At 34.0% G+C, this 72089-nt stretch overlaps 2 protein-coding genes across 4 annotated transcripts; both read right to left on the bottom strand.

The window, feature by feature from the left end:
* Positions 1-31628: 31628 nt before the first annotated feature.
* On the bottom strand, positions 31629-39167 carry LOC120083438 (uncharacterized protein slr0889-like). Of its 3 annotated transcripts, XM_039039199.1 has the most exons (12): positions 38542-39159; positions 38336-38464; positions 37904-38098; positions 37161-37208; positions 36953-37081; positions 35497-35621; positions 34372-34482; positions 33761-33869; positions 33393-33511; positions 32858-33011; positions 32201-32345; positions 31629-32059 (listed from the first exon to the last, which is right to left on the bottom strand). In XM_039039199.1, the coding sequence occupies exons 1-12, from the start codon at positions 38656-38658 to the stop codon at positions 31995-31997; spliced, it is 1446 nt and encodes a 481-aa protein (XP_038895127.1). In that variant the 5' UTR covers positions 38659-39159; the 3' UTR covers positions 31629-31994. The 3 variants fall into 3 exon arrangements, 1 of the variants encoding a protein (XP_038895127.1); XR_005483421.1 differs by lacking the exon at positions 31629-32059 and having other exon boundaries at positions 32212-32345; positions 32778-33011; positions 38542-39165; XR_005483422.1 differs by lacking the exons at positions 31629-32059; positions 32201-32345 and adding an exon at positions 33129-33270 and having other exon boundaries at positions 32870-33011; positions 38542-39167.
* Positions 39168-40049: 882 nt separating this feature from the next.
* On the bottom strand, positions 40050-43586 carry LOC120082456 (26S proteasome non-ATPase regulatory subunit 6 homolog). Its single transcript, XM_039037635.1, has 8 exons — positions 43331-43586; positions 43103-43217; positions 41567-41657; positions 41341-41486; positions 41021-41240; positions 40806-40914; positions 40547-40715; positions 40050-40442 (listed from the first exon to the last, which is right to left on the bottom strand). The coding sequence occupies exons 1-8, from the start codon at positions 43464-43466 to the stop codon at positions 40268-40270; spliced, it is 1161 nt and encodes a 386-aa protein (XP_038893563.1). The 5' UTR covers positions 43467-43586; the 3' UTR covers positions 40050-40267.
* Between the last annotated feature and the right edge of the window lie 28503 nt (positions 43587-72089).

Here is a 72089-nt window from a genome sequence, read left to right as displayed (position 1 = left end):
AGAAAAAAGAGGGTTTCTGAAACATACCTTTGTAGAACTCTTCTATCTTCAAATTGAGCTTGAATTTCCACTCCTAAGTGTTGTAGACCACCACTTGATTTTTCATGTCATTCTTTAGGACCTTAGATTGGATTGTGGGATCCAAAATAAGCTTGTTGAGGGAATTTTTGGAGAGTAAAAGACCGATTTTGGTATTTAGGTGAAAAACCCTTCTTCTTCCCATTTTTTTTCTAAAAAAAAAAACGAGTTGCATGTCATTAATCTCAACACCAAAGTTGAGCTTTTGTTCCACACAGTCATACAATCATATTGCACTCCAAGTTGACACCACCTACTTGGATCATTTAGTGGAATTTAGGTTGTGAATGTGGGAAAATCCAACTAACCAAATAATTCCATTTTTTAAATCAACTTTCTTTAAATTTAATTTTCAGAAAATTAAATTAAAACAAATATTGAAATTTCTATTTTTTTTTAATACAACAAATTAGTTTGAATTCAGATTTCAAAAATAGAAAAATTTGTAAAATTAATTTCAACTAAAATTAATTCTAACAATTAATTTTAATAAAATTAATTATAATTTATTAAACTATTTAATTAATTAAATCAATTTGATATCAAATATTAAATTAATTAAATACCAATTCTACAATCATGAATCTCTATTCATGTATTTAATATTTAAATCAAATTTAAATATTATCCAATTATCCAATTTCGTTTAATTCAATAATTAGACGTGTAACTATATCGTATATAATTACTAATTCTCTTAATTCAAATTTGAACGTTTCAAATTAAACTCATTACGCTATTCTAAGGTTTATCTGTTCATGAGCTAGTAGGGGACCTAATAAACCTATAGATCATGTGCCCCAACAATCCGAGATTAATTTGCTAAACTCTTTATACCGAATTAATCAACATTCGTTAACTATCAAGCCACTTCACTAAAGCCCAATAGTTGCACTACCCTCACTGTAGATATAATTTTATCCACTTGATTTAACCATAATTAGTAAGTCGATCCTTCACAGTTTGTTCATAATAATGGTTGGGTCAAAAGTTTTTTTACCCTCGAGTTTACATCTTGTTCCTTAAGTCCCACTAATTCTCTAATGAACAATTAATTTGTAATCCAATCACAGTTCCTCTCGGGCCAATGAGAGGTTGGGGCCCCTTGTTCAAGAACTGGAATCAGTACTTAAGAGAACAACCTTTCTAATATCCCTAAAAGTGGGTAGGAGCGAATTCCTTCTTGCACCCTATGTCCTCAGCTATCTACCCGGTCTTACCTCTGAAATGAGAGACTTGTTGAGTTGCCACTAATGAGCTAACCCTCACATATGAAAATCTAAGAATAATCCAGAATAAACAAAAGTTCATAGTTAGCTCAAGATTAAGGTCGAGTTACCTAGGTCATCGCTTTGGAATAGTTAGTCTTAAATAGTAAACAACGTTATAAAGTAAGAGTGACTTGTTTCTTAATCCGATCTTACACAAACTCATTGCATAGGACGCCCCCACTCGCATGTATGAACGATTCAAAATCACATCGTTTGTACTAAATATAAAGTGGACTGCATCCAATTGTGTTACCAGAATAAGGTACCCAACTTTATTCGTATACTATAGCCCGTTTTGGCTATCTACTTGAACTTGGTCCATTCTTATGTCTCCACATAAAGTCCAAGTATTCATGTAATAGTCATGGATCTTAGTTTATTGGATTTCGTGCAATTTACTTATTCATTAACAATTTTATTGAACAAAACTTCAATAACATTTGTTTGCAAATAGAATATGTTTAATTTTACAAATTGTGAGTTTTAGGACATACAACCCAACAAACTCCCACTTGGACTAAAAATCTAGCGGATTTATATATATACAAATATATACAATGTTTGAGTAATGAGAGAACAAATACAATAAATTAGGGCATGAGATACCCAGTATTTCTCTCACTTACCCTAGATTTATCTATCTCGTAGTCCTAGTCTCACTAGGTCACCCTCGACCACTTTAGCCAAGAGAGCCTTTGTAAATGGATCAGCTAAGTTGTTTTCTAAGACTATCTGTGTGACGATCATGTCTCCTCAGTGTACGATCTCTCTGATGAGATGGTACTTGCACTCGATGTGTTTTCCACGCTTATCACTTCTTGGTTCCTAAGAATTTGCAACTGCTCCACTGTTGTTACAATAGAGGGTAATTGGCAGATGCATATTTGGAACCAGTTCCAAATCAGTCAAGAACTTTCCAAGTCATATTGCTTCCTTGACTGCCTTGCACATAGCTACATACTCTGCTTCCATGGTGGACTCAGCAATACAACTTTGCTTGATACTCCTCCATACTATTGCTCCTCCACTCAGAGTGAATACTGATCCCGAAGTTGATTTCCTCGAATCCACATCGGTCTAAAAATCAGAATCAGTGTATCCTGTAAGGATCAGATCCTTAGAAACATACACAAGCATATAGTCCCTCGTTCTCCGAAGATTCTTTAAGATATTCTTAACGACAGTCCAATGATCATATCCAGGATTGGACTAATACCTGCTGAAAATTCTAACTGCATAGCATATGTCGGGGTGTGTACACTACATGGCATACATTAAACTTCCGATGTTGATGCATAAGGAATGCGTTTCATAACCTCAACTTCTTGAGGTGTCTTAGGAAACTTTCCTTAGATAAATGAATTTTATGCCTGAAAGGTAACATACCTTTCTTGGAATTTTGCATTTTATATCTAGACAACATCTTGTCTATATAAGATGCCTAAGATAATGCTAGCATTCTGTTCTAGAAATTCCGAATTATTTTGATCTCAAGAACATACTATGCATCTTCTAAATCTTTCATTTGGAATTGTGATGCCAGCCATCTCTTGATGTCAGATAAAATTTTTACTTCATTTCCAATGAGTAAAATATCATCAACATATAATACCAAAAAAGTTATAGTTTTGATGACAATCTACTTGTAAACACAAGTTTCATCAATGTTTTGTTCGAAGCCATAAGATTTGATCGTAGTATCAAATCTTATATTCCAGGATCGAAATGCTTATTTCAGCCCATAAATAGATCTTTTAAACTTGCAAACCTTTTGCTCTTAACCCTATTCTAATGTTTCACGCATAAGCCCAAAAGATTATTACAATACCTGTAGGACTGATGATATTATTAAATTCGGTTGTAGAGCACTGTTTTGATTATGAGTTGTGGTTTCAATGCTTGAACAATTACTGTGGGTACCAATTTCCTCCATCCTATGTCTCTGAATTCCTTTGGATTCAGTTCTCTATTTTGTCTCTCTCTCTTACACACATGTGCACATGTTTTGGAAAACCAGAGAGGTTAGGAGTCATTCTTTGTGGAGTTATATATCATGGATATGCCTTTGCTATATAACCTATAGTATATTTCAAGTAATTTGTTGACAAGATGTAGTTGCCTTTGTTTCTCCTTCCACCCTTTTCCTTTCTCTTCTCACTTTGATAAATAGATTCACATTTTGTTTCATTAAGTTTTAGCATATTTTGTATGTATTATTTCGTTGAATAGAGAAGTTCTTAAGAAGTGATAGTTCTGTCTCTTTTATTTGGTGGCAGGTGGAAGTACAATTGGTATGCTTTGGAGGAAACTGATGATATTGGACCTGCAAACAATGGGGACTTGCAGAGTACAGTTAAAACACAGTATCTAATTCTGAAGTCTATTGCTTCAAAACTAGTTGGTGAGTTGAAAATCTTATATATGGATTTCTTAACCTTGCCTTTCATTGCCTATGAATTATTTGTGGTTTCTCAATTTCTTCTCTTTCATTTTATAGAAACCTTGGAAAAGGTGAATTCTTGTAACCAACAACTTTTAGGATTTTGCTGCAAAGAATCTGCCTCTATTAGTTATCTCAACCTATTCTCATTGAGGTATTTTTTATAATCTTCTGTGTATGGTGACTCAATTGGTTGTTATGCTTCTTTATAACAGGGATCTTCTTAAATGGTGCAAACGCATTGTAGGATTAGGTTTCAGTTTTATGGGCGATGGTTTTTCAGCTTAACTGTTGGATGGATAACTCAGAAAACCATATCATTACAGCAGTTTCATGGGCGATGGTTTTTCAGCTTAACTCAGAAAACCATATCATTACAGTAGTTTCATATTTTCATACAAAACACCTAACAAACCAGAATTAATCCAAACTGAATGCTTATAAGATGCTCTTATACCAATTATTGGATGGACATCAGCACGCAGCAGAGGGAATAGGATCCATAAGCATTCTAATTCATTAATCTTGGTTGAAAAGAAACATGCTAAAAACAGAGTATAATGGATTTCATGAACATACCTTGGCTGAACCAACGAAATATCCAATTCCAACTGCAAAATCCTCTGAATCCTTGTGTAGACCACTACAAGATCTTCCCTACTATCCTCTTGGTGCTCTAGATTGAGTTGTGGGACTCAAAAGAAGCTGTAATCAAATGGAATATGGAGAAAACTCACTGAACAGAACCCATTGAAGAACACCTTCTTCATCCGAATTTTTCAAAAAAAATTCAGTCGGTTCATCACTCATTCTTCACTATCTCTTCAATATATTGCAGATTATCATGCAAAGAAATGTGCTGCATGGGATGATGCTCATGCTTGGAGTAAACCAAAGGAGAAGGTGGGTTCCTTGTAAGCTACTTTGAAGACGACTTGAAAAAATCCATTTTCAATTTTGTGTAATTTACTCCAATAATCGCTTGAACCGGTCCTGACTGTCTGAACCTGACTAGTAGAGTCTGAACGACCAACCACAAACCTTGAAGTGAACCGACCAAACCCTCAAGAGAACCCGATCAACGTTGAATCTTGCTCTCGCCCAAAATCTCGCTAAAGTTAGATGTTTTAGCAATGACGACCATATTCATGCAATTGCTTGATCGTTAGTATTTGCTTGATAGCTTCTATGCAACCGACTCTACGATTTAACAAGCCTACCACGATCGATTGTTCGCTTCTATCGTTATAGTGTGCATCGTCTGCGCCAGCGAGGATGCCACGACGCTTAGGTCCAAACACTATCGCATAGCTCCATCATTGCCACCGTCGTCTTGATTGTTTAGCGCATCCCTGACGTAAGCGACCTAGTACTATCGAAATAGCCAATCGTACGCAATCACTCAGTTGCCGGCTCATAGGTATAACTGATCATGGTAGCGAGATCGACTCTAGCCTCATCCGCATTTAAGCTCTTTTCGCTCGCTTTAGCTCGAGATCAAAGGTAAACGATCGTGTTATCGAGCTCATGCCCATCGCATATCTTTCGCCGTCATTGCTTAGCTCTCAACCCGAAACTACACGATCGTGTAGTGCCATCGCATAGAAAAACACGTATCGTTTAGCTTCAGAGGTAACCATCGTCTAGTCTACTAATATCTTTAAACGATTAACACTCAAAGCTATGTACGATCTTTAGGCTTTCATCCATATCATCTAAACAAATGTGAAGCTAAAAGAAAAAATTTGGAATCTTTTTAATTCTACTGAAGCTCAACGACGGATTATGTAACAGAGGCTGATCATTCTGGAATCTGCAACTCGTCCCTCGTTGGTTTCTTCAATTACAGCTTAATTTCAACTCTAATGACTTTCAATAAATTGCAAAACTCTAGGAAGACATAAAGTCATCATGCAATACCAAATTACAAATTTAAAACGGCAAATCAATGAGAATTAAAGCTTATCCATGTACTATAGATCATTTTGACTATTTACTCGAACCTGATCCACCTTTATGTCTCCACATTTCGTCAAGTACTCATCCAATAGTCAAGGGACTTTTAGGTTTATTGAATTTCTATTCAAACAATAGATCTATTCAATAACACCTTTATTGAATTTTCAGAATAAGCTCCATTGTTTACATACCACGAGTTTTAGAACATACCTCATGTCTGACCCCCATTCAATAACATTCCTCATTTCTTGGCAGTGGTAACATTTACTATTGGCATCAGACCCTTTGTTCTCAACATTGTCTGGTAAGCCTATAGCTCATTCAGTAAAGTAGTCAAATTTTATTAATAAATTCATTCAAAATTGCAGAAAACTCTTCAGAAGAGATTCTAGAATAAAACCAACTTGACTTCTCTCGTTCATGACAGCACCGTTTACTTTTTCCATATGAAAGTAGATCATCATGTCTAGGACATGTTCACAAACATTAGTCCCCACTTTGATGCGACTGTTGTAAACGTACTTAATGACATCCCTCGAAAGATTCCATAATCTCTTTGGCAGTACTCATATCCTTATGCATCTTTTTTCAACACATCAGATAAGTTGGTGAGGATACAAGCACGGGCTATATCATTAGCCCTGACCCATCGTCATATATATCCCAAACATTTCGGTTTATGTTAGAGCTAGGAATGGGAGGACAATCCTCAGTTACGACAAACTGCAAATTGTCTATCACAAGTATCATGTTCAAATTTTGATTTCTAATTCGCATAATTAGCCCCAATAAATTTATCTAACACTAACACTTGTATTAATGAACTTGTCATTATGAAATTTTCTATCCAATCAAGTTTTAGAAATTTTAATAATTTACCCAAGCTTATTATTTTGCAACGATACTACATCAAGACATTCTTGACTAAATACTTCCTACAGAATAACTCATATTCTGATAGTCATTTAGGTACCGCTTTTGGTCAGATATTATTAACACTTAATAATTCTGTAAGTGTAGACCCGCCATTTTCAAATTTTATAGAACGGTATGAGTAGCGCACCAAAATGGAATATAACACTCAAGACGGAACTATAAAACCCTATTCATTTTATTGAAGCCTGGGTTATTCTGAATCCTATGTTACAACCCTCCGTGGGGATAGCCGTGCGTTAAACGACCTGCAAAGGCCGCATTAAAGCTAACCAGCAGACGCAACATAGGAATCTCACAGTTCAAACTAATGGAGAAGACTGCAGGATATGTTGACACATTTCCTTCACCCACATACTATGAACTACTTCCTCCGTTTACCTTGGTATTGACTCAAACAAAACACTTTCCAAAGGGAGGTCACTTCCAGAGTGACACGAAGCGTCATATGAATCTCATGATGTGAACTATATGGAGACGTGGCAGTTGAATCATACCCTTGATCTCTGATCGAACAACTTCCCCTTATTCACCCGAATCTAAATTTAAGCTAAAAAAATACTTTTCGAAGGGAGGTCACTTCTAGGGTGACACGAAGTATCGCTTAAATCCAGATTGTGAACTCTTAGGGACGCAAGAGTTAAGAATAACATACTGCGTATGTTATTAATCTCCCGCTGAAGTTTTCTAATACCTCTATCATATAGAAGTTATTCACTACCACTGGAGTGTTTTAATGTTTGGGTAACTACATACTTAGGTTCTTTTCCGGCTAATTAAAAATAACCCTAAGTCTATGTGGTTTATCCATGTATAACTCTTATAAATGGACATAAACCTACGATGTTTAGGTGATAAACCCTTTTATTACCTCACATCGCTCACGAATACTCATAAAACTGGTTACCAACGCTCAATTATTCGACCATAATCCCCAGGTAGGAGATGTTCCGTAGACCGTCAACTTAAATACCCCCAATCTTCGACAAGATTATATATCGGTTGAGTTTGTAACCCTAATTTTACCAGTTTAACGACCTATTTTAACTAATTAAAACAAGTGGTTAACCTACATGAGCATGCAACTATTCTTCGTTATGGATTTTAACTGTCTAACCCAATTTTATAACAGCTTATAAAACTTTAGACATGCTAAACATCGACAACATACAGGAATACAATATCTATACAAGAAACCCTAACATGCATACTATATATTATAACAAATTATAACATACTTTCAATGCATGTTGCATGCTTCCTATGGTAGGATTTTAAATCTAAATGGCATACTATATGCACATACAAGATTTATTTAATTATAACATATATCCAATGCATAAATAATTAAACACGTACTGATATGGTTTTAGTTTTGGATAAAACAAGCAAATAAAAGCCTAACTTATTACAAAAACAGCTTCAACACCGCTCGAACCACTCCAAAATCGCTTGAACCGGTCCTGAACTGTCTGAACCGGACTAGTAGAGTCTGAACGGACCAACCACAAACCATTTGAAGTTGAACCGGACCAAACCTCAAGAGAACCGATCGAACCGGTTGATCTTGCTCTCGCCCAAAATCTCGCTAAGTTAGATGGTTTAGCAATGACGACCATCGTCATGCAATTGGCTTGATCGGTTAGTATTTGCTTGATAGTTTAGCAACCAACGTCTATCGTTTAACAAAGCTACACGATCGTATAGTGTTCGCCTTCTATCGTATAGTGTCATCGTCTAGCGCCAGAGGATGCTACACGATCGCTTAGTGTCAAACACTATCGCATAGCTCCATCATTTAGCACCGCGTCTTGATTGTTTAGCGCACACCTGAGGTAAGCGATCGCCTAGTACTATCGAATAGCAATCGACGCATCACTCAGTTGCCGCTCATAGGTAAACGATCATGTAAGCGATCGCTCAGCGCCATCGCATAGCTCTTTGTCGCATCGCTTAGCTCGAGATCAAAGGTAAACGATCGTGTAAGCGATCGCTCAGTGCCATCGCATAGCTCTTCGCCGCATTGCTTAGCTCTCACCCGAAACTACACGATCGTGTAGTGCCATCGCATAGAAAAACAACGTATCGTTTAGCTTCAGAGGTAGACGATCGTCTAGTGCACAATACTTAAACGATTAACACTCAAAGCTAGACGATCGTTTAGCTTTTCCTTCATATCATCTAACAAATGAAGCTAAATGATCGTTTATCTACTGAAGCTCAACGACGATATGAACAGAGGCTGATCATCTGGAATCTGCAACTCGGCCCCTTCGTTGGTTTCTTCGAATTACAGCTTAATTTCAACTCTAATGACTTCAAATAAATTGCAAACTCTTAGGAAGACATTAAAGCTCATCATGCAATAGCCAATTACAAATTTAAACGGGAAATCAATGAGAAATTAAAGGCCAAACACCCACCAAACCAGAATTAATCCAAACTGAATGCTTATAAGATGCTTTGATACCAATTATTGGATGGACACCAGCACGCTGTGGAAGGAAATAGGATCCATAAGCATTCTAATTCATTAATTTTGGTTGAAAAGAAACATGCTAAAAACGGAGTATAATGGGTTTCATCAACATACCTTGGTCGAACCATTGAAATCTCCATTTTTAGCTGCAAAATCCTCTGAATCCTTGTGTAGACCACCACAAGATCTTCCCTACTATCCTCTTGGTGTTCTAGATTGAGTTGTGGGACTCAAAATAAGCTGTAATCAAAGGGAATATGGAGAAAACTCACTGAACAGAACCCATTGAATAACACCTTCTTCATCCGAATTTTTCAAAAAAAATTCAGTCGGTTCATCACTCATTCTTCACTCCAATCTCTTCAATATATTGCAGATTATCATGTAAAGAGATCTGCTGCATGGGATGCAGCTCATGCTTGGAGTAAACCAAAGGAGAAGGTGGGTTCCTTGTAAGCTACTTTGAAGACGACTTGAAAAAATCCATTTTCAATTTTGTGTAATTTTTCAATTTCCAAAAATCCAAAAATGATTTTAAAATCATATTTTATTTCTAAAATCAAAATTTGTTAATTTTACAAATTAATTTTTCTAATAAAATTAATAAATAATTATTAATTTTAATTAATTTAATATCTAATATTAAATTAATTTTTACACAAATTCATCTTCATATAATTAAATCATATTTAAATAAATTTTCTCCAATTCTGTTTGAATCTAATTTCAACGTTTCAAATTAACTTATCACGTTACTCTAGAGCTAATCCATTTTCGAGCTAGTAGGGGACCTCATGGATCTACAGATCATGGGCTCCAACGATCCAAAATTAATCGGCTAAACTCATTAGACCGATCTAACCCATATTCGTTAACTAATGGGTCACTCCACTGAAGCCCATAGTTGAACTCCCCTCACTGTAGATATATTATGTCCACTCGATATAACCATGATTAGTAAGTTAACCCTTCACAGGTTGTTTGAAATAACGGCTGGGTCAAATCTCTGTTTTACCCCCAAATTATCTCTTGTTCCTTAAGTTCCCACTGATCCCCTAATGAACAATTGTTTTGTGATCCAATCACAAAACCGAGTCCCTCTCATACCAAATGAGAGGGCGAGATTCTTTGTTCAAGTCCCAGAATCAGCATTTAAGGGAACAACCTCTCTACTATCCCTAAAGCGGATAGGAGTGAATTCTTTCTTGCACCCTATGTCCTCAGCTATCTATCTAGTCTTACCCCTAAAATGGCAGTCATATTGGACCAGCGCTATTGAGCCAACCCTCACTATGCAAATCGAAGGGCAATCCCAGATAAAAAGGAGTTCATAGTTAGCTCAAGATTAAGGTCAAGTTACTTAGGTCATCGCTTTGAAATAGTCAGTTTTAAACAGTAAACAACGTTATAAAGTAAGAATGACTCATTTCGTGGTCCGATCTTGTACAAACTCTTTTGCACAAGGACACCCTCACTCCTCATGTCCAACATGAATGAATTAGGATCACTTCGTTTTTAGCACTTTACAACTTCTTGTAACAACTACAGAGTAGGTCGTATCCAATAGTGTTACCAGAATAAGGTACCCAACCTTATCCATGTACTATAGATCATTTTGACTATTTACTCGAACCTGATCCACCTTTATGTCTCCACATTTCGTCAAGTACTCATCCAATAGTCAAGGAACTTTTAGGTTTATTGGATTTCTATTCAAACAATAGATCTATTCAATAACACCTTTATTGAATTTTCAAAATAAGCTCTATTGTTTACATACCACGAGTTTTAGGACATAAAACCCAACAAACTCCCACCTGGGCTAAAACTTCAGTGGTAACTTATACATCCGATATATAAGACTGAGTTTCTAAATTTTATAGAGAAATACATAAACTAGGGCATCACATACCCATTTTTTGCCATTCGGTATCTGTATACACGATATTTCTCCCCCTTGCCCTAGGTTATCTGGTATGCCTAGTCCTTTTGGTATACAATAGCCTTTTGGTAAAACTATAAGGGGATTGCATCTTAATCTCAATAACGGCTAGGAAGCACACTTTCTTCCCACTACATTGAGGTACTCTCAACTCTTTGAGCAAGATGCATCTAAACTGTCTCGACAACTCTTTGTTAACAGTCAGATCTAGAAATCTTTAAACTTTCTATACTTTGATCTAGCCATTTAGATATCTGAATATCTACAAATGGCATTTAACAATTTGATTCTCAACAGAGGTTGCTAGAACAAACATAATTTTTGAAAATGAACATTTCATTTATCCCAAAAAAATATATACAATTTATTCTATACAAGAATAACAATTAAAAATAAGTAGCAACTTCTCCCACTGGATGAGCTGAGTAAATGGTCCCAGGGTCAAGTTAGTCTGTTACTTTTTCTCTGCTCTCTTCTCGACAAGATATTGAGGGCAATTGATGAGTTTTTTTTTTTTTTTTTTTTTTTTTTTTTGCGATGAAATAATGGAGTAAAATGCGATGTTGGAATATGCATTGTGCAAGTAAGTTTTCTCAGCAAGATTGAAGTATAAATCCTACTAAGTTGCCTGGTAAGCCCAGGATCGAACACAGAGACTAAGGACACGGTATGCGATGGTAAATTTTGATTACTTTGCGGTAACAATAAATCAAAGTGTTTGTTGGTTTGTTGTTTAAGGTATAAAGTGTACATGGCGGATTTGAGAAAAGAGTAATTATGCGAAAGATACAATGAGTATGCGGAGGAACGGGTTGAGAAAGTCTTTAGCTAGCATTTCCTGAGGATGCGTTCAAGCTATGCAATCATGCTACACTCATGCGACATTAATTCATTTTCCAATGCAAATGCGATAGCTCCTAGTTTTAGGACGCATGCGATGAATGCGATAGTATCTATAGAGTTTATTCCTAAGTCTCTACTTCTTGCCTATGCAATGACGAAAGATGCACACAGGTACAAGGTGACCGCATTCAATCATATCCTATCTCTAGGGTGCATGCGATGCGTTAATAGCAAACAGAACTTATTCCTAAGCTTCTATCTCTTGATTATGCAATTCTAATCTGACTCTCTCGAGCCTAGATTCTAATCTGACTTTTCCAAGCCTAGATTCTATCCTTAGACTACCCTTCCAAGTATCTCTAGAGGCGAATGATGCATACATAATACAAGATGATCGCATAAAGTGAAGATCTCAGGTTATGCTAGCTAAGTGCTTTTCAACCCATTCGACAGATTTAGCTACTCATGCGTAATGTAAAGAGAGTGGATAGATATAAAGATGCAATTTCCATTTTTATAAATAAGTTCAGAATACAAAATGGCAATGGAAAAATAAGGGTAGAGAGCCTGGTAGCAATATCTTGCTTCCCAAGGCTTTTACACTGAGTTATCTATATTCTGCCCAAAATATGTTCTTGCTTCCACAAGAGTTGGCCCTCTCTCTGTTTTCTGCGCTTCCCGGTACTCTTCTAAGTTCACCAGGACGATCTCTCAGTGTAATCTCCTTTCACTCGCTTCCGCCTTCTAAGTATGTAAAATCTAAGTATAAGGTGAAGAAGAACTCTAAACTCTGAGGAGTAGAACCGAACTATCCGAACTCCTTAAACGAAGGTGGTCTTCGATATTTATAGAGCTTCAAGGTGAAAAACTTTTTCTCCCGAATGATTACACTGATGGGATGTCATTAATTCTCTGTCTGATGCGCCGAATATTTGTCACCGAAAAGTTGAGTGTACTTACTGCAATATGTCGTTAACAGCCTGTCAACTTAATTCGGAATCAACTATCATCAACTTTCTGTCCCATCGTGATTTATTAAGCTTTCACCCAGATGCGCCCACCTTGATGCACAGGCTCTATGCGGTGACCTTCTTGAGGAGATTTTCATGAGAGCAAACGATCGCATAGCCTTGCGGTCGCAATCTCTTATGCGCTCGGACACTAATTTCCTTGGATCGCAATTTCTCCTTGCGTCAACGCATTTTCCTGCATAAAATACATAAGTTAGTTGTTTTAATGCGATGGATACATGCGATCACAATGTTGCAAACTTAATGCTTTTGGACGCAATATTATATATTTTTACCATCGCAATCCTGCATTATTTTATATCTTTGCGTTGTAATAACGTGTATTTCTGTCCGTTATCAGCAATGTCTCCTCCAGTGTCCTTCTTTGTTGCAGTGAAAACATTTTTCTTTGCAGCACTATCCATGCCTTTCAATCCAGTAGGCTTCTTCTTCCTTTTCCCTTTGCCTTTCTTCACAATAATATTCTTACTCTTTGAAGAGGAAGAAACTTTATGCTTGGACGACATTCCTCATTTCTGGGTAGTAGTAACATTTATTAATGGCATCAGACCCTTTGTTCTCACCATTGTTCGGTAAGCCTGTAGCTCATTCAGCAGTAGTCAAATTTTATTCATAAATGCATTCAGAATTGCAGAAAACTCTTCAGAAGAGATTCTAGAATAAAACCAACTTGACTTCTCTCGTTCATGACAGCACCATTTACTTCTGCCATATGAAAGTGGACCATCATGTCTAGGACATGTTCACAAACATTGATCCCCACTTTGATGCGACTGTTGTAAACGTACTTAATGGCATCCCTCGTAGAGATTCCATAATCTCTTTGGCAGTACTCATATCCTCATGCTTCTTTTGTCAACACATCAGATAAGGTGGTGAGGATATAAGCACGGGCTATATCATTAGCCCTGACCCATCGTCATATACATCCCGAACATTTCAGTTTGTGTTAGAACTAGGAATGGGAGGACAATCCTCAGTTACGACAAATCGTAAATTGTCTATCACAAGTATCGTGTTCAAATTTGATTTCTAATTCACATAATTATCCCCAATAAATTTATCTAACGCCAACACTTGTATTAATAAACTTGTTATTCTAAAATTTTATATCCAATCAAGTTTTAGCAATTTTAATAATTTACCCAAGCTTATTATTTTGCAACGATACTACATCAAGACATTCTTGACTAAATACTACCTCCAGAATAACTCATATTCTGATAGTCATTTAGGTACCTCTTTTGGTCAGACATTATTAACACTTAATAATTCTGTAAGTGTAGACCCGCCATTTTCAGATCTTATAGAACAGTATGAGTATCACTCCAAAATGGAAAACAATGTCCAAGACAGAACTATAAAACCCTATTCATTTTACTGAAGCCTGGGTTGTTCCGAATGCTATGTTACAACCCTCCGTGGGGATAACCGTCATTAAACGACTAGCAAAAGGCCGCTTAAAACTAATGGAGGAGACCGCAGGATATGTTGACACATTTCCTTCACCCACTTACTATGAATTACTTCCTCCGTTCACCTTGGTATTGACTCATACAAAATACTTTCCGAAGGGAGGTCACTTCTAAGGTGACACGAAGCGTCAAATGTCATTTTTAGGGTTATGATCAATGACAAGGGAATTGAAAAAGATCCTACAAAAATTAAAGCCAAAGCTGGCCAACTCCTTCCACAGTGAAAGAGGTTCAATCATTTTTAGGCCTTGCATCTTTTTCATAGAAAGTTTATTTGAAATTTCAGTACCCTTACAGCACCATTAACAAATTGCCTAAAGAAAGGACGGTTTAATTGGTCCAAGGAAGCAGCCAACATCTTCCACATTTTAAAACTCAAACTCACATCCCCACTAGTCCTAGCCCTACCAGACTTCACCAAATGTTTCCAAATTTTTGTTGATGCTTGTTGTATGGGAATATGAGTTGTTTTAACCCAAGAATCTCACCCAATAAAATACTTTATTAAAAAAACTAAGTGAGTCTAAACAAAAATGGACAACCTATGAGCAGGAATCATATGTATTAGTTAGGGTCTTCCAATATTGGGAGCATTATTTTATCAATAAAGGAATTTTTCCTCCTCACGGACTATTATTCCTTTGAATTCATACGTTCTCAAGAAACAATTAGTAGTATCCATGCTAGGTGGATATCATTCATCCAAAAATTTGATTTTGTTATTAAACACACATTCGGAACCTCTAATAAAGTAAAAAATGCCTGAAGTCGTAAATCATCCCTACTAACTTTATTACAAGGATCAGTCACTGCCATCAATACTTTACCAGAATGTTATGAACTACACTCAGATTTTGGTGAAATTTGGAAACAATGCGAATCCAATATAGCAACCACGGACTTCCATATTATGGACAATTTCCTATTTAAAGGTAATCTCCTCTATATTCCACAAGTCTCCCTTCGAGAGGCTCTCTTATAAAAATTTAAAAAAAAAAAAAAAAAAAAAAAAAAAAAAAAAAAAACTCATTCAAATGGCCTAGCTAGTCATTTTGGGAGAGACAAGACCTACTCAATTATGTCAGATTGATTTTTTTGGTCTCAGTTAAAAAAAGATGTCAACAATTACATTAAAAGATGCCTTATTTGCCAAAAAGCTAAAGGACACTCGCAGAATGTTGGCCTTTATACACCTCTCCCAAACATAGGAAAGATTTATCCATGGATTTTATCCTACGCCTACCAAGAACATAATGCGGATTTGACTCTATTTTTTATGATATCTTTAAATAAAATCTGTCGTTAGATGAATTGAAAAATGCATACATTCCAGATAAGTACATTATTCATGTGGTAGATGAATTGTTGGTGAGTTATTCAGTGCCAAAATATTCTCGAGGATTGATTTGAAGTCTGGTTATCATCCTATTAGAGTGAAGTCCTTGGATATCCATATGACTACATTTCGGACACATTAAGGACACTACAAGTTTTTGGTAATGCCTTTTGGATTACGAAAGACTCCATCCACTTTTTAAGAAATTATGAAAACATCTTACGAACCTATTTGCAGAAATTCGTCTTGGTGCTCTTTGATTAAATACAATTTTTCATTAGAAGAGCATGTAGTCCATTTTAACTACAGTGCTAAACATTTTAGTGGAAAACCAGTTTGTAGCCAATCTAAAAAAATGCCACTTTATAGTTGTACGTATTGAATATTTGGGCCACATTGTATCAACCGAGGGTGTAACTGCTAATCCAACAAAGATTGAAGTTATAAATAGTTGGCCAGTTCCCAAAAACATTAAAGAACTTTGTGGATTTTTTAGGATTAACAGGGTACTACAGGAAATTCGTGGCGAACTACAGCACATTAGCTTTGCCCCTCACGCAATTGTTGAAAAAAGAAAATTTTAATTAGAATTCGGAGGCAGGGGAGGCTTTTAACGGATTGAAAGCTGCTATGGTTTCAATTTTGATTTTAGCCTTACCAAATTTTACAGAGGCATTCATGGTGGACGACAATGCTTTCGGGGTGGGTATGGAAGTCATGTTGATGCAAAACAAACTTTCATTGGCTTTCTTTAGCCAAGCTCTGCGACCAATCCATCGCTTTAAGACTATTTATGAACGAGAATTAATAGCCATAATGTTCGCTATTCGAAAATGGCGACCATATTTGTTGGGTCAGCACTTTATCGTGTGAAATGATCAGAAGAGTTTGAATTTTTTGCTGGAGCAACAGGTGATCACAGGGGAATATTAGCATTGGATAGCCAAGTTGATGGGCTATGGCTTTGGAATTGGATATAAATGTGGAATGGAAAACTCAGCTGTGGATGCTCTCTCATGATTGCCACGGGCGATGAAGCTTGGGGTACTCAATATAGTGAAAGGCTTGAAAACAGTCGTGTTCTGAGAGCAAGTTAAGGCAGATGAGTTGTTAAAGAGGACTTGTCAAGCACTTAAGGATGGCCAGCAAGCCCCCTTTGGCTACTCCTTACGAGGTGATCTTTGCACTATAAGAGATGTTTTTTTCTATAGGCTACATCATCGACCATCCTCTACTACTTACAGAATTCCACTATAATCCCATTGGGGGCCATAAAGGAGCTCTTATAACATATCAACATTTGGCAAAGGAAGTGTATTGGCAAGGCATGAAAGCTCATGTACAAGCATTTATGGCTGAGTGTGAAGTCTGTCAACAAGCTAAGTTTCTTACATTGGTTCCGACCGATGTTCTTTAAGCATTGCCAATTCCCCAAAAGGTGTGGGAGGATATTGCAATGGATTTTGTGGAAGGTCTACCTAAGTCTGATAGTTATGACACAATAATTGTGGTAGTTGACAGATTATCAAAATATGCGCACTTTGTCCTCTTAAGCATCCGTCCACAGCACATTCGGTGGCAGTTGTCTTTATAAAAGAAATTGAAGTCTTTTTTAGACTTTATTATTCTCGCATATTCTATACAAAGATACAACTTTACCTATTTAAAGAGATGAGAGTTGGCCATGTAAGGAAAGCAGTCCAACGTAACGAGGGAAGAAAAGGAACAATTGAAAAGAATGGTAAATATAAGAAAGGAAATAAATAATATTAAATACAATGAGAAATTTTCCTATTTCAACATTCCTCTTCAAGCTGGATTGTATATGTTGATTAAATCAAGTTTGGTCTTTAGTACATCAAAGACGTTCTTGAATAAGGTTTTAGTGAGTATGTTTGCAATCTGCATCTTGGTAGGTATGTAATTAAAATAGATGCTTTTGTTTTCAATTTTCTCTTTGATAAAGTGTCGATCAATGTCGACATGCTTTATGTGATCATGATGGACGATGTCTTTGGCAATACTTCTTGTCTCTTAGTTGTCATGGTGTACCTGCATCTCTTGAGCTAGAGTCCTCAATTCTGGTTTGGCACTACTCTTAGACACAACTGATTGTTTTTTACTTTTCTAAGTGACTAAATTTCCCCAAAAGAACGGTACATTATCCAGTAACTGATCTTCTATCCACTTTTGAACTTGCCCAATCGACATCAGTGAAGACTTCAACGTTTATTTCTTTGAATTTCTTGAAGTACAACCCTTCTTCAGGAGTTCCTTTTAAGTATCTGAAGATCCTATAAACAGCTTGCACATTTTCTTCAGTAAGGTTGTTCATAAATTGACTTACAAAGCTTATTGCAAAATAAATATCAGGTTTAGTGTGAGTTTAAGTTGATCAACTTCTCAACAAGTCTTTGATATTGTTCCTTATTAACAATGTCATTTCTTTACCTAAGGTGTTGTTAGGATCGATAGGGGTATTAGAGGGCTTGCAACCGAGCATACCTGTCTCTTCTAGAGGATTAAAGACATATTTTCTTTGAGAGATACACAGAACCCTTTTTGAGTAGGCCTCCTCTATTCCTAGAAAGTATTTGAGGTTACCTAAGTCTTTTACTTCAAACTCTTCAGCCAAGAGTAACTTTAAGTCTTTTATTTCTTCTTCGTGATCTCATGTGAGAATAATGTCATCCACATAGACACTAACGATTGCAATTTTTCCTTTGCATGAATGTTTAATGAAAATTATGTGGTCGGATTGATATTGCAATTATCCTTTGGATTTCATAATTTTCGAAAATTTTTCAAATCATGCTTGAGGGGACTTTTTTAATCCATATAGGGTGTTTTTGAGTTTGTGCAATTTATTACTGGTTTTTGTTGATTCCATGTCGATAGGTATATCCATGTAGACTTCTTCTTCTAGGTCCCTATTGAGGAAGAGATTTTTTATGTCTAATTGGTGAAGAACCCAATCATTATTTACTGCTAAAGAGAAGAGAACATGAATAGTATTTAGTTTTGCTATTGAGGCAAAAGCTTCTTGGTAATCAATACCATACGATTGACTAAATCTTTTTGCCACTAGTCTTACTTTGAGTCTTTCTATCTCTCCATTAGCTTTATATTTGATGGTTTTCTTTCTTAGGGGTAGATTTGTTATTTCCCACATATTGTTATTTTTTCAAAGCATGTATTTCGTCCAAAACTGCTTTCTCCCAATTAGAGGCCTTTAGAGCCTCTTAAACATCCTTAGGGATTCTTATGTGGGATAGGTTAGAGGTGAATGCTTTGAATTTGGGAGAGAGGTGGTTATAAGAGATATAGTTTTGAATATGATGTTTTGTACAAGTTCTTACCCCTTTGCGATGAGCGATAGGAAGATCAATGTTTTCTATTCAAGTATATATTTCAGAGTTAGAAATAGAATTAGCTTGTATCTCAATTGTTCTTTGTTTAAGAGTTTGTTCAGGTTCAAGTTCAGGGATGTTAGTTTTTCTTCCAATATAAACTATTGGTTCTTACATTCCCGAGTGTTTTGTGTGGGGAGATCAAAGGTAAAAGGATCATACATAGTGTATGCTTCTGACAAGGTATTGTTAGGGTTGGGGTTGACTTCAGCTTCAGTAAGGAAGGGTGTTGCAGTGTTGTTTCCTTGTTGGAAATATGGTTGGTTCTCAAAGAATGATTCATTCATGGAGGTATAGAATTTTTTCAAGGATGGTGAATAACATTTGTATCCTTTTTTACTTGGGACATAATCAAGAAAGATGCATTTTATTACCTTAGGATCTAGTTTACTCATATTGGGTTGACGATTTTGAACAAAAGTAGTACATCGGAAATTTTTTAATGAAATTTAGGAAATAATCTTGTATGTGGATAGTGTTCCAGAGGTTTTAAAAACCTAAAGTTCATGAAGACATTCTATTGATGAAATGGTGTGCAATTAGGATAGCTTCTCCCCAAAAATAATAGGGAGTGTTTGAGGAAATCATTAAGGAGTTGTTTGGGCCCCATATTAGTAGAGTGGGGTGGAGTGGGTTATAATAGCCCACTTTATGTTTGGGGCTCCAACTATTATACCCCAAATTAACTACAAAATTTACTATTCCCTAACCCACTATTTCTACAGTATTCATTATTTGCAACCTCCCGATTTTGACTCTCTCATCTCTTGGATCATCTTTTCCATCTATTTTTCTTCTCTGTTGAATGTAGTGCTCAGATCTTGGCTCGTCTCTTCCATTTTTTTCAATTCCACTCCTCATATCTACTTCTTCTCTCTATCTTCTCCATCGATTCCACTCCTCAGATGTAGTTTTCCTCACTTTTATCCCCGTCGATGCCACTCCTTGGATCTGGTTTTGTGTCTCTTCATCTCCGTCGATTCCATCTCCATCAAAACCAGATATGGATCCTTAAAGCCTTAACTTTTTTTCGTCTAACTCTTCACATATCTATAAATCTACGTGTAGGGTGGTACTCCTCTTGCATGTTTTTCTCTAGATCTGATTGGGATTTCCTCTAACTTTCTCCCTCTCTTTGTCGTTCCAAACACGTACATTCCTTCTTCCCCTTGCCGCTCCAAACGAATGATTCCATTTGTTGCTTCGTTCGATTTCCTCGTTCTATCACTTCACCTTGACGTTTAATTTGTTTGGTTGAGGGATGATTCTTCTTGGTGAAGGGTGGAGGTTCTCGTTTGGAGAGTGGTAGGGGTTGAAGGATCCATTGTGGAGCTTGGTAGGGGGGAGGAGGTCTAAGGTAATTTTCTTTCCCTTTTCCAGATGATGGTGAGGTCCTTTTTTTTCAATTTTAGCTCAAAAGTTTCAATAGCTTCGATTTAATTCTATGTTTTCGTTTGTAGATTTTGTAAATTTTGGTCTTTGTTTGTCCATTGTTAGTCTCCGATGGATGATTTCATGTTCATTGTTTGTCTATTTTGGTCTTCGTTTGTCCATTGTTTGTCATTTGTAAATTTTAGTTTCTGTTAGTCCATTGTTTGTCCATTTTGATCTCTTTTTGTCCATTGTTTGTTCATTTTGGTCTTCATTTGTCCATTTTGTAAATTTTGGTATCTGTTTGTTTATTTTATAAATTTAGGTCTCCCTTTGTCCATTTTTCATCCATTTTGGTCTCTGTTTGTCCATTGTTTGTCTATTTTGAACTCTGTTTAAATAGATTCACATTTGTACATCATATCCCCTATTTTTTAGGCTTCTTTGCTATATTTTAGATTGATTGACACTAGTAATTTAGTGTTATTTATTGGATTTATCATTGGCATATCCCATTATTTCTATTGGGTAGGTTTATTTCAAACATTGACTTTTATTTACTTGTTCTCAAAGGTCCCCTTATTTATTTGGGTTGATGAGGTTGGTTTTAAGGGGCAGTTCAAATAATAATTGTACCAATAGTTAACCTAACTATTATATATGGGTCTTGCTTCCCTTAAACTTTAGGACAAACTCATTCCATCTACTTGCTTAATGCAATTGCTTTATCGTTTCTCTTTTTCTCTTTTTCTTATCATGTGCTTCATTTCACATTTACCATGTATCTTTTGGTTTCTAATGCACATGTTTGGTTTTTGTATCTTCGTTGTTCGACTTTGATTTTTAATTCATTTGCTTCATTTCACATTTCCTTGAGTGAAATGATTTACCATTGTTTGTCTCTTATTTAAAATCCATTGTTAATCTTTGTATCTACATTGTTGATTTCTCATTTACCATTATTCATGACATTATCTAAAATTCAAGTTTCAATTAATGAATTTCATAACTCTGAAGTTGGACCCTATTCTGTTCATTCGTTTATTTTAAATGGATTCACATTACTTGGGCATATTCCTTATTTTTTATGCTTTGATTTATTTTAGACTAATACACAGTGTTAGTTATTCACCGTTTATCAGGTTCCATCATTGCCATTATAGTTATGGTCTCACTTGCCTTCAACTTTAAGGACCAACCAATTCCATCTACTTCCTAAATACTATTGGTATGTCATTTGCCTCTGTGTCCATCATTTGGTTATCATGTGTGTTCACTAGTGTCTTGCTATATTGTTTCTAGCTTCATATAGTACTAATGTTTTCTATTATAACTTATTTTAGGATTGGTCTTGTTACAAACCAGTCGAGTCAAAACTGTTTGCCCACTTTCTGTTGCTAAATTGATCAATATCTTTCATTATTTCGTAATTTAAATTATATTTAGGGATGATTACACTATTTTCTTCCTTATGTTTAGGGTTGTTGCTAATCATTATTTTTGTGTGCTCTTGTCTGGGTAGACGATTAGCATACTCGAGCGTGGCTTGAGATTAGTTAATGTTAGAGAAAATATTCTTCTTTATAGTTGTTTGTATGATAAAAATATTCATCTATATTTGTTTCCTATAATTTTTAGTAGAATAGTCGTATAATTTTCTTATGAATGACTACATTATTCCTTTTTCTAATGTTCTAGTATAAAAAGCTTGAAGGAATAACATGAATTTAGCATCATACCAGTTTCAGTTTTCATTACATTACTTCGTGTTGCAAGTTTTTTGTTTTAGAAGTAATGGTTAATATTGTACAAAGAGATAGAGAACGAGTAATTTTTTTTTTTTAAGAAAAAATTGTTGGATTTGTTCTTTTAAAAAAAAAAATTAATAATAATAATAAGAGTACATATAAAAGGGCAAGAAGGGTATCAAATAATTTTTAGTACGAAATAATAAATGCGTCATTATTGAAAAATATAAGAACATAAAAAAAAGTGTTGTTAAATATGGCATTATTGAATAATATAAGAACATACACACACATATATATATATAAAAGACTACAACATGATTTTAATGTGTTTTTTAAAAAAATACTCAAGATAGTTGCTGGACTTGTTTTTCTAAAAAAGAGTACTAATTTCACGAACAATATTTTTAATATGTCCCCAATTGCAACTACAACATTATTCCAACAAATCTCCAATTGGAACTTCAACAAGATTTTAATTCTTTTTTTATTATTATTTTTAAAGTACACAACCTATTTGGTGGATTTATTTTTTTTTTCTTTTAAAAAAGAGTTTAACAGCTTCAACTACAATAAATATGTGTAACATATCCTCAATGACAACTACAACAAGATTGCAACAAAAAATTTTATTTGCATATATTCAACTTTAATAGATTTTTAAATTTAGAAATGCATACTCAATTTTAACAATTTTCGATTTGCACATATTCTACACGTATTTGTTAGGTGTTAGTATAATTATTATAAAAAAAATGATTAGTATGATAATTATTTTATGATCTATAATTTATCTTTCAAGACCAAATTCAAATTCTCGACCACATAATGGACCTACTAGAACTAGTTATGATACTAACAGTATTCACAACTTCACAACGTCAGTTACTAACACTAGAGTTATTACTGAATGACCATAGGAGGATAGAAAACACACCACACAACAGTAGACATCGTATTAGACAAATAGCATATTTTTTACTCATTCATCAGTCTGACTTATGTTGTCGTCAAAGTACAAGAATTGATAGAAGATATTTTGTCATTCTATGTCATTTACTTAATGACAACTGGCGGATTAGTTAGAACTAAATTTATAGACATAGAGGAGATGGTTGTTATGCTCTTGCATATCTTGGCTCACAATGTTAAAAACAAAATTGTTCAAAGAGAATTTGTTCAGTCTGATGAGGCTGTATCTAGGCATTTCAACTCTGTTTTATTAGCAATGTTACAATTAAACGAAGTGTTTGTAACCTTGTTATATGATTGCATGGTGTTATGATTACACGGTCTAATGAGACTACTTTCTAGGTATCAGCTATGTTTTATTAGTGGTGTTACATCTACTTTACCCTTCGTGCAAAGTCATCCTACAGCAAATGGGCTTCTATACAAGTTTTTCCCATTCTATTATGATCTGGCCTACGTCTTCGACAAGGATCGGGCTATGTTCGCCTCGTGATTTGTATTTAAAAGTGCTTATGAATGAAGATGAAAGATGATAATTTAGGTGAATAGTGATGACTGACAAATCGCTTCTCTATGTGAGAAGAATAGGCAATGGGTTGAGGTGGTTATAGTTGCAATGGGTTGAGGTGGTTATAGTTCACATATAATGCATACAAGCTTTCCTAAATCAAACCCAAGTATAAATCTGACTTAGGCTTCCTGGTAAGTCCAGGATCGAACACAAGAATTTTTTAGAATTTAACGCAGTCCTTGCGTTGTCTCAATTATAGATGATTCCCAGATTAATGGGAGTGAAGATTATTTATACGAACCTGAATACACGCGTGCAAGAAAACATAGGAGTTCAAGGGGAAAAAAGGGAATCTATGGGTGAATGGTGCTAAGTGTTGGGGTTATGCATCAATTCCAAACTAGATGAACAAGTGCATGAAGGCGTGAGAGTGGAATGAAGATGATATAAGTGCTTGTTTACAAACCAAGTGTGTGTGTATATGTTAGGTCTCTGTTCCTTAAGTCGTGTTGTTCAGCATTTCTCAATGCGAATGTCACATGTATTCCTATCTCTAGGGTTGATGGCAGGAAATTAGAAGTCAACTTTACTCGACAACTAAAATCCCTTGGACACGGTATGTGATGCATATTCCTAAGATATGCTTTGATAGTCATGCGTCAATGGTCATGCATTGGACTGATAATGCGTTAATGAATGTATGCGATAACCATGCGTCCTGTCACAAGTTTTCTTGCGCTCACGCCAAGCATAACGTGAACGCAAGTTTCTTGGGTATCCGAGGTCGAACACAAGGACTTGTAGCTATATATATGCGATGATGTGCATGCGGCGGTTTAAATAAAAGAATGAAAGGGAGGTTGCTAAGTTAATCCTACTCCTACTCCTACTCCTATCTAACAGACAACGCAATGAGAATATGCATGAAAGGTAGAGATACGAAAAACCTTGACATGAAATAAATGTATGGGGAAATAGATAAAATACGGAGATGATTTCATTGCAACCCTTAAGAGTGACCGCAAGAGCAACCTTAATCAACGCAAGCCATGCGATCATGCAACACACATACAATAGTAAACCACCTCTCGGTGCGAATGCTACGGCTTCTAATGCTAGAACGCATGCGATATATGCTATAAGTCTATAGGACCTACACATAAGCCTCTATTCTCATTTATGCGATGACAAAGTGACACACACACAAATAAGACGACCACATAATATCATACCTATCCCTAGGGTGCATGCGATGCAGTGTTGACAAACAGAGCTTATCTTTAAGTCCCTATCTCTTACTTATACTGATCTAATCTCGCTCTCTCCAGTCTAGATTCTAACCTAGCTCTCTCGAGTCATTAGGTTCTTTCTTTAGACTCTCTCTCGAGTAACTCTAAAGGGGTGTTGGGCATAATATAAAACAAGACAAACGCATGAACTTGGTTGATGCAAGATTATTTCTATCTCTAGTGAACAATGCATACATTGCTTAATGCGACCAACCACTTACCCTTCCGAGCAGTTGATTGTTGTTGACTTTACTCATAGACAAGCAATGCGTTAGCCTATAGACAGGTGTTGCAGCAGCTTCACACTAAGTAAATAAGATTATTCACACACTCACACAACGCACACCTCTCGGTGGGTTGCTACATGCTTCATATCCTTAATCCACATGACTAAGTATGTGATACCTAAGCAATCCCACTAAGTGTTTCAATGAAAGTAAAAATGCTAAGCAAAGAAGATGAAGATGGAGTCGAAGGAACAGAGAAATGCATTGGAAACAAATTGTATTACTTCCTTAATCATGAAATGTCATACAATACAATATAAGAAAAGAAAGAGAAACGGAATGACCGGCTGGAAGTAAAGACTTGCTCCCAGTGGACGTACGTCAAGGCTGCTGGTGGTGCCATGGATGGGCGAAGGAGCTGACTCTCTCGATATCTAGCTCCGATCGAAGGCTCCGGTCATCACTCAGAATAGATGAAGGAGGTGAAGTACTCTCAAACATCTTCTCACGCAGTTTGTCTGGATCATGGGGAGAATTTTTGGTTCACAAGGATCATCCCCGGATAACTTGAATTTTTGCTCATCGGCTTCTATTTATAGAACTTTGGTTGCCAACAACATTAATTGAACTGTTCTGAGTCTGACATTCAGCGCATTAGTCCTTTTTGAACCTCTGCTACTAACGGCGTGGTAGGTGAAATGTCAGCATCATCTTTTGGTTTTTCTCGAGGTAGATGCGTTGATGTGTTCATTCCACCAACCTTACGTTGATCCCATTAGTATGCGTTGTCGCGTAGCCACAATCATTTAATGATCGCATTCGCTTAACACCGCAACTCTACATGATGACCGCAATCGCTAGGCAAACGCAACTCCCATGCGATGGACGCATACGGTTGATTACCGCAACTTTCATGCGTTGATCGACGCGTTTGGCCTTGCGATGGAGTGTTTCTCCGTATGCGGTCGTCTATGTGGTGGTCAACTTTCCGCGTTTGCATCCATTTCCTATTTTAGCTACAAAAATAGAACATTGAACGCATAATAACGCAAAATAACTGGTTAGCTGAGATTCAACATGCTGATTGACACAAGCTCATTTTCTCGTGAATTCCTATCATGATTGCCGCATATTCTGACTAACAACCTTCATAATTCTAAGTAAAAGGCCTAAGATGACATGCATTTCTACATGTCATCAAGGGTGCATGCGTTGGAGACAGAGAATGGTAAAAGAAATCGCAGGTAATTTTATCTCTAAACCTATTATGCATTCTGACTCAATGCGCTCTTTAGTTAACCTACTCTCTCAAATAGTTTAACAAAGTAGTAACTTCAATCAAGTGATCAAGATGATTAAAGCATGGAACTCAAGTATGCAATGACTCAGAAAAATGGCAGCCACACAAATTTAAATGTAAACAAAGGAACAAGAGTGGATTGATCAAATGTAAGACTGAATTTAAGATAGCAAATATGTTTACAACAATCTCAACTTAATCGAATGGGTTGGTAAATGAAAGTGAGAAATAAAAGAAGAGAAATAAGTCAAGCCACAGAGTTCAATCTCTTGTCCTCTTTGGCTTGATTTAAGTGCTTGTTGCAACCAACTTGCTGAAGAGGTGATGAAGAATTCTCTCTCAAGCTTAGTCTCCAACACTCTTCTTGATCAACGATGGCAATGGACCTTTTCCTCCTATCTTCTTCTTACAACGGCAGAGTTTCTAACAATCTAAATTCTCTAAAATTTCTAATGTGTCTAATTCCTTTCTCTTGGAAACAAGCTTCCTATTTGTAGGTGTTTCTCTCAGCAACTTGTGACAAGATTCACATTAAATTCCATGCCCTGGTCAGCCGCCTACCATTTCAGAGCTTTTTAGACGCCGCCAGTCAGGTGCCTATACCTGCAAGTGGTGATTTGACAGAAAATGCGTAAGCCAATATATCTCTTCTGCATTGGACATATTTGGATGCATGCCCTCGCATTAGCTTGGTATGCAACACTTGGTGAAGTTTCTTGAGTTCTTGCAATCAAATGTGTTAGTGAAGCAGATCTAACAAGAATGCTACTTTTGTATGCGTTAGTGATATGTTAAGTAATTTCATGCGTTTTTCCTTGAGATGAATGCGTTTTTATCACTAAGAATCTTAATTGTTCCAATCTTTAAGAGACAATAACTTGTATTTCTATAAGTTATCAGGCTACAGGAGCACGATCAGAAATCTTTGTGGATGTCAGGTCTAATGTGTCAAACCATATGAATGATGGTGTTCCCATTGTTGAATCACAGAATCTCATCCCCACGATATCTAGTCAGGGAATAGACATGTCATAGGATGAGATGCATGAAATACGTGTTGGTCAAAGCACTGAAGAAGGAAATACTTCGAAAGGAAGCAAAAGGAACCAAAATGGATATCAATTTGAAACGGCAGAGGTTGTTAGGAATGTGATGGACTTTGCAAATGGCCAGTTGAAGATGAATGCAAAATGGCCGAAAGAAAAGCTTGCAACAGAGGTCGAACTATATGCAGAAGTCGTGAGCCAACTCCAAGATAATCCTGAATTCCAGAACTGACAGAGGATGAAGCTTATGCAAATCATATTCTGTAGTGTGCAAAATACAAAGAGCTTCTTGTCCGTTCCACAGCCATGAAGTTTGAGTATTGCAACCTCCTCCTTTAAGAAAATGTTTGATCAACCCGTATTTTGGGTTGCTTTTTGATAATGAACAATAATTACTTTGTTTCAATTATGCATTTAAGTTTGTAGTAGACTTTGTATGTAATCTTGGTGGTCAATATTTTAATTATGCAATTATGAGTTAGTTATTTCATTTTTAGATTTTTTTATCTCCAAAAAAAGGGAGTTTTATATATGAAACACATGAAATGTATCTTAATGTAATGTATTTTTTTTTTTTTTTTTGTCCATATTAACCAAGGTACCTCCCAAAATGACAAAAATGATTAGCTTTTAACATAAATAAAAATCCAATTAATTTTGTATAAATTGGTGGAACATATAGTTTTAATTATATTTTCAAAATATGATATTCATATACATAATTATTTGTATTACAAAAAATAATAGTAGAAAAAATTACATATGGTCTAAAATAACCTACATTTAAATTATTCACATTATAATAACATGCATTCCAAACACAAACTATTATAACACAGACTAAAATGATCAGCACCTCAAACACAAACTGTTATGAACTAGACTATAATAGTTTGCATCCCAAATACAGACTATAATAAAGCACAGTTTATTATAATCCACAGACTATAATAACTTACTCTGCACCCAAATGCCCCTATGAAGTTCTTGTGTTGTCAAATGAAGAAAAAAAAAACAATTAGAAGGCTTTTGGTGTGGAAACATGAGTGATGAGATTGAATTTCCATCACTCCTCTCCAACAATCAACTTTTTGAAGGGTGTGTTTGGGAGTAATAGTTAGAATAATGATTTTAGAAAAAGAGATTTAGATACAATTGATTTTGTGAAATTAATTTTTGAACAATCAAATTCATGTTTGGTACCAAACTCTTAAAATGATTTTCATATATTTAAAATTGATTTTGAATTATTATGTTTGGTTCCAAAAGTGAATTTAGAGTTACTCAATTACTTAAATTTGTATTTTCTATTTGAGAAATTATTATTTAACTAAATAATTATGATGAATATTTATTTCTATTTATTTTATTGTTAAATTCTTATATGCATGATTGATATTTTGAATAAGGTGAATTTTTATAATAAATATTGAAAGAAAATTCAAAACATATATAATTGTTTGTTTTTATTAACCATTTAATGACAGGCAGTGTCTCTCATCTTTTGTTCCAGTATTTAAAATTTATAAAAAAAATCACAAATAGCTAACCAATAATATTTTAACAAAAACTAAAATGGATAACCATTTTGAAACTAATTCTCGATGGATAATTTGTAGTAATACAAGCTATTGTAGCCTTTTATTTAGAATCATGAGGGTTAATAAGCAGAATGTGTCAATAACACCAAGAATTCATATGGAAAAGTAAGCTTGCATCGACCAGCACCAGAAATCCTCACTAACCTTATATCATGCGTTATTATGCATCAAAGCGACTATTTTTGCAGCCATTGCAGGAATTGACCGCATGCGTCGACCTCAGACTGTCGCAAGAATAATTGCATGCAAAGGTTCATAAAGACTAGTTCGCCGCATGGAATGTTGCGTCCACAATGATCATTGTAATAGAAGATTGATCGCCAAGTGGGTGGAATGCGTTGACACTTCAGGAGAAACAAGCTTGAACGCATACCTTGGGAGTATCAACAAGATAAGGTGACGCTGACATTTCCCATACCGCGACAAAGGTAGCAGTGAGTCAGAATGCAATCATCAAAATGTTGGCGTTTGAGCTCTATAAATAGCATCTTGGATCTTCACTTCAAATCATCCGAGTTTCTGCCTTAAGGCAGATTCTTGTGATCACAAATGAGAGCATGAGCAAGATACTCTTTGAGGATTCTTCACCTCCACAACCCCTTCTGAGTGACGACCAGAGTTTTTTCGGAGATAGAGCTCGAGAGAGACTTCTCCACCATCCATCCATGGCACCATCAGCAGCCTTGATACATTTAGGATGAAAAGCAAGAGATTGCTTACATCCAGCCCTCCACCTTTCCTCTTATTTCTATATTGTATTACATTTTGGCTTAAGACATTAATACATTTTGTAATCAATGCATCTTTTAGTTCCTTCGGCTCCATCTTCTTCATCTTCTTCTTCTTTATCATTGTTTACATTCATCGTTTAGTTATCAAAGGCAATCGCATACTCAGTCATGCGACTTAGAGATGGGATGCATGTAGCAACCCATCAAGAGGTGTGCATTGTGCGAGTATAGTGAGTTAATCCCCTTCGCTTGGTGTGAGGCTGTTGCAATGCTTGTCTATAAGCTGATTAGCTGCAATCAACTGTCCGAGAAGGTAAGTAGTGGAACACACTAAAGCAAAGTAAGCATTGTTCCTAGAGATAGGAACGATCTTATATTCGACACAACCATGCAGTATAGAGATATAAGTATGCGGCTGTCACCGAGAGGTGTGCGATACTTTAGTGTGGTGAGTTGGGATTACTCGAGCAACCAAATATAATGAAGTAACCTTATTATGCGTTAGCAGTTGCTGCATCTCTACCAATTCTTATAGTTAAACTTCCATTGCTCAATCTGTTTAGTTAGAAGTAGGAGTAGCGCATAATCCATTAACTTCTGTCTTTTTACTTTTATTCATCTTCTCAAACACATTGCTTCACAAACATTATTGAGTTACAAGTCTCTGTGTTCGACCTCGGATCATCCCGAGAAACTTGCGTTCTCGTTATACTTGGCGAGAAAGCAAGAAAACTTGTGATAGGAACGCAAGGTCATTGCATACGAGCTTAACGCATATTTCATATTTTCTAGTCCAACACATGACCGTCGACACATGGAGATTAACGCATAACATAAGACGCATATTTTTCTTCTCTCCTTTTTCCAACGCATTACCGATCAATCACTTAACAAAAATCACCTATCAACTATCAACCAAACACCATCATTTTAAAGAAAAGTGATCTTGACAAAAGAAAAGGTGATTTTGACCATCTCAAAGTCACTCCCAAACATGGTTAAAAATCTTTCTTGGCCTGTATTTGATTTTGTAATGATTTAATTTGTGTATCTATTTTATTTTATTTTGTCAATTTCGTCTTTGAGAAGTATGTAAAATTCAATCATTGTACTTTTCAATTTAGAACAAGTAAAAAATAGGGTTAAATTCTAATAAATTTCTTACATAGGTAATATGCTCACAACCTACCAAGATTAAAGTTTTACCTAATAAAATTTGACAGAAAAAAAATCTCAATAAAGGTTAAATTGTTACAAATTTAAAGGTATAATAACTCCATTGTTACAAACTAAGTTTCATAGGCTAATAAAAGTTGAGAAGCCAAAAGTATTTTTTTTAACCATTTTCAAACTTCTCATTTTGGTGCAAATTCTCATGACTATTACCTGTTTCCCAATGCCAAACAAAATATTCATTTTGTTGACGTGCTAATATTAGTATTATAATATTAATGTATTGCCTTTTATTATTTTTTACCTTCTACTTTGGTTACTCTTATACACTTTTATATATATATATATAGATCTCTACATATCTCTATATCGAATGGAATAGAATTACTCTCAAATTTAAGAATCTTACTCGTTTGGGAAAACTTTGTTTTTAATGGAAAACACATTGAACAACCTGCCATGGACACTAAATTGAGAGCAATAACAAACACAATTGAACTGCAACTTGAAGTAATCAGACATTGAGTTTGTGTGAGGAACTTCAGATGAAAAATGGTGAATCTGTGTACCTCTCAATTTCAAAAACATGAAAATCAAGCCATTCTTCTACTCAACTCTCAAGAAGGCAAAGGTAGAAAATATCAAAAAAGGCTGCGGCACCTTGAAAAGCCTATCATGGAGGAGCTTGTGGTGGTTAAAGAATGACGACGATGAGGATGAATTTGAATATTTATTTCTGTCAACGAATGAAAAACTGTAAATGCGTCTGTCACCAATTAGATGCATCCACATCGATTTGTATCCATCACTTATCTTGTCACGAACGAATCAGCTTGATCTTGAAATCAATCTCTTTAAGAATCCACGTTTGCGGGTTGTATTGATTTTCCTACCTGAAAGAGATCAGAAAGGGGACGGAAAAAATGGCGCAAATGAATATAGACATAATGACGTGAAGTTCCTTCAACAAATCCTACCAGAAAACAAACAGATGAATCACTTTTGTTTTAGAATAAAGAGTTCAAAAGGATTACCTTCTAGCCTACCAGAAAGCAACAAAGCTTCTTCTGCAATGGGTCGCCATTGTTCGGAGCACGAGTAATTGATCCCAAGACCAACACTTAATCCTCTTAGGATTTGGATTGTCCGGAGTATGGAAAAGAGTTCTTCTGGGAACGACTACAGCAGCAAAACAGAAAAAGAAAAACACTGTTTCTTTAGTTACTGATAAAAATGCATATGCCTATACAGAGGAGCACAATAAATTAGGGGTGCACATCCATCACTGTCAATTTTGGAAAAAAACCGAATTGCATACTCCTTTGTGTGGCAGCTGACCAACCGGCAGTCGGTTCAGTCAGTTGGTTTTGTCGGGTTTTCTCTCTTTCTCTCTTTATAGAGTAAGAATTTGGAGAAACTCTGAAAGAGATGTAGGCTGGGCTAGGGAAAGTGGGTTGTGCTGGGGTTTATTTTATTTTAACCAATGATAATAAATAATAAAACTTTAAAAAATTAATAAAAATATTATATAATTATATACATAGGTCAGTTTATTTAAATTTCTTTGGACTGACTGACCGATTTCTTTTTTAAATAAATAAACCGACCGACCTCAATTTGGTCGGCTTCGGTTGACCAAAAACCCAGTGTATTGGTGATCACCCCTACTGTCAATTTGCAAAGCCGAATACCTTAACACCAACTTTCTTTATTGAAGAGTCCTCTGCGAAAGGTTGCATCAACACCTTTCCCGGGGGTAACCTTGTATCAAACATCACCTGTGCCAACTTAAATAGTTCTTCTTGTGCATTTTCACAATTGCTTACTGTATCTATTCCAAGCTCCCTGAAGAACCATCAAAGAAAAATAGAATTAGTATGACGATGATCCATTGCTTAGACTTAGAAGGGGAAAATTTCCATAAATTCTTCAGTATCAAAATGGAAACAAAATTTTGTGTACCCTTCTTCAAGTAACCTCTTCTTGTTCAGTAGTCCACAAGAAATTCTCTCATCTTTCTTGGAAAAAATTAGTTAGTTCATTAGTCCTTTCAAGACTACTTCATTAAACCTCCTAGTTTTTAACCATGAAATCTTTAGCAACACTGAAAATGCAACATTAATTCTTAGAGCCAACTCTGGTAAGAAGCTTCCTTTCAAAGAAAATTTACTTCCTTTCCCAAAAATACAAGGTATACAGGCCAGCCAGACTATTATTTATTATTACCTGAAGGTTTCAGCTATTCCTGTGGTGTCGCCATCTGCAATATCAAGAACAAGTTTAGCATAACCAAGCCTCAACTTGTCAGGAAGATCCTTCACTTGCCCGTAATCAAGCAATGCTACCTGATAAAATGGAATAACAAACTGGTTTCAGCTCGATTCATGATCTAAACAGGGAAATTGGAAGTCAAGACGTTAAACTAGCCAGTTTTAAAGTCACCCAAGTATCAACTACTGAAATCCTCATCATCTTCCGCATACTACATTTTCAAGAGTCTGAGAAAGATGACTCGTGACAGCATGACAGGCCACAAAAATGAAAAGTTACTATGAGTTTAGAACTTCTATAGAAAATTCCAGTAGCTGACTTGCCTCGGAGCCTTTACAGATCAATATATTTCCTGGATGAGGATCTGCATGAAAGAAACCACTCTTCAGAATCATTTGCCCATATGCCAGTGTCAAACTACTAAGAATTTTCCTGCAATATTAAAATTTTCCTCGAAGGGTATAAGTACTTCTCATGAGAGAGAGAAAATATACTACTGGATAACTGTAGTGTGTCCCTCAAATAAGGGATTGTAATAAGAAAATTGAAGTAAATAGTGAGCCAATCACGATCAAACAATTATGTAAACCTGGAAAAATCAATGAGATACACCTTCCAAAAGGTATTGGAAGAAAATATGGAAAGTAAAAATTTGAACCCATGGAGAAGAGCAAGTTTCTTAAGGCCATGAGACAGAAAAAAGTGAAGTTGTCTCAAATACTAATGTGGGATATAAGTCGATGGTTTTTCAATTTTCAAAAGTAGATTTCTAATTCATACAATTGTTCTCGTTTTGCACTTCAGTCCCCAAATTAGGCAAAAACTGCAAGGGAAACAGTCAACCACATAGAAACTTCGCAGACAAGACACAACAGCCATGTCAATAAAGAAAAATCAATTAACATAAAGAGAAGTTCTCAGTATAAATGCTTACTGCTTTGCTGCTAAAGCAATCCTGCCACTAGCATCTATGCCTCTCTTTGCTATTTCATCACCAAGATTGATGATTGGAATTCCATCAATATATTCCATCACCAACATCCTCCTAGGCAAACAAAAGATATTCGATTACTAAAATCTCCATAAAGAGAAGAACAAACATATCTCACAGAGGTTCACCTAAGCTAATTCAGACAGGAGAAGAATTAAGAAGAAAGTATGTTGTGCTAGTTCGCTTCATTGGCAAAGAAGCTCGATGTCATGCTATGTGACAGTTGGAATATTCCTATTGATTGGATAGCATCATTTCATCAGCAACAAGATTTAAGTGGTTTCAGTCCCAGCATATATAAAACCAACTACAGTGCCCCGTAGTTCTAATTTCAATGCTCCACAAATTCCTCCAATTCTAAGATGAATTTGTTAATATATTTTATTGGAAAAAATCAATTACTACCTAGCAAGATGAAACTTTTGAAGACAATCTGTTGTCAGGATTGGAACCAATCAAAAGCAACTGAAGTCCTCAAATAAAAAAATTAAATAATAATAATGCTTATTTATTTATTTAAAATAAATAAATTAAATTAAATTAAATTTATATATATATAAATAAATCGACAGAAAAAGTGATGGTCTATGGCTACTGACCATATTTATGATAGGCCCTGGATTGCAAAGGTTAAATGCAAGTGTGTAATGGGTAGGGGGGCCAATATGATTTGTTAGTTAGAGTCGATCGCAGTGTGATAGGAGTTATGGGGCAGTGTTGTTTGTTGAGAGGTACTATTTTGCTTATTGCTTTCTAGACATTCTCTGCTCTGAGAATTATGGAGAGGTGTGGAGCTCTCAAATTTCCTGTGTTGCTATGGTTCATAAATAAAATCATGGCTTAGTCCAAACAATTTATTTAATGATTTTTTAAAAAGAAAAAATCAATACCAAATGAAGATAACTAACTATATAGCTTTTAGATAAAAATTAAAAATAATCACATTGGTATTAAGTTAAGTCGAGAGTTTAATTTATTTATGTACACCTCAAAAAAAAAATTATGTAAGTCCCATCAAATTATTTATTAGTCACATCAAGTTCTAACATAGTCATTAGTTTCATGTACCTGGTAACAATATTCTTCATCACTCGTGGCACCAATACCGGACTCTTTTTGTTGTTGGTATATAGAAAATGTCGGATCCTTTCAATAGCACTGGCCTCCCTCTCAAAGTCAAATTCATAACCAATCTTGAAAAGTTTAAAAGGAAGAGATTCCAAGATAAGAATCCATCATCGTGAGAAAGAGGACATGCAAAAGTTTGATATTATGAAATGAAGCAATCAAGAGCCTGAAACAATATCATCAATGAAATGTTTCTTATCCCAAAAGAGAGAGAGAGAGAGAGAGAGCCTGAAGAAACAAATAAAAATTTCAAGAATGAAAAATCCAAGATAGAGCTGCAGCTCTCACCTCACCCTGAAATTTTTAGTCAAATGTAATACATAACAGATCTCCACACATCATTTTTGGTTATATTGGGTGCCTCTTAATGAGGATGGAAGAGGACAAAAGCAAATCATCAATCCCTCACATGTTTAGGTGAATGAAGAAAACATGTGAGTGTGCTTTCTTTTCCCTTCCAAAAATCATTCTACTTTATTTATTTGTCTGTTAGATAAGAAACTGGAAGAAGTATTCACACAAAAGAACAACCTAAGAGATGTGGTATAGGGAACCTTCACGCAGAAAGCTACCAATGAAGCCTTCCAATTGATAATAATCATGATAGCAAAAAATTACAAATGTTGTGTGATTTGAGCATTACCAAGAAGTAGTATACTACACTTAGACTAAAAGAATCAAAAGAATAGAGCCTATCTTAAAAAATCCTAACATTTCTCTCTCTTCAAAAGTTCCACAAAAGGGCCCATGTAGCACAACTCCATAATATCCTTCCTTTTCCTTTATACACAGCGGGTTGATATAAAAATCACTCTACAATCTTCTCTATAATCCAAGGAGGGGTCTTTTTTTAGTACAATAGGGTAGGAGGATTCGAACCACAGATCACTTAGTCGCTAACGTATTTGTATGTCAGTTAAGTTATACTCACTTAGGCAACTATGGTGGGTTGATTCAGTGGTCAACAAGAGCAACATAACCAAATAACTTATAGATCGTGAATTTTACGGTCGATGGTGAGTTGAGAGTCTAAGATACTAAATATGCTATGAATTTTCTGACTCAATGTAAAGCAATCATACTTAAAAAGAGAAATAGCCTAAAGGCATCGTAAGATCAAATTGAAATATTCCATGATTGGTTGTGACAAGCAAGGTATATGATTTGCAATAAAGTTGAAAAAGCACTGTTAGAATCTAACATCAAAAGGAAAAGGGAAAAAACAAGTAGCAAAAGGAATAGCACCAATATAACTCCATTGGTGGGCTACGCCTCTCCTTTTTGAAAATTTCATATATTGATGAAATCTGTTTCTCAATTTTTTTTTAAAAGAGAGGGAGAAAGAAGAAGAAAAACATCATTTTCTGTAATCTCAATCAAAGAAGGATGATTGCACCTGTTTCTCTATTTCCTTAGTTACAGAATATAGATCGAATTTGATATCTGTCTTTTGCATGTATAAGGCAAAGGCTTGCAAATTACGAATATCTGTCATCATTAGATCCTCGGTTCCCGGATGTTGCACCTACCACAGATGAATTAGGCTTGAGTGAGATTAAGAGACTATAAATAGTGAGGATATGATGGGGCTTAACTTTCCTTACCTTGACCACAACATCATTCCTGTCACCCTTTAACCTAGCTCTGTGAACCTAAATTGAGCACAAGAGATACGTCAGGGATATACTTCACAATTTTTTTAGAAACACCAAATACACACTGTCAAATAATACTCTCAAGTACATGGAAGCTATTCCTAAAAGGGAATAAATAGTTAAGAAGAGATGATTATAAGCAAAGAAACACAGCAGTCAAAGCCATGTTTTGAAATGACAATGAATGCATGTCAGACAAACCAACCTACATATAATTTTTTTTTATGATTATTGTTTTGGATGTCAAAGTATTTCCATTTCTTCCTAGGAGTCAATGTGATTGGGAAATACAAAGTAATCCAGCAGTTGATACGCACAAATTTTCTCCAACAAGTAACAAACCCAACTGCCAATGACTACCTCATGTTTCATGAATTCAAGTTGTTAACACGACAATTTTTCTCACGGAGGGAGATAGGGCTAAGTAGAGCAAAGAGGATTTTCTATGAAATGGAAAATTAACACTACTAGCCTCACACAAGGTGAGTGAATAGGTGAAAGTGTAATAATGAGCAAAGACTATTTCTCTTTCTGGTAAATATGTGTATTGAACTCATAATTCAGTAGAAATCTTGAATGTAAACTAGGTATTGTAAGTAAATTACTCCGAGTTGTCTAATCATTTAATAATCAGAGTCATCCTTTGATAAATAATCACTATGAGTCAGACTCAATAGACTTTGAAGAGATACCTGAGCAATCGAAGCCGAACCAAGAGGGTCAGGATCAAATGTTTCAAAGACATCACCAAGACTTCTTTGCAGTTCTTTCTCCACAACATGTTGAACAACATCAAAAGGTGTTGCTGGCGCTTGATCACACAGCGTAACAAGCCTCTTCACCCATGCAGCAGGGGCCAAATCCGGCTTCCCAATAACTTGAGCAACCTCATTCATAAAATCCAGCTTCAAGTAAGTCGATTATTCTAAAACTAAAACCGTGATTCAAAAAGAAAAAATAGCAACAAAATTGAACAACAAAATGAAAGTAACAAATCAATTGAAGTGCTTCACTTTCTCATTCGATGGAATTACAGTAGAGAATAATCTATCCTACAGAAATGATAAAGAAACCACCCATTTCAGGAAAAGGGGAGAGAAATAAAGTGTCTGTAAACAGAATACCTTAAGGAAGAAACCACCCATTTCGGAGCACATAGCATATATCTTCTCAGCTGCGTGTTCATGCTGACTCTCCCACATTGCCTCCTGTTTCTGCACATCCTTCTCAAATTTCACCCGTAGCTGAAGCACCTACAATACCCACAAAGCAAATTGAACCCCCAACAATCTAAATCCCACGCACTAACACTACGAGCATAAAGACAGACCTTGTAACCAGTGTAGATATCTGCAACACGAACCCAGAATTGAAAAGAACGTTCCCAAGGTCTGAATTGAGCGGAGAGCTTCTCTTGAACATCTCTAAAATCAAAACGAGGGAACATGGTGGATTTCTAGCTCCTATCTGGAAATGGGTTCTGTCAGTTCAATGCTTAGAGAGCCTTTGATGATACTCAGCGTCAGGCGTGGCCATGAACGACTGCTTGGAAGGAAACAAAAGAGTGCCCTGTTCAAAAGCCAAGTGGGTCGATGGCCCATTAAAGGGATAGTATGTATAAAACCTTTAGAAATTGTGGCTGAGAAACCGTGGCAAATCCTAGCACATGCATAGGGTTTCTTCAGTTAGGATTTTGGAGTTTCCATTTAAAGAAAAATTCCCAATTTGTGACCTGGAGTATGAACAAACAAAACCCAATCCTCTTGTCACTTCAGCTTTTACCTGACGTAGTTTCTTAACCAGCTGCTGAACTTCTCCTTCCCTGTCTTCTACTGTTTTAGAATTAACGCCGAACAACAAATCCTCTATGTGATTATGGATTTCCTTGAGGTTCTCTTCAATGTGCCTCTAAAAACTAAAATGGGATTCGCTTACAGTAGCTAAACTTTTGTTCCCCATGCTAAAATGCCTAGCTATTGGTCTCCTAGACGTGAAGGTGTATCTATTTAAAGTTAAAACTTCAAGCTAACAGTGGTAAACTATTCTGAACTTTCATAATTTTTCAAAAAAAAATAAAAATAAAAATAAAAATAAATAAATAAATAATCTGAACTTTCATAATATCAACCATTTGTAGCTATTCTATTTAAAATAAGTTCAAATCACCAAAATAAATTTAATTTTAAAAAATTACTTCAAAATTGTTGTAGCAATTCAAACTATTTGTTAATAAATCTACTCAAAATCACATAAAAATGGTTCTCCTCCAAAACCCCTATCAAAGTAGCATTTCTATTTGACTTAGACATTCTGTCAAATTCATACATTACAAAATTCTCGTGGAAGGTCTCCGTTAATTTACTTTTCTTTTAATTTATACAATTTACAAAGTTTAAAAATATAAATTGATATTTGTCTCAAACTATTTATCATGATTCAACTATTCAAAGTTTGACCAATTCACCATTTAAGTTCAATAAATATCCAAAGTACATTTTATATTTCAAAGCACCTTATAGTTTGATGCAAGCAAAGATAATAATCAAGGGGCCAATGATTCATGCAGTTAAACTTAAATTGCCAGTAGATTACTAAAGTGAACTAGACTTAACGAAAATGGGAATTACCATAGTTTTACTCAAGATTAGAAATTCAATCCCCCGTTCCATAATTATTGCAGTAAGACCCCATGCCATAATTATTGTAGTAAGATAAATAAAATTCACCGGTGGGTTTATTACTCCACGCAGTACTCAGAAGTCACTACAAACGGAAAGATAAAAACAAACATGCACCTGGAAGAAGAAAAAGAGCCATGAAAGGAGTAGGTATCGAGCATTCAAAGAACAAGGTACTTGGTTAATAAAACAAAATCAAGTAATATTGATAACAGTTAGGCACGAGTTGTCAATATGTTTAAAACAAAATTACAACGCCATTTTCACGAAGTTCTAATGCTCAAATTTCATCCGTGCAATGTCGCTTTTTGGCTCGAGTGTTGTATTGTGATGAAACCTGCATTAACCAAACATATTTCAAATAAACTAAGAGCCTAGTTACAGATCAATTACACGAGACAACTTCTGGATACGGTTAAGCAAGAAGTCTCCTTGCTTGATGGTAGCTTGGTACAGAGCATTCTTTGAATCAGGGCGATTAGTTTCAAGAACACCGGCTACTTTATCAATCTTGCAATGAAGTTTTCCCGCAGCAATGAAACGAGATAATTCCCTGACACCAGAAATGCAAATTTATTAGAGGGAACACGATTCTTTAGACATCATGCAGATAACAAAAGCTTCTAATTCAGATAAAAAAAATGCATGACCACTTACAGATCAATAAATTCCACAGATACTCCAAATGCCTTTGCCATAGCTTCGATAGTAACACTCTTATAGGACTCCAAAAACTGGGAATAAACAACAGTTCTAACCTCTCTCATGTAATATCTGAAATGCGGATGCAAGTAACGGTCTAATTTTATTTGCTCTGTCAGACCAGCTGCAGTCGTGCACGTAAAGGAGATAAATGAGTACGAAACAAGTAGACCGTCAATCATAATTTTAAATATGGAAGAACATTTCCACTTACCAAAGGCTGAGAAAAATGATTTATATTGACAGTCATACAAAGAGTTCAAAAAGTCAGAAAGATATGGGACTTTTCCAATCACCGTCAATATTTCAGGAGCATCAACTACCTACAGGAAATCAATTAAAATTGATAAGGCAATTGCAAAACATGCCAATTATCCACGTTACAAAAAGAAAAAGTCAAACAAGCTGAATGAAAATCCGTGGATGTACCTTTTGCTTTAGAGACACTCTGTCCAATGATATAATGCTTGTGAGAACAGTATAAAATATGAATGTATCATAAGGAAAAAGTTCATAGGTGGTGAAAGTTGAGATGGAATCCAAAAACAAGTTGGCTGCTTTCTTAAAGTTCCGAGTGGACATGCAGTACAAGCCTTCATACACCTTCAGACGATTCTTTCTTTCCCAATCACCACCTTCTTCGAACAAGCTGGTGCAGAGAGAAAGTAATCACAAACAAGAACATGCATATACTTATTTTTTAAAAATAAGATACCACATGTGATAATTAAATTCATATTTTGGCATACTTTTTCGCTTTGTCAATACTTTTGGAGATCAGATCAAAATCCATATAGAAAAATCCAAGCTGTAATGTATGGAAAACCAAATCCATCTTTAATCCAACTGCAACTGTTTTGCTCTCAGTTACCTTGAGTTGCTCCAGTGCTTTGTCCTGAGTTCAAAATGTAGAAAGTTATGTGGAAGTCATAGGGCAGTCCTATAAGAACTGAAGAGAAAATTTGAATAACCAACCTTATCACCAATACGAATGTAAAAAAGTGATTTGGCCAAATGAGCTTCTCGAACTTCACTTTCACCCAAGTTTTCTTCAGCATCAGCAATCCTAAGTAAAAGAAAATAAAAGAATGGCTAAATCTATAAGCATTACTGTTAATAAAATAAAATAAAATAAATGAAGATTAATCATAATAACACTCAGCAACTAAAAGGTACATACACTTGAATTTGGCTGGCATGTCCGTGTCTAACAAATGTCGGACTCTCCAAAATTACGACGCTTGTTGGACACGTGTCAAATAATAGTTGTACAAATTTTGGAAGATATTTACATTGGGACTTTTCTTGAATGAAAACTATTGCTTTTATTTTAACAAATTAATTTTTTAATTAAAATTATTTTAAAAAAAAAAAAAAACCCTAAAATAAAGATTAGTTTTAAGATTTACTGCTATGGAACAGGGGCAAAAATAGAATGAGTCCCAAATTATATGGACTAATACGGTATTTTAACCTTTAATAGAGGCATTCTTGTCATGTTCATGTCCAAAATTTTCAATCATGTCACCATGTTAATGTCGTGTCATATCCACATCTGTATTTGTGTTTCTTAGCTTAGCGTTACAGCTATAAAAGTACTGGCCATTCATTATCTACTAAAAACTGAGATCAACCATGAAAAGCTTCCTTTATTAATTTATTCATCGAGGGGAAGGAATACTGAGATTGAAGTTGTGCTTAAGTTCATTGGACTATATTTCTCCTTACTTGATACTTCCAACATGGGTATGGTAGTTTAGTTTCTAAGAAATAATGGTTGTAAATAAAAGATGAGGAGAGAAAGAGTGTTTCAAATTGAGCCTGGTTTCAAGGGAGACTTCTAGGTTCCTCAAATTACCTAGAACACTATTTTCATACTTGCACGGTTGGCTATTTGATATATTTTAGTGAACTAGAAATATAGCTCCCATCAGTACGCATCCAAGAGGCACTTTGCATACTGTACGACAGGGGAATGCACATACCCAAATGCCCAACTCATCGCATTCAACTACTATAAGGCAAAAGAGATACCAAAGAAGGTCACCATACAAAATCAAAATATTCACTGCAGTATAACCTTCCAAGTTCCACCAATTAGTAATTTGGCAATGTAAGGTCACAAAATGGTAGAATGAGATCCAAAGGCAAAGTAGAAGTATCCCATACAAAATCAAAATATTCACCGCAGTATAACTTTCCAAGTTCCATCAATTAGTAATTTGGCAATGTAAGGTCACAAAATGGTAGAATGAGATCCAAAGGAAAAGTAGAACTACCCCTCTAGTATAAGAAATATACACCTCCATGGGAATTAACTGAAGTTTAAAGCCTATGTGTTGAAATGAATTGAACAACAGCTCCGCCATTAAAATGACTGAGTGGGTGCGAAACTGTTAGTCGATTCACAATTCGACATAACTCGAAGAACTTCAGCTGTACTCTCCTAGATAATCCCCATACTAAGAAACACTCGAAAAAAAACAGATCCAAAAGAATATAGAAACTCACTTCTCATCTAGCTTCTTCAACTCCTCCTCATTCTTCGCACGCATCGAGTCCAACACGCTCCGATCCAAATCCAACAGCGAATTGCCGGTTAGGGTTTCGTATAACGGAGCCATATCTACGCAATACAAATTACAAAGAAGATAATTAAAAAAACCCATTTCAGGAGACCGAAATCACAATGCTAAGTCGATGAAATTCGTTAAGAATATGAAACAATGAGCGAATTACCATCTGCTTTAACGGAGGCCAATACTTCCTCTGTGAGACGGACCTTCTCGATATCTTGAACATCGGGATGAGTTAGAAGGAAAAGCTTGTGAGCAAGAACGAGATGAGGCTGCTGAGTTCCCTCTTGGCCTTCCATGGCGGCTGAGAAATGAGACGACTCGCTGAGTAAGGAATTTGAGCTTCGTTTCTACGATGCCTTTCTTGCGGGAGGAGGCACCAAGGTAGCAGTGAAACCAATTGTGAGGGAACTGGACTGCTTTATTTTATGGGGTTTTTTGTTTTTTTTTAATGAATGACCAAATGAAAAATAGATATCTTTCTAAAATGGAATGAAAAGTGTTCTGCTTATATCGCATCACGTGAATTTATCCATTTGACCTTAAAAACCATTCGTGTGCTATAATTCATAAGTTTTCTTGATATTTGATACTCGATCCTCAATACTCAATACTCTACACTCTATGCTCTATGTTATATACTAGCTACATCCTATTTGATCCTTGATCCTTAATATTCGATATTCGATGCTTTACGCTTTATGTTATATATTAGCTACATGCTACTCGATCCTCAATTTTCGATACTCTACGCTCTATGTTGTATGCTTTATGCTCGATTCAGAAGTTCACTTGATGTCATTGCTCTAATGCTCTATACTATAGGTTTGATGCCTGATGCAAATAAATGAAGGGGAAAAAGGGAAGGGGGAAAAAGAAATGTACAAAAAAAAAAGAAAGAAGAAGAAACTAAAAAAACCAAAAAAGAAAAAGAAAAACGCTACAAAACGAATAAAATAGAATAAGAATGCATTTAGAGTTAAAGTGGTAATTTCTTACTGTGATAACATAAGCATAAGGCCAAAATTCCTTGGTTTTTAAAAGAGTAGACATTTTTCATTTTTGACATTTATTATGGGTTATTTATGCCATTTTCACTTATTTTCTAATGTATAGTATTTTTTTTTTTAATATATATATATATAGAAAAAATGGCAAACTATTTTTAAAAAATAGCAAAAAAAATACTAATAGACTTCCATAGCGTCTATCACATATATCGATGATAGACTTTAAAAAATATTAAATTTTTTTAGGTTAAATTATAAAAAAAAATGTCCACGAACTTTACACTTTGTGTCAAAAATGCCCATGAAGTTTCAAAAGTTTCAAAAATACCCTTAACCTTTCAAAAGGAGTTCAAAAAATACTCTTGTTCTTAGTTTTGGATGGAAACTGTTAAAGTTTTGTTTCAAAAATACTCATGAACTTTCAAAATGTTTCAAAAATACCCTTAACTTAATAAAAGTTCAAAAATACATCCACCATTAGTATTTGAACAAAAATCGTTAATTTCTTGCGACAAAAATGACTTTAAAAATAAAAAATAAAAAATGATCCTATTAATCAATTTGTTTGAGGTTTTCTTAAATTCAAAAATAACCAATTTTAAAATAAATTATATAGATATCCTCATTTTTTTTTCATATAGGTACTTTCATATTCTCTTACTTTTTCAATTCTTAGTTTACACCAATTTTCTCAACAACCAAAATTTTAAGTTAAAACATAAAGTTTCACAAAATTTCAAAATCAAAATCTCTTTTTGAAACTAAAACGATAAGTAGTCAAACAAAAAAAGTAGCGGCCTAAATCGTGTTAGTGAAGGAACTGTGAAGTTCCGTAACATAAGTGGAGATCGGCCCAATTTTATTTTCACATCACAAAAATTTACATAACAAAATATGCATTATTTCAAAGAGTACGACATGCAAGAGAGGGAAAAATAAATTAGGATTGAGGAAAGACTTACCCTTAAAGAACTGGAACCTTCTTTACGAAATCCCCTCTCCAAAAATGATCACGAACAATTACGATCCAAGATGGCCACTACCACAAGAGTTTCGTCTGTATTCTTTTTAAGGAAGAGAATTATCATGAGTTGTGTGGGCTCTGAGATTTTGGAGAGGGGTAGTAGATTGAGAGGAGAATGAGGTAAATTTTACAAGGAGATCTTCAACATTCAGAGAGACACTACTCTGTCAATCTTCTGTGAAGAAAATGAATAAGTGAATAAAACCAACCACCTATTGCCATCAGAGAGAAAATAGGGAAATTAAACTTCAAAAAATTAATAATTTAATAATTTAAAAAATAATTTATTTATATATATATGATAATCACTTTATCATATAATATATATTAAACCATATGTTATATCAAATATAACACGTAACCTATAGTTTTTATATTGTATCAAGTACAATATAACCTATAGTTTTTATTTCTCTCGATAATGCATGACATTTAATGCAAATCACATTTATATTAAATTTAATTATACGAATCTCATCCATATAATATAATTATTATTTGAATCATATTTAAATATTTAATTTCTCTTAGAATAAACTTTATACTATAATGTATCAAATACATTATATTAATTATATCACATATAATTAATTGTCTCAATTAATTTGAATAATTCAAGTTAATCCAAAATTAATTCTCTGAGCTATAGAGGGGACATTATGGACTTGTAGATTGAAGCTCAGATGGTACTTTAATAATTAATTAAACTCCTTTAATTAAATCATTCAACATCCATTAACTGTCGATCACTCCACTAAAGATCGACAGATGTACTCTTCGCACTACAGATATATTTTTGTGTCCATTGGATATAACCAATCAACAGTACGATGACCATTCACAAATTGCTCACATATACAATTGGACCAAAATTGCCGTTTTGCCCCTGAGGTACATATAATTTTTTAAGTACTACTAACCCCTCTATTGAATAGTAATTCATAGTCCAACTATGGCCAAACTCCTTTCGAACAAAGAGAGGGTGTGGCGTCACATTGTTCAAGCCCTAGAATCAGCCCTTAAATGAGCAATTTATCTACTTACCCGGACATTAGGGAAGAAGTGAATTCCATCTCGTGTGGCTGTCTCCTAATCAAACGAATCCCAAAATGGTAGGCTTATTGAGTCAGCGATCTGGTTACTCTCATCCATATAAATCAAAGGATCGCATTTATAGGCAAAAGTTCACAATTCATCAGGATTTGGGTCATGGCACGTCACCTATAGTCATCCTGGTGAATTGAAAGTCTCTATTATTAGCGACGTTATATAATGAGACTAGTCATTTCATGATCCGGTCTTATACAAACTTTTTTATATAGAAAACTCTCACTCACATGTCTCTATATGAATGATCATGATCAGATCATTTGTAGCACTTTATAACAATTGTAACATCTATAAAACAGGTCGTATTCGTAGTGTCACCAAGATAAGGTACCCAGCCTTATCTATCTATTATAGACCATTTAGGTTATCACTTAAACATGATTCACATATATGTCTCTACATACATGTTTAAGTTATAGATGATAACCTTGGATGTTAGTTTATTAGTTTGTGGGTTAATGCTACTAAATGTCGAATAAAACATTTCATATTTTATTAAATAAATAAAATGTTTGTACGTTACAGTTACAAACTACAAGATCTACGAGATTTAGGGCATCAACCCTAACAGTTGGTTCTTAGGAATTTAATATTTATTTTAGTTCTTAGATAGTTATTGAACAAAGGAAGTCGTCAAGACGTTTCAGATGTAATTCGGGCTTAAATGAAGCAATTAGCAAGCAACAGAAGGCAAAACGGTGAAATCGAGCAAGAAGAGGTACGACATGGTATAAGCTTTGACACTTGTGCCCTGCGCCATTCACAGAGACAGTCTGCTAGGCAAGTATTGCAGTGCTACCTTGCCAGCATCGCTCTTCATTTGATATGCGTGCATGAAGAGACACTCCTTCCAATTTGCTCTTTGAGGTGCTTCATGAGGGGACCCTCAAGGTCGTTGTGTTTTGGTTGTTGAGAAAACCAGTGTAATATGAGAGACCTATATATACGATAAATAGTCAAATACTTTTTTTATTTGACTATTTATCGTTTTGGTATATTTCAAGAAGAGATTTTGATTTTGAAATTTTGTGGTATGTTATATTTTAACTTAAAATTTTGGTTCTCAAGAAAATTGGTGTAAACTAAGAATTAAAAATTTTGGTTCCTATGTTCCAAATTTGTTTTTTTTTTCCTCTTTAGTTGTCTAATTTCAGTTTCCATACTTTCAATGAAGTCTGAGCCTATAATATTTGGGTATCGAGGAAACTCGTAGGAAATTAATTCCTAAGTAGGTGGCCACCATGGATTGAGGTGTTGACTTTTTAACCATTTATTAAGGTTGTATCCTTTTTTTACCACTAAGCTAAACCATGATAATTATATATAGATGCACCATTTGTTTGTGTACATATATAAGTAATTCATGAAATTGAAAGTTGTTAAATCTAATATTCATGCTAAAGTTCAAGGGGTAGACAGAGGATTTCTCAAATTTTTATCATTGTTGCTAGGTTAAATTACACATAACACTTTTGGTGTTTACATCAATTTCAACGATCTCTATACTCAGAAAATATTTACTTTTAACTTTTGAATTGATTGTTTATTTTTCGAAGACCCATTTTTTTATTGTTTGAACGAGAATGCATATCTTAACTAATTAAGTTTTGTTTGGGTCAAGATTATAATCTGTGATTACATTGTTAGCATAATTATTTTAAATCTATATTGAATAGATCAACTCTAAGATCATTCATGCCAAATTTTTAAAATTAATTAATATACTAGTTCATTGAGAAAGATAGCTTCAAAATGATGATAGCTTTAAAATGACTATTGTCTTCCTCAACCAAAACTTCGAATGCCCTTGGTGAGATCTCTCTGTAGATGGGATTCAAGAAAGACTAAGTGCGAATTGTTTTGATATATTGGGGACCATAACCTATGGTTTTTTTATATACTAATTCAATTAGGATTCCCATCAAACCTTAATTAAATAGGAATAGGCTTCTACCCATTAAGTTCATATTCAATTAGGAATATATGACCTTATTTAATTAGATCAAAATTTAATAAAATAACCCTGTGTGATAAAATATTAATCCACATATATAGTCCATATTTTAATTATATGTATTATTAAATATGTCTAACAATTTTTCACTTGGGCTATGTCTATGAACTGAATGTAATTAAATCACATAAAGCTTAAATTGTCGTTTGGTTTAAAGTTTTATAAATGTCAAGGAATTAATGATGTCTGAGACTAAGATTGATGGGAATTAATGATATATGTGTTTGGTTGTGCAAGGCTATGTCTGTGAACTGAATGTAATTAAATCACATAAAGCTTAAGGTGCCGTTTGGTTTAAGGTTTTATAGATGCCAAGGAATTGATGATGTCTGAGACTAAGATTGATGGGAATTAATGATAACTGTGTTTGGTTGTGCATGGAAATGTTATCAAGAGTTTATGCGAATAAATTATTTTTTGTATTTAATTTGTAAAATTAATCATGAAAACTTTCTAAAATTTTAATAGATTAATTGATAAACAATAATTTCAATTCAAAGTTTTGAGAAAAATTAATTAATTAATAATCAAATAATAATATTAGTTAAATTATTAATTACAAGTATATGTCAAATGAGAAATTCATAATTAAATTTAGGGGTCTTTTTAAATATAAAAAAATATTTAAAAATATTTATACTTTATAGCAAAAAGATCCAAAAGTACAAACCACTTTGGAACTTTTTGCTATGAAATGTAAATAAGGATTTTTCTATTTATAAGAATTTTTCCTAAATTTACTTGATTACATAATTTGATGGGATCAATTTGATGAATTTATATAATTACGATTAATTAATAAAATATATAATAAATTCTAATTAATCAATGATAAACTAATCATAGTTATTAAGAAAAATAAATTCATATTATATTAATCATAATGTTCATTAACTAACTACAGATATAATTAATTAATTAATAGTTTTATTGCATCGATTCTTTACCATTTATTGAAAAATAAGTATGGGTATATATGTGTATGTATAAACTAATGTATTCAACTAAAATAGAAATTAAGTATATATTGAGTCGTTTTAATATGTATATGTATATAGATATATATGTGTGTGTGTGTGTATGTATGTAAATTAATTTATTAAATAGGAGTAGTTAAATTCATGCACAATAATTTAAAATATAATATAAATTTTTATAAAATATCATTTAATTTTCATGTAATAAATAATTTAAATTAATTAATTTTAATAATATATAGAATAAAAGAATTAAAAAACGTATTAAAATAGGAAAAAGAGTGGGAATGAAGAAACCCCACCTTTTTGGATGAGTATCATTCATGGGTATGATGGATGTATGGGAATAATTTATTCTCGTGCCAAAACTACAAAACTTGTACCAAACAATGGGATGTTTATCCCTTACTCATTTCCACCTTTACTTCTATCCCAATTTCCTTAATCCAAACATCCCAATGCACATAAATAGGTTATTTCAATAATAGAATTTTCCTTTAGTTCAGTCGGGTCCATCTCCTGTATCAGCACGGAATCAAGGTAGTTTTTGTCACTGCCCTTATAACTAAACCTTCCTTGATCATCAGTTTTAATACATTCAATGGCATATATCAAGTATGGATGGTAGTATGGAAACTATATGCAAAGTAATATAGCCCATATCTGTTTGTCCAGATTTCTTAATGAGATCATTCTTATAAATTGTATGCTAAACTACATTTGCAAAACTGTATGCATGATAAACAAGTTTAAATAATAAAACACAAACCATCAACTTTATTCTATATAGAAAATGAAAATATTAAGGTCAAAAAAACATTCTCAATAACAAACTTCCACCAACCCATGAAATCAGAAAAGTGACTAACATTCATGTGAGCAATATGCTCATGAAGAAAAAAACTTTAGATGGTAAACCTTTAGCCTATAAATCTGCCACTATAGAGTTTGTTTCTATGTGTTCTATCGAAATCTGACCATTTTTAACTCTTTATTTCACAACTAGAAACTTCACGTCTACATGTTTAAACTTTGTATTGCCTCTGTTATATTGGATTAGCAAACTTATTATCACAAAATAATTTTAGTGGTTTTTCCATGTCAACCACCATTCGTAGCCCTGTGACAAGATTTCACAACCATATTCCATGATTGGATGCCTCATAACATGCTTCAAACTCTGCAACTATGGTAAAAGGAGCCAAATGTGTTTGTTTAACACTTTTCCAAGATATAGCTCATCTAGCCAACACAAAGATATAGTCTGAAGTAGACCGTAAAGTGTCTTGGCATCCAACATAATCGAATCAAAATACCTAATGATCTCTAAAGCATATTTTCTCCAATAAGTGAGCATATACTCTTTTGTTCTCTGTAAATACCTCATAACTCGTTTGGCTACTTTCCAATGATCTATTCCCAGGTAGCTCAAATATCTACCAACACTCCAATTATGAACGTAATATCTGGATGCATACATACTTAAGCGTAGATTAGACCTCCAATAGAGTATGCATAGGGAACCTTCTGCATCTCCTTCGTCTCGAGTTTAGTCTTGGGCATTGGCCTAAATAAAATTTATCACATTTAGCGACATGGGTATCTCTTAGTGCACAATCTTTCATGTCAAATCTACTCAAAAAAATTTCAATGTAGTTTTTGTAACGACCTGACTTTCTTGGATGGTTATAGGATCGTTATACCACATGTATGTATAAATCTTAAACGAATTTTTTACAAAATTTCACTAAATCCAAAAGAATTTCATAAATTACAATTTTGATATAAAAGAACATAAATTCATTGTTTGGAGGTACCTAAATTTAATGTTCTGGATACCCCTAACTTCAATGGAAAAACAAGTTAAATAAGTAACTAAATAAAACAATAAAGAATTTAAATGTTACTCCTAAACTAAAACATAAAAACATGAGAAAAACAAATGTGAAAGTGATATCAAGTCTCAAGGCTCAGTCATGGATTCTTCTCATCATTCGTCGATCTGTCATTGTCTTTACTTGGAAAAACATAAAGATAAAAGGATGAGTACAAGAATACTCAGTAAGTAACCCACTATTGGACCCATTAGGTGTACATGTTAGTCTTCCTATCAAGACAAAATTGTGCATTTGGAACATAGACGTAGGCACAGGCATACAGGGCGAACCCAAAGGCATGCTTTTCATAAGAAGTGATTCTAAAGAGTCACAATATCATAAGCATAGGTGGCAATCCCATAAGGACGCTGAAGTATTCACAGGGATGTACAAAGTCCAATAAGAGTGCCAATTACCATTAGTCTAACATGCAACGTACACCATCCAAATTCATGACAAGCTATAACATATTATAATAATCATAGTAACATAGCTCTAGAGTTCCCAGAATAGGCTCAACAGTCTATACATCGGTCAATCATGGTAAAACATACCATCACAATAGAACATGCTTTCAGTGTATTCACAATCTTAACATCAACCTGGGGTTTGAGGACGAACTAGTAGTTATCACTTACCTCGATAAAAAACTCAAATAAATTTTTATCCAAACAACTAATCTCCTTTAAACCTTTAGAAATCTTAAGTCAACCCAAAGCATGTCTCGCTCCAATTGCACCCCAACCTCAAACAACTATTTCAGTCCTATGCCAAAATCACAAACAAGGGTTGTATATCCCAATTGACAGCATATATAGGTAATATAGAGAGCCTTAAAAAATTAAAATATCACAAGAACCTCACCGAAAATCTCCAAAACGAACTTTTACACAGTTGGACAACCCGCCTAATAACTTCAAATTCCTAAGTCCAACCTTCAAAATTATGGGTAAATTAAATCTTGGGCCAAAAATTACACCAACATCAATGTGAAAGGAGTATGTAAATACTCACAACGAAAAGATCATGTCCCAAATATTATTTTACAGAGCTAGAGTTGACAGAGGACAAAAACTAATATACATTTACTCTAATTAAATATGCTTTCACAAAAATTTGGAGAGGAAGAAGGATTAAGAATGACTTACCCTTGAAGAACGACTTCTTCACGTTTCCTCTCCAATATATATCAAACCATATGCAATATCAAATATACCACATAATCTATGGTTTATATTATATCACATATAATATAACCTATAGTTTATTTCAATAACCTACAAAATTAATGTGAATCATGTTCATATTAATTCTAACCTATAATTTTTGTATGAATCACATTCATACAGATAATATTTGAATCATATTCAAATATTTATTTTCTCTCAAATAAACCTTTATATTATAATGTATCATATATATTATATTAATAATATCTCATATAATAAATTAATATTATAATGTATCACATACATTATATTAATGGTATGTTATATAATTAATTCCCTTCAATTAATTTGAACAACTCAAATTAATCCAAAATTAATTCGATTTTCATTAATCCCAATTGAGCTAACGATGGGACTTTATGAACCTATAGATTGAGGCTCCAATGATACTTAATTAAAACTCTTTAAATAAATTAATCAACTTTTATTAATTGTCGATTACTCTAATAAAGACTGATAATTGCACTATCCGCACTACAAAAATATTCTGTATCAATTTGATATATCCAATTAATAGTGCGTTAACCCTTTACAAATTGCTCGTAAGTATAGTTGGGCTAAAATTTGCTCGTAAGTATAGTTGGGCTAAAATTACTATTTTGCCCATCTAGTTACATACATTCCTCAAATGAACAATTAGTTATAGTCCAACTATAACTTGACCCCTTTTGGGCCAAAAGATGGTGTGACACCACATTTACCCTTTTCAAGTCCCAAAATCAGCCCTTAAAGGGGCAATTTTTAAAATTCCCTACCAGTAAGGAATGATAACTGCGTTATTAACTCCTCAATCAGACGGATCCCCAAAATGGTAGACATATTGAGTCGACGAAACTGGTCACTCTCATCTATGCAAATCAAAGGACCGTCTTCATAGGCAAAAGTTCACAACTCATTCGAGATTCAGATCAAGTCACCTATGGTCATCTTGGTAAAATGTAAGTCTCTTTTAGCAAGAGTGTTATATAGAAAGACTATTCATTTTGTGATCCAGTCTTATACAAACTCTTTTTATAGAATATCACGGCAACACTTTACAACAATTGTAACAACTACAGAGTGGGTCGTATTCGTAGTGTCACCAGGATACGGTACCCAATCTTATCCATCTACTATAAATCGTTCAGGTTATCACTTAAACATAATCTTGATCCGTCTTGTATATCTCCACATACACATTTAAGTTACCGTAGATAACTTTAGATCTTAGTTTATTGGTTTTTGGGTTAATGCAACTAAATGTCGAATAAATACCTCTTATTTTATTAGATAAATAAATTGTTTGTACAAATTCAATTACAAACTACAATATCAGCATTAATCCCAACACAATGGACATTCCAAAAACAACCAAAATACCTAAAAACTTACCCAAATCTCAAGATTCCAGCGAAGAACAAAAACAATGGTGGCTTCACGACGGTTCAACGACCGACGACGCCTGAGAGTGACGACTGATGATCGATGATTGGCGTGATTGTGATCGAGAGAAGCGAGTGGCGGCTTCACGAACAGGTGCAGCGACCCATGAATGGAATGACCGGATGAACTAGTGGCGACCCAAACAGACGCGTGTAACGACGGTGATGGCACTTCGTAGTGGACAATGGTCTGGGCGATGAATGCACATCAGCGTCTGGTTAAGCTGTGAATTGTGAGAAAAGGTGGGGCACGACACTTCGTACGAAGAAGAAAGTAGATGAAAAATTTTCTTTTTTTCCCCCTTTCCCTGGACGCTCTCTCCCCCTCCCATACACACACACATATATATTTTAAAACCAAAACCCTCACTTATTCTTCCTTTTCCTTTTCCAAATCTCTCTATATATATGCACATATATTTTTTAATCTTTCTTTTCCATCACATCAAACCCCAAACAAATAGATCTCTTCCCAACAAATTTAAAATCCAAATAAAATTTAAACCCTCCAAATCCCCAAATTCATAAACCTTTTATCACTTAACCTAAAATCTTCAAATCTTCTCCAAATCTTCTCCAAATCCTTCAATTAATTTAAAGCAAACCCCTAGTTCATTGTCATACTAATTTAAAATTCAATTATTTAAATACAATAACTTAATTTTGTCTTAAACTTCATAATATAATTCAAGAAAATTAAATAAAATTTCCTTGGAAATTCGGTTTATTACATTTCTTTTGTGACAATCTCAAAATACCTTGATAATAATATTGCAGTATTTCAATTCCTAATACAAAAGAAGCATCGTCAAGATCGTTCATCTCAAAATTCTTTTTTATAAATCTCTTATTGTCATGCAATAAACGTACGTCATTCTTTCATGAGTATGTCATCGACATATAACACTAGATCCCATTGAAGTTATGATATACACAATCTTCCACTATAGTCACCTTAAAATTGAAGGAGGTAATTACATCACGAAATCTGTGATACCATTAATGAGAGGTTGCTTGAGACCATAGATGACTTGCTTCAATTTGCACACCATAGACTATGAATTATCAGACATAAAGTTGTCTCGTTGCACAATATAAATCATCTCATCAATGTTTCAATTGAGAAATGCAGTTTTTACATCCATCTGGTGTATTTCTAAATCAAAGTGAGCTAGAAATGTCATGATTACCCTGAAAGAGTTTTTTGATGAAATTGGAGAGAAAGTCTCTTTGTAATAAATCCCTTCATTTCGAGTAAAACCCTTTGCAACAAGATGAGTTTTATATCTTTTGATTTTTTCTTATGAATCCTTTTTGGTTTTAAATATCCATTTACAATCTATGAGTTTCACTCCTGATAGAAATTCAACAAGTTCCTAATGTCATTGTCTTTCATGGATTTTATTTCTTCTTCGCAGCATTTATCCATTTTTTAGACTTAGAACTTTGTAGAGCTTGTTGGAAGTTGAGCGGATCATCTTCCATTGCGCCCATATCATCCTAATAATCTTGAAGAAATACAATATAATCATTTGGAATTGCACTTCTTTTTCGAGTGGATTTCCTTAGTGGTACTTCTTGAAGTTGTTGAGTTTGAATTTCAGGTTCAACAATGGAGACTTCAATGTTGTCTTGTTCTATAATTGGTTTAATAGTGAAGTTAGGAATTAGAGCATGAACATCATATATAGCCACATTAGGAAAAGAAACCAATTCTTCTTAAAAGACAACTTTCCTTATGCTATCTTCCCCTCCTCTCCCTCAAACTCAATATCCTCAAGAAATTTGGCATTTTCCATCCCTCAATGATCTAGATGTGGGATCATACAACTTGAAACCCCAAGAGCGTTTAGAATACCCGACAAAATAACAGTTAATAGTTCTTAAGTCCGTTTTTTTTTCGTTAGGCCTATAAGGCCTAGCCTCAACTGGACAAACCTAAATGTGAAGATGTCTAATACTATGCTTGTTTCCTGTCCACAGCTTATAAGAGGTTTTAACTACCACTTTACTAGTTAACCTATTGTATGCTGCAGTCTTTAGTGCCCCACCTGGAGAGATTCTAGTAAAGAAGAATGACTAATCATACTTCTTACCATATCCTTGAGTGTTATATTCCGTCTTTCCATCACACTATTCATGTTGAGTTTCCTTGGCATAGTGTATTCGGGACGATTCCACATTCCTCTATGTATTTAGCAAAGGGCTCTAGACGTTCTTCACCTGATCGATCATATTTGTCGTAGTATTCCCCACCACGATCAGACTTGATAGCCTTAATTTTCTTTCCAACTTTGAAAGATTTGAAAACGTTAAAAGATTGAGAGTTTTCATGAATTAAATATAGGTAACCATATTTTGAATTGTCGTCTATAAACATAATAAAATATTGTTGTCCATTCCAAGAAGCTGTAGGAAATGAACCACAAATATGTATATATTAGTTCTAAGATGTTTGAGCATTTGTTGGGACCTAATTTTCTTATGTTTGTCTGTTTTCCCTTAATACATTCCACACAGACTTCAAAGTTATTTAAATAAAGGGAATCAAGAATTTTATTGACACAAGTTTCTTAATTCTCTTTTTAGATATGTGATCCAAATACTTATGTCATAAAAAAGCAGAATTCTCATTTAATTTACACTTTGTACCACATGAATTAGATAACAGAATCTTGTTAAATAAAGCAAAGAAATCAAGCATATATGGATACCAATTAAAGAACCGGTACCAATAAACGTGGAATTTTGAAAGAAACTAACTTTGTTATTTCCAAAAGAACAAGAAAAAACAAAATTTTTCAAACTAGAAATAGAAACTAAATTCCATCTAAATGACTATACAACAAAAGTCTCATTGACAAAGGGAATTTTGCCGTCGCAAGCAAACCTCAACTAATCAAATAAAATTTATAATCACGAACTAACAACTTATACTACTGAGTAGCATAGGTGGTAAGTCCGGGTCAAACCACAAGGAAGCACGGAAAATTGGCCCTTTAAAGTGCAATTTTAGTTAAAGTGGTAAATGGGGGAGAAGGAGAGGGGTTGATATGGATTGGGTTTGAAATGTATAAAAAATAAAATGCAAGAACGTAAAGATAGAAATATAATAAATGAAACAACCTAGCCTAGAGGATCAGAATTGCCCAATGTAATCTTGATAATTAAATTGTCTAAATATAATTTTACCTTTTTTTACTATCCCTAGCCCAATTGGTTGGAAATTCAACTAATGGTCCTAATTACCTAATTGGTTAAGGATGCTCTTTGAATCCATACTAAACTCGATTACCCGAAATTACGCATTAGGGCTTATGCTAGGATGAGCATTTAATTTCCATCGTCAAATTAAATATTCAATATGGCTTCCCCTAGGTCAATAGGAACAATACTCTTCGTTATAGATAACAAAAATGCAAGCCTATCTAACCAATTGCTTCTCAAGGATTAACCCACAATTACTTGTCACATATTGCAAGTTAATTCAAAAGCATTCAAATCACATAATAAAGCATTGATTGTCAATAAATAGCAAAATCATGTCATTCATAAACAATAAAAATCAAAATGAAATCCATAGACAAGATGAAAGATTACATTAAAAAAAAAAAAAAAAAAAAAAAAACTCTCAAGATTTTCATTGTTCCAAAACCTTCTAAACTAGAAAATAGTTAGAACTTACCTTTTCATGGAGATGGAGAGGACAAATTCTGGCATCGTTCTATTAGTTACATGAGAGAAAGGAAGAAAATACAAGTGGAAGAGGTGAGAAGAGGAAGAAATTCAGTTGGGGCCGAATGAGAGGATGAAAATCTGCCCTAAAATCGAAGAAACGATATTTATACAGTTTCGATAGCGCTGCGACACTAGGCCTTTCACCCGTGTGTCCTGATGTGGCAGTAATGCCACGACACCATAAGGCAGCACCACGATGTTGCACCAAAATGGTGTCTTCTGCCTTTGAGCGTAGTATTATGCCACGCTCTCCTTAAGGACATTTTTGTCATTTTGTCTCATTTGAAGCTCGAATGCTCAATTTAGCTCCTAATTACTCCAAATTATCGCTGAACAACTCGTAATGGTCGATTTTACCTCCTAAGTGCACGAAACTTGTAAAAACACAAAATAAACACATGAAAGACAATAACGAACTTGAATTAAGCGGATCGAGATATCACATTTTTTGTTCTATCACTCATTCAAATCCAAATCACTGTAGGATCTATATGGCAACTCTGGNTTATTTAAACTAATGAAAACTTTTTTCTTTTTAATGTGGGCCCAATTAAGAAAATTAATATACTCAAAATTTTCATATAAATAAATTTAACCCAAAATAATTAAGAAATTAATAATAATACTTTAAAGCACCCTATTTGATTCTAATAACAAGATTGATAATGAATATAGAAATTTAAGAACTATCAATCAAATTTGAGCAAGTAATTTTAAGCATAAATTATAGCAATTAATTTCAAAGTTAAATAGGAGATGGATAGAGAAATTGACATCGTGATTTTATAGTGGTTTGGCACAACCCGACCCACATCAACTTCTCACGCTCCTCTTGGGTACTTCATTAAAAGTCTTTGACTCTTTCCACGTCTTAGAGTTGAATTGCTACAATGTACTTTTTTTCAAAAGCAAGAACAAACCTGATCATTTCCATGGTCGAGGATCAAACTATTACTATAATTATTTGTGAGAGTGGATTTACAAATTATATCTTAGTGCAGATCGATTCTTACAATACATAAATCTCTCTTGAGAATTAGATGAAAAGAAAAAAATTGAGCGCTTGGAGAGAGAATAATAATGGTGGCTTTTAGCAAATTGGAGGATTATAATATTGTAAAATTGTTGTTGAAAATTTGGAAAAGAAGACGAGTTTAAAAATAGATTGGGGTAGGTAAAAGCCAAATTCAATTTGGACCATTGAATGTTGGTAAAAGAAACTTGAATGATGGGGATTTAAACTCAACTAACCATTAGACATAAACAGAATATAATATAATAATGTATATTTTTTTAAATCATTTTCTTTTAAAACCTAACAAAAGTAAAATTCTAACCATGTATTTAAAACTTAGCCGTTAGACACAAACATAAAATAATATTAAATTCATCTTCTTTTTTTTTTCAAAATAAATCCAAAAATCAAAATTCTACTATGTATCATTCTTCTTATGCTCTAAATGGCACCTTTAAATTGATCCACTTTGATGAAAATACTGTCAATTCATTAGCTTTTTTCAGTAAGCTTGTTTCAACCATATTTTATTCGTTCGAACTCCAATTTGAGTGATTCAAATTGCATTGAAACCGTTGTTCCAAGCTCTACGCAATGGACACTTCAAAACACTCAAGTTATTAATAGATAAAACCTGATTTTTCTACCATCAACATATTAATTAATTAATTAATTTGAGATTAAGGGCCAATAACAACTACTTTTTAAAAGTAATCTAAAATTCGTGATAACTTCAACTTGAACTGCTTTGTCATCGTCCACATAGATGAATCTTTCAGCATCACTTGGCAGTTAGCTCCACAGGCAACCCTGCATAGATATGCGAGTAGTAACACCAAAATTTATCCACCAAGTATTTGTAGGCATGAAAGTTAAATTAACTTTAGAGCAAACCAAAATAAGAAGTTTTTTTTATTCTTTACACGCCATTTGGTGTATCTGGGACAATATTCTTGAAATGAAACAAGAATTTTCAGTAACATGTCTCTTGCTCTTATATATTGCTGAGATGCCCCTTCTGCAACATTCGTAGATTTTATTTTCTTCTTATCACGAGAGTCAATTGCCAAATGAGCACTCTCTATCATTTCTCTCTTAATCATATATTCTTCTTGCACACATTACGAGATAAGCTCATTAATACTCCATTTATCCTTTTGAATATTATAAATCATCTTAATCTGAATGGCTTGTATAGTAAGAAAGATAAGTATTAGATGTACCAGTAAATTTTCATTTATCTCGAGATCAAATGCCTTTAATTTACCTGCGCGATTGGACATTTCCATAATGTACTCCCTTATATCCCCATTGCCCTTATACCTCATAGAAATTAAAGAAATCAAAAGACTACTTGCTTTTTTTTATTATTATTATAGCAAAATATTTCATAATTTGAACTAGGAACTTATTGGTATTTTCACTTTATGTGATGGAACCCCAAAAATACTTCGGAATGGAGTGCCTATGATCATCAGATACATGCAATTTGACTGTTCCCACTTCTCAATATTAGCTTTGGTTGTTCCTAGTAGAAAGGTTTATCAATCGTTACTGCAAGGTCCAAATTCATGCACCGAGAAGTATCTTCAGGCTTTCCTTCCAAATCTTGAAGTTCGATCTCTTTAACTTAGGGATTGAACTTAGATTTCTAGATATTTGAGTAAGACCAACTGAAACAATAAACAATAAAACATAAACTCGTAATTAAAATATGACCAAATAATTTTACATATATAGTGGACCTCTTTAATAAGATACCTAACACAACATTGATGCCTAGTCTTTGGGCAAAAAACATCCACTGTGAATGATACTCTCAATGTAGTAATCAAATTACTGATAATAAGCACTGTAAAAAAAATAGTCTTGCTTTGGACCGATTATTTTTCCCATGAGCAATCCTTATATTTGTCACATATTCATTAACACATGCATACCCATAATTTGACCAAATAATTATCTTTCTTTGGGTCAATAATCATCCGTATAACTCAATGAATATGCACATTTTATGTTTTAGAATTAAACCAATCTAGATAACAGATGCTATTTTGGTAACATATTATTTTGAAAAATTCAATCCAAAATATAAGACACGATATATAATAATATTATTGTACGAAAATAAAGGAAGAAGAATACCAAATAGTCTTTACCAAGATGCACCTAATAATTGCATACATAAAATGCAATTAAAGCAACATGAACATGTGAATATCATAAAAAAAAATTATCAATCAAATTCAAACTTAAATTCACATAATAATCGACCAAATTTAACTTAAATCTACGACATGATCAATTGAACTCGAACCCACAATATGATTAATCAAATTTAAACTTAAATCCAAAAATAATTAATAAAATTTAAACGTAAATTCAAAATATGATTAATCTAATTTAAACTTAAATCATCAATCAAACTTTAGATTCAAATTCACAAACATATCAATTTGAAAGCCAGATTTAAATTCACTAAATTATCAACAATCAATATCAAGAACCATCGGCAAGATCTAACGAGAATCACAGGAAAAATCAGATAAGAAGCAATGACAAAATCTAACGAATTGATTTATTTCCAATAGATGTTAAATTGGCAAAATTGAGTTGATTAATTATTAACAAAATTGATTAATTATGAACAATCAATTTTAACTTTCAATCCATGGTTAATTAGATTTGTAGGGTTGTTTTTTTTATTTTAATTAGGTAAAAGGGGGAGTTTTCAACTTATTTAGGGAAAATTGGTGATTTTTTTTTTGTTTTAATCCGAAGAGACGCATTCAAGAATATTTTTTTTCTTTTTTTATACCACAAGAGACGCATTCATTAAAAAAAATAATTATGAATGCGTCTCTAGAAGAGTCGCATTCAAATAAAAAGTAAAAAAATAAAGTTGAATGTGTCTCTTGAAGATGTTGGGGTTGATACCCAAAATCTCGTAGGGTTCTATAGTTTGTAAACTTTATATGAACAAACTCTTATGTGATTAATAATATATGGTATTTTTATTCACTTTGTCTATAAAATATGTGATATTTTAGTTGCATTAACCACAAACCAATAAACTAGCATACAAGGTTATCATTGTAACTTAAACAAGTATGTGAAGACATACAGGTGGATCATATTTAAGTGATAACCTAAATGGTCTGTAGTATATGGATAAGACTGGATACCTTATCCTAGTGACACTACGAGTATGACCCGCTTTATAGGTGTTACAATTGTTGTAAAGTGCTACAAATAATCTAATCCTGATCATTCATATATTAGACATGCGAGCGGGGATATTCTATACAAATGAGTTTGTATAAGACCGGACAACGAAATGTTTAGTCTCATTATATAACACTGTTCATAATAGAGACTTACATTTCACCAGGATGACCATAGGTAACATGATATGAATCCTGAATGAGTTATGAACTCTACCTATGAGGGGAGTCTTTTGATTTATATGGGTAAGAGTGACTAGATCGCTAACTCAACAAGCTTACCATTTGGGGGATTCGTATAATTGGGAAGCTAGGAACACGACTACACAAGATGAAATTCACTCATTTCCCAAAGCAGGGGTAAATAGATAAATTTCTCCTTTAAAGGCTGATTCTAGGTCTTGAACAATGTGATACCACATTCTCTCATGGCCCGAGAGGGGTTTAGTCATAGTAGGACTATGGTTCATTAGAGGAATCAGTGGTACTTAAGGAGTTAGATGTAACTACAGGGGAAAAACAGTAATTTGGCCTAGTTGTATTTACGAGCAATTTGTGAAGGGTCGTCGTACTGTTGATTGGTTATATCCAACAGACACATAAATATATCTATAATGCGAAGAGTACAGCTGCCGATCTTTAGTGGAGTGCCCAACAGTTAACGGACGGTGGATAATGTAATTAAAGAGTTTAGTTAATTATTCATGTACCGTTGGAGCTTCAAGATGTCCATCAGGTCCCCTTGTTAGCTCAAAAGGATTTAGTTGAGAATCAGTTTTTGGGTTAATTTGAATTGTTCAAATTAATAAGAGAGATTTAATTATATATGATATAATTAAATTGTTTCAATTATATATGGTATAATCATTATAATGTTGATACATTATAGTTTAATGAGAGGAAATAAATATTTGAATGAGATTCAAATATTTTTTCTATGAATATGATTCATGGTTGTTAAATTTAATATAAACATGATTTATATTAAATGTCATAAAATAGAGAAAAGAAACTATAGTTTATGTTGTATGTGATACAATATTAAAACTATAGGTTATATGTTATATTTGATATAACATATAATTTAATATAAATATAATATGATAGGTTAGTTATCGTATTTATTTATATTATTTTATTATTATTTGAATAATAACTTCCCTCTTTTCTCTCCAACAACCTTAGTGGGTGGTTATTATTTTTTTGGCAAGAGGAATAAAAGAAAATTGGTTTTCTCTTCTTCCTCTACGACTAACGTTTTTTAGTTTGTTGAAAAATTGAGTTTGCAGAAAAATTTTGTGTGTTCTCTTAATCTTCTTCCTCCACGCCCAAACTCTCAAACCTAACCAAAATAGTCAGAGCCCACCACTCTTTGGTTCTCACCCCGAGAATACCAAAGGCTCTTAGTGGTAGTGTCTCTGTTACTGTTCGAGATATCTTAAAGAAGGTCTTTAAGAGTTGCTGTTTTTTGTTCGAGGCTCGTGACTGCTTCGAGGGAGTTTCACGAAGAAAGACTCTTAAGGGTAATGTATCTTGAACTTTTTTTTTTTTTTTTTTTTTTTTTTTGTTTAAAAGCATGTTGTAGTTTAACTTTAAATGCATATCTACTGTAATTATGTCTATAATAATTAATGGAATTTGGACGATCCACTTCCACTCAAGGATCTCTTCAATACGAGTTCCTTCACAAGAGACACATTCAGTTTCGGTCAAAAATATATTTTTTTAATTTTTTTTTATTCTTTTAACAATCCTAAATAAACCATCTCTTTACTTTTGTTTTTAATAGTGATAATAATATTAGTAATTTTTTAACAATATAAACAATAATGTTATTTTGATTAAGAAATTTCTATGATTAATTTGATATACTAAATATTAATTTTAATAATATTCAATTTGTTTAATTCCAAATCATTGTACCTAAAATCAACCATCTCATTAATCCAATTTTTTATTTTAATAGTAATATTACTAATTTTTTAACAATATAAACAATAATGTTACATTGAGATAAAGAAATTTTTCTGATTGACTTGATATATTCAATATTAATTTTAATAGTATTCAATTAGTTTAATTCCAAATCATTATTTTTGTTGAAAGTTGTTAGAAACTTATGCAGAAATATAGATATTAACTTCCGACTATTGTAAGTAATATTCAAAGTTCTTTAGGATGTATTGTAGACTACAAGTGCATTTTCTTGTTTGAATTTGATTATATGTACAATTTTCTTTATTCATAACCAGAAGAAGACCCTCTATTACGCCTAGATCGATCACGTTGAGTCACATAGTGTCCACCATCGGCACGACCTCTTACACTTGATGGTTGACCCTCATCTGTAAAGTGTATACCCTCACCATGATGTCTGTATGTCACGTACTGGTCATGAACATCTGGACAGACATGTGAAGTTTGTCCTTCTTCCATATTTAGCGTATCGAGGGTTGTTAGAAAGAATTCAAATGTCGAGGGAGAGGGCATCATGGAAGTATGTGTAAAGTGATTGAGTGGGGTTATTAGATACTCATTCTGAACATTAGATTGAATAGGAATATCTTGATGTCTCGCTGGATCACCTTGTTCTTCCACTGGAATATCACCATCGAAATATCGTACTTGATATATAGAGGTGGGTCTACACAAGGCCCTTAGACCAGATAATGACATATTTGGTAAATCAGCCTAAAAAATAAATGAATAACAAGTTAATTTATTTTTTATGCAATTAAGCAATAAAATTAAACAATCCTAGTAAACAATAAACTCGTATCAACAAGTGATAGGATGCTCCCACTTTCGTTAGATATCGTTGTTCACGATGAAATACCATTCAATATATCGAGGTCCAGTATCTACACCGTTGTTAATGGGAGGCCCATTAACAACCAAACTTTGACGATTTTCCCAAATTGAAATTTGAGGAGCCAAATATGCAATCCAGTCTCCCTCATGCCTACCTTTTAGATCGTGTGAATGGAGTCAGGTGTCTGTATTGCAAGGTTGAAGAATTTGTTGCAACATCTCAAATTGACGTATCACACGATCTGGATGATGCCACTCTAAAACAAAAAAGCATATGAGTTGACTCTCCATTTCAGTAGTATCGTTGGGACCGACCTTTGAGGTCTGAAAACAAACCAAACGACTATAGGAATAAGAATTATTCTAAAGATAGCGTTTGGTCAAAATTGTTTTGTTTTAGTGGAGTAATTGACTACCCCTCAGTAGCACTTATTCTAACTCATTATAGTATCGTTGCAAATAAACAATGGTTATGGGTACATTATTATTTGTTTTGCTAAAACTTAATTTTGGATTTAGATGCAATTTTATTAAATTAAAAATTGCTTAAATTTTTCATTATGTCGAATTCTTCTAGAATACTCGCTTCTGAATTAGTTAACAATAAAACCGAATCAATGTACAAATTACTAGCAGTTGATGGTTCTAAAAGAATTTTAACAGAGGATTATCCTCGATCTCCCAACTCATCTAAAGTTTTGAACTCGATAGATGAGAAAATAAAATTCGAACAACAAGATAAATATGATTTACTTGTTATCGAAACTGTTTAGTAGAAAACGATAAAACCTAGATAATAGATTCAGGTGCCACTAATGATATCTGTACTTTCTCATAGGAAACAAGTTCTTGGAGACAGTTGACAGAAGGCGAAGCAATCTTTAAGGTAAGAGATAAATACATTTTACTTAAAAAATGTTTATTACATTCCTTCTATGAAAAGGAATCTAATATCTATCTCTTGTTTGTTGGAACAAAACTATAAAGTTTATTTCAAAAATGATGAAGTGTTCATAACTTCAAAGAATATCAAAATTTGTTCCACAAAAATAGAAAATAACTTGTATTTGTTAAAATCGACTGAGGTAAAGGCTGTTTTGAACATAGAGATGTTTAAAATAGCTGAAACTCATAATAAGAAAAGGAAAGTCTCTCCAAATGCTTATATTTGGCACTTGAGACTGGGTCACATAAATCTCAACAAGATTGAGAGATTGGTTAAGAACGGTCATCATAATAAGTTAGAAGACAATTTAATACCGTCATGTGAATCCTGTCTTGAGGGTAAAATGACTAAAATATCTTTTTTTGAAAAGGTCTCAGAGCCAAAAAAACCCTTAGAGCTTGTACATTCAGACCTTTGTGGTTCTATGAATGTTAGAGCTAGAGTAGAATATGAATATTTCTTTAGCTTTGTTGATGATTATTCAAGGTATGGGCATATTTACCTAATTCATCAAAAGTCTGAAACGTTTGAAAAGTTCAAAGAATATAAGGCTGAGGTTAAGAACTAATTAGGTAAAAAGCTTAAAACACTCCAATCAGATCAAGGTGGTGAGTATGTAGACTTGAAATTCCATAACTATTTGGTAGAACATGGAATCCAGTCTCAACTCACAGCCCCTGGCATACCTCAGCAAAACGGTGTGGCAGAAACGAGAAACAAAACCTTGTGGACATGGTTCGTTCCATGACGAGTTATGCCCAGTTACCAAGTTCCTTTTGGGGTTATGCAGTTTAGACTACAGTGTATATTTTGAACATGGTACCCTCGAAAAGTGTTTTTGAAATACCTTACAAGCTCTGGAGAGGACATAAAGGAAGTTTACATTACTTCATAATCTGGGGTTGCCCAGCACACGTGTTGGTGCAAAATCCTAAGAAGTTGGAATACCGTTCAAAAGTATGCCTATTGTAGGCTACCTTAAAGAAACAAAGGGTGGTTTCTTTTATGTCCTCAGGAAAACAAGGTATTTGTATCGACAAATGTAACTTTCCTGGAAGAGGACCACATAAAGAATCATCAACCTCGCAGTAAGTTAGTAATAGAAGAAATGTCCATAGAAATGACAAATATATCAACAAGAGTTGTTGACAAAACAAATCCATCAACAAGAGTTGTTGGTGAAACTAGTACTTCACATCTTTCTTAAGAGTTGAAAATGCCTCGACGTAATGGGAAGGTTATGCAACAGCCTGACCGGTACATGGGTTTAACTGAAACTCAAGTCATCATACCAGATGATAGATTGGAGGACCCATTAACTTTCAAACGAGCAATGAATAATGTGGATAAAGACCAATGGATTAAAGCCATGGACCTTGAAATGGAATCTATGTATTTCAATTTAGACTGGGATCTTATGGATCAACTTAAAGGGGTAAAACCCATCGGTTGCAAATGGATCTACAAGAGAAAACGAGACCAAGCTGTTAAGGTACAGACTTACAAAGCTAGACTTGTGGGAAAAGGGTTAACCCAAATAGAGGGGTAGACTATGAAGAAACCTTCTCTCCGGTTGCCATGATTAAGTCGATTAGAACACTCTTGTCCATAACTGCATTTTATGATTATGAAATATGGAAAATGGATGTCAGGACAACCTTCTTGAATGCCTATCCTGGAGAGAGTATCTATATGTCTCAACCAGAAGAGTTTATTGAACAAGGTCAAGAACAAAAGATTTGTAAGCTCAATCGATCTATTTATGGGTTGAAACAAGCATCTAGATCCTAGAATATGAGATTTGACACTGCGATCAAATCTTATGGCTTTGAACAAAATGTTGACGAACCTTGTGTTTACAGGAAAATCGTTAACAAAACTGTCGCTTTTCTGGTATTGTATATTGATGATATTCTACTAATTGGAAATAAAGTATAATTTATAGCTGACGTAAAGACATGGCTAGCTACGTAATTCCAAATGAAAGATTTGGGAGAAGCACAATATGTTCTTGGGATCCAAATAGTTTAGAACTACAAGAACGGAACTTTAGTGCCATCTTAAGCATTTTATATAGACCAGATGTTGTCTAGATATAAAATGCAAAATTCCAAAAAAGGAACGTTTTCTTTCAAACATGGAATTCATCTGTCAAAGGAACACAATCCTAAAACATCTCAAGAGATTTAGGATATGAAACAAATTCCATATGCATCAGCAGTAGGGAGTTTGATGTATGCTATGTTGTGTACTCGTCCTGATATATGCTATGTAGTTGGAATAATTAGCAGATTTCAGTCCAACCCTAGATATGATCATTGGACTGCCGTAAAAAACATTCTTGAGTATCTTCAGAGAACGCAAAATTATATGCTCGTGTATGGTGTTAAGGATTTGATCCTTACTGGATACATTGTTCTGACTTTCAGACCGAATAGATTCAAGAAAATCAACTTCGGGGTCATTATCCACTCTGAATGGAGAAGTATCAAGCGAAGTTGTATTGCTGACTCCACAATGGAAGTTGAGTATGTAGTTGCAAGTGAAGCGACGAAAGAAGCAGTATAGCTTAGAAAGTTTCTGACTGATTTGGAAGTGGTTCCAAATATGCACCTGCTGGTCACCCTATATTGTGATAACAGTGGAGCGGTGGAAAATTCAAAGGAACCTCGAAGCCATAAATGAGGAAAACACGTCGAACGGAAGTACCATCTCATCAGGGAGATTGTACTAGAGGAGACGTGATTGTCACGCAGATAGCGTCACAAGACAACTTAGCCGATCCATTTACGAAAGCCCTATCGGCTAAAGTATTTGAGGGTCACTTAGTAGAACTAGGTCTAGATATTTGTAACTAGGGAAATGAGAGAATTTATGGGTATGTGATGCCCTAGTTTGTTGTATTTATACCTTTTATTCTCTCTTTGTAATTAAACATAATCCACTGAAGTTTTAGTTCAAATGGGAGTATTGTTGGGTTATATATCCTAAAACTTGCAGTTTTTAAAGTTAAACATTTTCTATTATCACTAAAGATATTATTCAACATTTATTCAATAAAGTTGTTATTGAATCTTTAAATTGCATTCATAAAGTCTAGATCCAATAAACTAAGATCCATGGTTATTACATGAATACTTGAACTTTATGTAGAGATATAAAGATGGATCAAATTCAAGTAAATAGCCAAAATGGTCTATTGTATACGAATAAGGTTGGGTACCATTTTCTGATAACACTATTGGATGCAGCCTATTATGTAGCGGTTACAAGTTGTTGTAAAGGTGCTACAAATGAAGTGATACTGATTCGTTCATGTATTGACATGAGAAGTGGGGGCCTCCTATGCAATGATTTTGTATAAAATTAGAGTCACTCTTACTTTATAACGTTGTTTACTGTTTAAGACTGACTATTTTGCTTAGATGACCTAGGTAACTCGATCTTAATCCTGAGTTAACTATGAACTCTCATTCATTCAGGATTATCCTTAGATTTGGATAGGTGAGGGTTGGCTCAACAACGTTGGGTCAATAAGCCTCCCATTTTAGGGGTAAGATCGAATAAATAGCTGGGGACATAGGGTGCAAGACGGAATTCACGCCTACCCGATTTAGGGATAGGAGAAAGATTGTTCTTTTAAGTACTGAATTCAGGTCTTGAACAAGAGACCCCATCCTCTCATTGGCCCGAGAGGGATCTGGTTTAGTGATTGGATCATAAACCAATTTTTCATTAGAGGATCAGTAGGAACTTAAGAAACAAGACATAATATCGAGGTTAAAACAATATATTGACCTTGTCGTTATTACGAACAACCTATGAAGGGTTGACTTACTGGTTAGGTTAAATCATGTGGACGCAAATATATCTATAGTGAGGATAGTGCAACTATCGAGCTATAGTGATGTGACTTAATAATTAAAGAATACTGATTAATTTGGTCTAAAGAGTTTTAGCCAATTAATCTTATATCATTGGAGCTCATGATCTGTAGGTCCATAAGGTCCCTCTACTCGCTCATAAAACATGAACACCTTGAATTATTAAATTGAGTGAATTTGGAATGACATTAATTTGAATTGTTCAAATTGAATTTCAATTTGAAAATATCCAAATTGAAATTAGGGTTTGGATTTGAATAAGTTCAAAATCAAATTAGGATTTGTATAATTACATTTGATATAATTGATGTTTAATTTGTTGAAATTAAACGAAATTGGAGAGTTTGTAATATTTAAATATCAATTACATGAATAAGATTCATGTTTTAAATTTAGTGTGTGATTAATTTGATATTTGATATTAAATTATTTATTTAATTAATTACAAAACAAATTAAATTCCAATTTTAAATTCAATTTGAGAAATTGAATATTGAATTTGATTAATTATGAAATTAAATCAAATTGGATTTGATTAATTTAGAATTAATTGGAAAAATTGGAATTTTTAAAAATAGAGCTTTTAGTGGGGTTTCCCACTTTCACCAAGGATGAGGTGTTGCTCTTCTAATTACACACAAATCCCATTAAATTTTTGAAGCAGCTGCTGGCCTTGAAATTGATTTGAAGTGCTTGCATATTAAAGGAGGATAAAACCTTTTCAATTGATTGAGTTTGTTAGAGTTCAAAAGCTGAAAATATGATTTTCTACAACTCATCTTCTTCCTCACAAAACCCACATTTATAACTTTACAAATTCACTCAAATTCGAGTTCCACCACTCAAGAAGGCTGAGAATAGTAGAGAATATATCTTGGTGATTCATTGTCAATTTGGAGCTAAATAAACGTGAAGGCTGATTGGATTTGGGAGAATTCATCAAATGTATGTTAAATTTGAAGCCCATTTGTGATTTTCTGCAAAAGCATGTTTTAGAACTCAATTAAATGTAATTAGAGTGCTTATTGATTCTGTTTGCTTCCGTTGTATGCTTGTATATCCTTTAAAAAACGTGAGATAACTAAGATGTGAATAATTTACCTTGTGAAACACTCTCCAGATTCAAGAGCAGTCTCTATTTCTACACGATGAACGGCGAAATAAGCAATAGTTTGATAGAATTTTGCTTGGACTAGTGTAGTAATTGGTAGCTTTCTAGCTCTTTATGAACAACATTTGTACTTTTGGCCACATTTGTGGTTAGCCATTCATAATAATGACCACCATCATGTAACTGTGTTCACTGCTTAGGATCTATAGAAACAAAAGATTGTAAGCAAATAGGGTTTACTATTTGAAGTTCGACCATACAGTCATTAAACTTTAGAACTTGAAATTTTGATCTTGCACTGTACATTCTTCAATAGACTATTTTTATACTTGTTAAAATTACTCGCCATATGTCACAAGCAGAATTTGTGATGTACTCTTACTCAGCTGTTATTAGGGTTTCTGACCGCAGATATAATGTCTTTGTGTCTATCTGAAATTAGACACATTCTCCCCCTTCCATGCACCACATGATCTCATAAATTTCTAAAAAACCAGCCCCATGAATCAACACTTTCCTCTAGTACAATAATGTATGCAATTGGATAGACGTGACCATTTGTATCGACTGAAGTAGCTATCAATAATGTTCCTTCATACTTTCCATACAAATGGGTTCCATCAATTTGAAGTAGCGGCTGCAATGCTTGAAACCTTCAATAACAGGTCCAAATGACAAAAACACGCAATTGAACATGACAATCCTATCATTACAATCCATCTCATTTGGCCTCTAATTGATAACTGTACGGAGGTTTGTGATTTGTAAGATATTCATCCATCTAGACAGAAAATTATACGATTCGATCCAATCTTTGAATATCTTAGCAATTGCTTTTCTTCTTCCGTCTCACACTTTCCAGTAACTAACGGAATAGCCATATTTTTTCAAGATAATATCTTGTAATGTTCTGACATCAACAGACAGATTTTTTTTAACTATGCTGCTTATCTTAGACGCAATTAGATATGAGTCCAATTGATTGTGATCTTGACTCAGTATTGCATACACACAGGAATGAGGGCCATTATACTAGGTATTTTCAAATTTATTGTATTTTTTACGGTAGACAGCATGAAGTCGCCACGTGCAACCATTGCCATATCTTTTATACCTAATATCCCATATTGTTTTCTTCGACTAAATGACTTCAAATTTTTTATGTCGAATGATTGAATAGTTTTTCACTGCATTTTTTAAATCCAATTTCGAATTGAATATTATCCCCTTAAGCAATAAATCAGACCCCATATTACTGTCTTCCTCCGTTGTCAAATCGGGTACAATGTTCATGTCGTTCGGGTCTATCTCGGTAAAAGTTTCAGGGACTTCATGAACGCCATAAAATTTACCAGGTAGTTGATCTAGATCGATATTATCATCGTCTATTTCAACTTCTTCGTCGTTTGTGGTAACAGTTGGATTATAATGTCCATCCTCCACATTATGACTTTCCAACTCAATAGTAGTTTCAACTGCTCTCTGATTGATGTTGGACTTGGGACATTGGGTTGGGATATATACAGTTCAA

The sequence above is a fragment of the Benincasa hispida genome, chromosome 8 (assembly GCF_009727055.1).
Source record: "Benincasa hispida cultivar B227 chromosome 8, ASM972705v1, whole genome shotgun sequence".
Lineage (NCBI taxonomy): Eukaryota > Viridiplantae > Streptophyta > Magnoliopsida > Cucurbitales > Cucurbitaceae > Benincasa > Benincasa hispida.
This window is presented reverse-complemented; position numbering and strand designations above follow the sequence as displayed.

Excerpts from the sequence above, each read along its gene's own strand:
- LOC120083438 (XM_039039199.1), bottom strand. The coding sequence starts at position 38,658 with ATGTTCCCTCGTTTTGATTTTAGAGATGTTCAAGAGAAGCTCTCCGCT. Across the intron at positions 38,099-38,335 it reads TGGGTGGTTTCTTCCTTAAG|GTTGCTCAAGTTATTGGGAA; the intron begins GTATTCTGTTTA and ends TTTATGAATGAG. Across the intron at positions 35,622-36,952 it reads CTAAGGAAATAGAGAAACAG|ATTGGTTATGAATTTGACTT; the intron begins GTGCAATCATCC and ends AAACTTTTCAAG.
- LOC120082456 (XM_039037635.1), bottom strand. The coding sequence starts at position 43,466 with ATGGAAGGCCAAGAGGGAACTCAGCAGCCTCATCTCGTTCTTGCTCAC. Across the intron at positions 43,218-43,330 it reads GGCCTCCGTTAAAGCAGATG|ATATGGCTCCGTTATACGAA; the intron begins GTAATTCGCTCA and ends TGTATTGCGTAG. Across the intron at positions 41,241-41,340 it reads AGTATTGACAAAGCGAAAAA|CTTGTTCGAAGAAGGTGGTG; the intron begins GTATGCCAAAAT and ends TCTCTGCACCAG.